Source organism: Impatiens glandulifera, chromosome 1 (assembly GCF_907164915.1).
Source record: "Impatiens glandulifera chromosome 1, dImpGla2.1, whole genome shotgun sequence".
Taxonomy (NCBI): Eukaryota; Viridiplantae; Streptophyta; class Magnoliopsida; order Ericales; family Balsaminaceae; genus Impatiens; species Impatiens glandulifera.
This window is the reverse complement of record NC_061862.1, coordinates 107,142,838-107,214,926: the sequence shown is the minus strand read 5'-3', so window position 1 is coordinate 107,214,926 and position 72,089 is coordinate 107,142,838. Positions and strand designations below refer to the sequence as shown.

Sequence of the window (72,089 nt, the reverse complement as noted above, 5' to 3'; positions counted from 1 at the left end):
AAAATAGATTTTGAAATCTCTTTCGATTTTACTATTGGGCCTTTGGGGTCCAGCCCAATCAGGCATTTAATTAAATGAGAAAAACCTAAGAATGCTGCTCATTCTATCACTTCTAGAGAGAGAAGACTTTCTTCAAAGAAGAGAAGAAACAGAGGAAGAATAAGAGAAGAAGGCAGTAGATCTCTTACTTTTTCACCTTCAGGTTCCAATTTCTTGTTGTCTTATATCTAGACTAGTTTGAGTCTAAATAAAATTGGTTTTCTCTGTTTGTATGCCTCAACTTTGGGTTTAAAGTTGAGAAGAACATTTGTATCCGTTTTCTTGTTTATAGTGAAATTTGTTGGTTGGCCCCGTGGTTTTTTACCCTCCAGGTTGAGAGAGTTTTCCACGTAAATCTGGTGTTGTTTTGTTCTGTTCTTGATCTTCTGTTTTAAACTTGGATAACTTGTGCATTTACCCATCTCACATTACTAGATTACAATATAAAAGTAATCTTCGTTTCAAAATTCCCAACAAGTGGTATCAGAGCTGTTAGGTTTATTTTGAAGAGTGATTTTGTAGGTTGAGATGGAAGGCAATAGCACAATGATCAGGTTGACAAATAATAACTGGCAAATTTGGAAATCCAAGATGGAGGATATCCTTTACTGTAAAGACTTGTATGAGCCGATTGAAGGAGATAGTGCGAAGCCAAAAGATATGTCTGACGGTGATTGGACAAAATTGAACAGGAAAGTAATTGGCACAATCAGACAGTGGCTTGATGATAGCGTGTACCACCATGTAGCAAGTGAGAAGAGTGCACATGAGTTGTGGAAGAATCTGGAGTCATTGTATGAGTAGAAAACAGCAGGTAACAAAGCGTTTCTGATTCGAAAGTTAGTAAATCTGAAATTAAGAGAATGTGCAAGTGTTGTTGAGCATTTAAATGAGTTCCAGAGCTTGATTAATCAATTGTCAGTGATGGAGATGACCTTAGAAGATGAGTTGCAAGCTTTATTGCTCTTAGGATCATTGCCCGACAGTTGGGAGACATTGGTTGTGACAGTCAGTAATGCAGCTCTGAATGGTGTTCTTACTATGAGTATAGTTACTAGCAACTTGTTCAATGAGGAGACAAGAAGGAAGTCAACTAATACAAATAGTGCATAGGCCCTTGTCACAGAGAACAGGGGAAGAGCTTAATACTGACAACAATCAAGAGGCCATAGCAAGTCCAGAGGAAGATCAAAATCTAAGGGAAGACAGTGTTATCACTGTGGTAAAGAATGTCACATTAAGAAAAATTGTAGAGCCTGGAAAAGACTACAGAATGAAGACAAAAATCAGAAGAAAGATGATGAGATCAGAAATACCACAACCACAGTAATTGCAGATGATGTAGTGATTTTTTCTTGTGAAAATGAACAATATCTATGCTTCACATCCCCTCAACAAAAGAGTATGGTCAATCACATGAGTGAGAAAGGGTTACGAATTCTGGTGAGGAAGCTTCACATCCCCTCAACCAAATATGAGGTTTTGGATCTATGCGACTACTGCCCTTTTGGTAAGCAACACAGAATCTCTTTTAGTCAAACATTAGAAAGAAAACAGAATGTGCTGGACTTGGTTTATTTTAATGTGTGTGGTTCTTTTGAGGAGGAGTCATTGGGTGGCAATCAATACTTTCTAACATTTATTGATGATGCATCTAGAAAGGTGTGGGTTTATTTCTTGAGAACGAAAGACCATGTATTTAATTACTTTCAAGAGTTTCATGTTGGTTGAAAGAGAGACAAACAATAAGCTGAAATGTCTTCGCTCTGATAATGAGGGAGAGTATACCTCCAAGGAGTTTAAAGCATATTGTGTAAAATATGGAATTCGACATGAGAAAACAGTGCTTGGAACTCCAAAACACAATGGTGTGGCTGAGAGAATGAATCGCACCATTGTAGAAAAGGTGAGATGCATGCTGAAGATGACAAAGTTGCCAAAACAGTTTTGGGCAGAAGAAGTTCGCACAGCTTGCTATCTCATAAACAGGTCACCCTCTGTTCCTTTCAAGTTTAAAATACCAGAAAGAGTATGGTCAAAGAAGAATATTTCATACTCGCATCTAAGGGTGTTTGGATGCAAATCATATGTGCATATTTCAAAGGAGCAAAGATCCAAGTTGTATGATAAAGCAATTCCATGTATTTTCCTTGGGTATGGAAATGAGATATTTGGGTACAGATTATGGGACCCAGAAAAAAAAAAAAGAATTGTTAGATGCAGAGATATTGTGTCTTCGAGGGTCAGAATGGGATAAATCCAGAAATCATTGAGAAGACAGAAAGAGTTGATGAGTCCATAGAACTCATACCAATTCCTTCACATGTACAGTCAACAGTAACAGATGAAGATGAACATAATGAAGAAGCCACTGAGGAAACCTCTGACATGAATGGTAATAATGATGATGAGACTGTTTATGATGTTCCTGAGCAGGGGGAGCAACATCATCAAGAAGAGCCAGAAGAGCCCCCATTAAGAAGGTCTGAAAGAGAGCACCAACCTTCTAAAAGGTACCTTTCTTCAGAGTATATACTATTGACAGAAGAAGGAGAGCCAAAAAGTTTTCAGGAGGCACAAGTTCATAAAGATAAAGCTAAGTGGTAGAATGCAATGAAAGATGAGATGAAATCATTGCAAGAGATGGGCACATATGAGCTGGTGGAACTTCCTAAGGGCCGAAAGGCATTGAGAAACAAATGGGTGTTCAAGCTAAAGAGAGATGAAAATGGAGAAATTATGAAGTACAAAGCTCGACTTTTTGTAAAGAGTTTTGGACAGAAACAAGGCATCGACTTTGAGGAGATTTTCTCATCAGTGGTAAAGATGACTTCCATTCGTACAGTGTTAGGTCTAGTAGCTAACTTAGACCTTGAGCTTGAGCAAATTGATGTAAAAATTGCATTTCTTCATGGTAACTTGAAAGAAGAGATCTACATGGTACAACCAGAGAGATTTGAAGTGAAAAAAAAGGAGAACATGGTTTGCAAATTGAAGAAGAGTCTATACGGTTTGAAACAAGATTCGAGACAGTGGTACAAGAAATTTGACTCTTTTATGATGAGTCATGAGTACCAGAGAACCAAGGCAGATCCGTGTGTTTACTTCAAAAGATTTTCTAATGGAAAGTTTCTAATCCTTTTACTTTATGTTGATGATATGTTGATTGTAGGACATGATGCTCAAATAATAGCCATGTTGAAGAAGGAGATGTCCAAGACATTTGATATGAAGGACATGGGCCAAGCACGTCAGATATTGGGAATGCAGATTACTTGTGACAGAAAAGCTAAGAAACTTTGGTTGTCACAAAAGAAGTACATTGAAAAGGTGTTTGAAAGATTCAACATGCAAGGAGCAAAGGAAGTAAGTTGTCCACTTCTTAGCCATTTTAAATTGAGCAAGAAGATGTGTCCATCAACAAAGAAAGAAAATGATGAAATGTCAAGTGTTCCATACTCCTCAGCTGTAGGGAGTTTGATGTATGCAATGGTTTTCACTAGGCCAGATATAGCGCATGCAGTCGGTATGGTAAGTAGGTTCCTCTCTAATCCAGGAAAACAACATTGGGAAGCAGTGAAGTGGATTCTTAGATATCTAAGAGGCACTTCCAATTTGTGTTTGAGTTTTGGAAATGGTAAAGTTGTGTTAGAAGGTTACACAGATGCTAATATGGCTGAAGATCTAGATCATAGAAAATATACTTCGGGTTATGTGTTTACTTTTGCAGGGGGAGCCGTGTCATGGCAATCCAAGTTGCAGAAATGTGTGGCTTTATCAACAACATAAGCAGAATACATTGCAGCAACTGAAGCTGTTAAGGAGTTATTGTGGATAATTAGATTTCTCCTAAAGTTTGGTATGCAACAAGAATATGCAATTGTTTTCTGTGATAGCCAGAGTGCCATAGATCAAGCAAGAATGTTACATATCATTCCAGAACTAAGCATATTGATGTGAGGTTTCATTGGTTAAGAGATGTAATAGAAAACCAACAGATGAAGCTGAAGAAAATCTACACGGATAAGAACCCATCAGACATGTTTACGAAGATTGTTCCAAAAGACAAGCTCGAGCTTTGTTGTTGGCTTGTCGGCATGAATACCAAGTGATGAATTGAAGATCGGTGTACCTCTTTTCGTGGGCTGGAGGGGGAGATTGTTGGGCCTTTGGGGTCCAGCCCAATCAGGCATTTAATTAAATGAGAAAAACCTAAGAATGCTGCTCATTCTATCACTTCTAGAGAGAGAATACTTTCTGTAAAGAAGAGAAGAAACAGAGGAGAAGAAATAGAGGAAGAAGAAGAGAAGAAGGCAGTAGATCTCTTACTTTTTCACCTTCAGGTTCCAATTTCTTGTTGTCTTATATCTAGACTCGTTTGAGTCTAAATGAAATTGATTTTCTCTGTCTGTATGCCTCAACTTTGGGTTTAAAGTTGAGAAGAACATTTGTATCCGTTTTCTTGTTTATAGTGAAATTTGTTGGTTGGCCCCGTAGTTTTTTACCCTCCAGGTTGAGAGGGTTTTCCGCGTAAATCTGGTGTTGTTTTGTTCTATGCTTGATCTTCTGTTTTAAACTTGGATAACTTGTGCATTTACCCATCTCACATTGCTAGACTACAGTATAAAAGTAATCTTCGTTTCAAAATTCCCAACATTTACAAAAGTCACTTTTTGCCATGGCTTTGCATTACACAATTGTTTTCAGAAAATGAACAAGTCATTTTTGTGTCTTTTATTAATTTTGCAACCAAGATGATGTTTTATTTAAAATCCGGTGCAAGAACATCCTTTATATTGTTCTTCATTTAATTTTACATTTCTAACTTCACTAATGGGTTTTGAAGATCTATCTGCAAAGTATAAAAACTTATTTTGTCTTAATTTATGTATCTTTATACATAACATTGTATTGTTACATATATGGCTACTAGAACCTAAGTCTATTAGCCAAATATATTTTCCTTCTTCTAGGTGATTTAAACTCATACTTAATTGTGATGATGTAAAAGTATAAAAGTTAGCAAACTTACTTGATTCGAAGTCGATGTTCTTGCCTTTAGAGTTCGCTGCTCCAAATGAGTTTCTTCTTGATGTCCCTACTCCAATTAAATTTCCAGAAGCTTTGTCAGTTTGCTCCTCATGACTTTGAGTAATTTTTGCATCATCTAGTATTTTCCTCGAGTTATTTTTATTAGTGCATCTTCATCTTCCAGGAAAGAAGTACTTGTTGCATAAGTTGATATGTTTCTCTTCTTTGGGTTCTTCCCCATTTTGGGTAGCCCATAATTCTGAAACATTGATCTTTGATTTGCCCTCTCATCCTAAAGTGTCTACATATAATATAATAGATTTGTATTTTTTGTTCTGTCTTCTATCATTTAAATTTCTATACCTTTAGAAATTTGCTCTAGTTGAATTTCTCACAAACATAGTTAAGTGTTGTTCTTGATTTTGAATGTTGATTTGTCTTTTTTTTCAACATTCAAAAGCATTGTGAATACTCTATAAATTGATGGTAATGGATCCATCATTAAGATTGAGTCATTTATATTCTCAAAAGAATCATCGAGCCCTAATAGAAAGAGATACAAATTATTATTCTCATAATTCATCACCACTCCCTTTTTCTAACCTACATCCTGTGCAGTTATTACTTTTATCACAATCACACCTTCTATGTGGTTGCAGATTGAGTAATTCATCCTAGTAAATTCTAGTTCTATAATAGTTCTCTTCTAAATCTAAATTTCCTTATTGTATGGTGTATATGTTCTTTCTTAGTTAATATTGTGTTGGTCTGTTATTCCCTTCATAACGAGCCTTGATTTCATCCCATAATTCTTGTGAAATGACAGTGCTCTGAAAGTGTACCTTATTTTTCTTGTCAATTGTATTCATTATCTAGGTCTCCACCGTGGCATTTACCATTCTCCATAGCTTTGCCTCTTTTGGATCTTCCAACATCTTACAAGAACCGTCAATGAAGCCATTTTTCATCTTAGACAGAACTCTAAGTCGTATGCTCGTGCTCCATTTGAAATAGTTGATTCTTGAAAAGATCGTCGATATGATAATGGTTGATTCTCCTCCATGTAGTTAAAGAGGATCAATGTGATCACGTTTCTTTTCTACCATCTGAAAGTTGATTGCCAAATAGTCGATTGAAAATTTCTCTCAAATTGAATTAAGATTTCGTTCTCGTAAATTTTCTTGTTTGGAGATGATTGATTAATCTTGAACCTAACTGTGTCAAGTGGCTCTGATACTACATAAGACTTTATGTGCGGAAACTTATAGAAAAAAAATCAGATCTGAGATTGATCTATTTGGGCAGAGAAATTGAAGAACAAAAGTAGAGAAGAAAGAGATTACAAAACAAAGGGTTCTCAATCTTATTCATAAGTCAGAGAATTAATGACCCTGACTATGTATATATACATTGTTTACCTAATTAAAATAAAATTATAATGTTATTCTTATACTTTATATGATTGTTTAATTAGGTAATCAAACTTTAACTATCTTTAATAATTAAATTAAACATGTTTTTGACACTGCAAAATAATAGATTGTTAGTATAATAAAAGATTTAATTAGAAATATAAATAATTATCTCAATAAAGTTAGCCTCATCTCCTGTATTTTAAAAAGCAATATGTTGTTGCTCGCTCACAAAGTCTTAAAATTGTGCCCTTACTCATGCTAATGGTGAACTTTGTTGGCTCCAATATCTTCTAGATGAGCTTTATGTCACTCTGAAATATTCCCTTATTTTATTGTTTGACAACATTGGTGTTGTATTTCTCTCGATGAACTATTTTTTCATTCTTGTACAAACTTATTCGGTATCAATAACAAAAATTAACAACACAAGTTAATTTTATCTCAATCAAAATATCAACATGTTTTTACTTTATTTGGGTATATCAAAGGCATAATGATTAACGTAATATCTATTTATTAATCATTCTATTTTCTGCATTTAACTGTATATATTACTCACAATATTTTTTAAGAAAAACAATTAAAATTACTCACGGCTGATATTGTATTCTTGTTGCTTTTATATCCTTTATTTTCTATTAAATTCTCTTACATGTATGACAATTTTCTTTTTCGTTTTTGTTCAAATTACTATTATATCGGTGTAATTGTAACGAAGAGAAGATGTGATAATTTTGAACATATATAACAGCCTAGAACGGTGTCCTCATTTTAACATATAAGTAGATTAGATGCTTAAGCTTTGTTCTCCGATCTTAACACATTGCTTGAAAAAAAATATCATGGTAAATCAAGATAAAATGTAAGGCCTTGTTTGGTTATGGTTTTTAGAAAATCAAGATAGAGAAAAATGAAATGACGGGTGATGATTTTGAAGAGTTAATGATTAATTTTATAAAAAGACTTAAAAGGTATTGATATATATAAATAAAATAAAAAATAATAATTTAAAATAAAATGTATTTTAATATTTTAGTTAATAAAATAAGTAACATGATTATGATTTGTGAGAAGTAATGGATTAAAAAATTAATTTTTATATATGAGTTTTTAAATTATAAAAGGAAATAAGGAGCTGGCATTCTCATGACGTAATGCACTATATCAGCCTCAAGTTGTGCTGCCATATTTTAAGAATTATATATATATATTGAATTATAATTTTATAGATATTTTATCTCTAAACAAAATAAAATATAATTGAAAAATAATTTTATTTTGGTTCATAAATAATATTTTATTTATTTTTTAGTATGATCGTGTTTCGTTTTTTCTTTTCACTTAAAAATAGTTCGTATACGATTTGTTCTGTTTGACATCCGGTTGAATTTTTATCTTAGATTTTTGTAATCAGAATGTTACTCAATTGTCAGTGAGTCATTTTATTGTGCTTAATAATTTTTCTCGAGTTCGTGTATGTTTTTTTTATAAAAAGAGACAAAATGATGAAATCTTGATTTATTTTTCATTTTTTCAATAAAGAGTTAGTGAAACCAATTTTTTATACGTACGACCTTTTACCGCTATCCTCTTATTATTTGTACGAATTTCTTACTATTTCGATTATATATGCAGACGGTTCATTATCATTTCACAAAAAAAAAATCGGCGTTCTTTATCCATCGTTGATTAAAGATAATTTTAACTATCGTTCAGAATATTTGGTAGAAAATTTTTTGACATGTTTGGCTTGTTTTACTTCAACTATCATCGCTTGGTAACTCAATTAAATTCGTTTTTGGAGTAACTATTCAACAAATTACATAATCGTTGAATAATTTTTATTCAGAATTTTATTTTGTCAAATTATTTCATACAATTTAACATTTAGATCATTTATGTTTATTTTCATATTGTATTATTTATTAATTAGTTTTGTTTATATGTAATTGATCTTAATTAAATTTAATGAGAAATAAAAGTAAATTATAAAAAAATAATTATTATTATTTTTTTTTTCAAACCTGTCTAAATTAAAGTTATTGATTTTCCAAATATATAACAAATTCAATAGTATATATTAAATGGTAGGTATAAACATTCACACCTGTCAAAATTATTTAATTGTTATACCGATACAATCACATGTTAATTATAGGGTCGGGTAATACTAAATTAGTTAAGTTCGAAGAATATACAATTACTTTTTTCACCCCATGAAATGTTTTTTCTAATTCTAAAGTATATTAATGGATATTTGAGAGGGCTCTTCTTAGAATAGGGGGCGATTCGTGCTTCTGAATCGCGGAATAGAGAAGAATGTTTTAGTGGGTTTCATCCGCCTAAGAAAAAGATGTACCACTGAGACTGCCTTCACTTAAGAGCTACGAGCTTCTTCACTTTTGCGTTCTATAAATATAGAAGTCTTTAAAACCATAGTAAAATAACCCCATTGTTCGATTAGCTAGAAGAGAGTTTAATGAACTAACGGGAAGTCAAATATGGAAGAGCTCAAGGTTAGACAAGTAAGCCAAGCCTACATTTTATGATTAACAAAGATGAAATTTTATAAATATGGTAACTCCGTTGAATATAGAGAGTCTTAATAGAGTATAATCGATGAAATATGACCAAATTTAAATTTATCTAAAAAATTCCAAACCAAACCTTTCAAAGAAAAATTATAGGTTATATATATATCAAAAAATAATGAGTTTAGTATGAGGATACAAATTAATGAACCTGATTCAAGTTTGACAAGTCTAAGATAGTTCTTCAAAGCTTTCAAGTTTTAAGAAATGAACTTTTGTTTTGTAACATGAAGATCAACTAAACAAAGAAACTAGAAAAACAAATTAAGTTTGTTGTTTTTGGTCAGTTTTTGATGCTTCTTTGCATATATATGTATAGCAAGCTAATCAGATTGCATGATGTGTTTCACATAAAAGGCAATTCATTTTCAATTTTCAATAAAGTTACACGAAATCCCTTTGAAATCGCTTGCTCTAGTGTCATTTCTGGGCTAGATAAAAAATAATTAATTGAGGGTAAACGGAAGAGTGGAATTACAATTCTCGCCCTTTTCGAAACCCTCGACCAATCTCCGATTTGCAGATTTCGTTCTATAACACCAAATCTCGAAAGCCTCACTCAAATCAGGATACCTAACATGTTCTTCTCGCATCCATTCCTCGAGTATATCAGCTTGATCATCCGAAGGCAATGCCAAAATCAACGAAACAATTGCACCTTCAATACCCTGGCAAAGATCCTCATCCATTTTATGATCAAAATTTGAATCCTCGTTACTCTTTAAATCGAGAAGAGGCTTCATCTTCCTAATATAAGGTAGCCAAGTTTTTAACAAATGCACGCGGGTATTTGGTGAGAGTATAACGTTCCCATACCCAACTGCTTCAAGAACCCTAGCCGTCAATTCCATCACTTTCACCTTCAAACCCCACATCGAATCATCGAGTTTCAAATCTTCAACCGTCCTAACTATAAAATCAGAGATTTCAGCCCAATTTGATACAAAATCTTTCATTAGATCTACTTTCGGTAGTAACCCACACAGCCATTCGAGATCGGAGAGACTCTGCATGACGATCGTATTCTGTTCAATGTTCGGTTCCACAAGCAACAAACTCAATTCATTTTCGAAAGTGGAAGAGATTTTCGAAAGTCCTGTTCTTATTTCCGACTTGACTTCATTATCTGCCATGACAATTGGGGTTTCTTCATCTTCGTTGAGCATGTATTCAATCTGTTCTTGAGCAGAAGTTTTAAGCTCACTACCAAATGGAGCGCAAGGCTCGTTTAGAGATGTGGCGAATCGAATTGCAGAGATCAAGACCCCTTTTGTAGCATTTAAATCTACAGGTTGGATTCTTGCTAATATTGGCATTGCAATTGGACCAAGTTTAGAAACTGCTTTTAGAATCTCATCCTCTTCCTTGTCATCCCATGGGACTGCTTCTAAGTAGTGTATGCAACTCGATATGATCTTTTCGCAGCTGTAGGCAGTTGCGACTTGAAGAACACCAATGGCTGATCTAACACATGCCCATGAATCTAACAGTGAGTCATCTGGAAGATATAAACTCTTGAAAAACTCCATATGATGATCGTAATCGACATCCGAGCAATGAATATCGATTTCTAGGCTTTGAGATGAAATCTGTTCTTCGAAAAACTTGCTTACATTCTTCAGGACAATTGAATGAGAGTGAAGAAGCTCGAGTTGGCCTTCTTTGTTTGTTAATCGCAAAGTCATATCACTTGTAGTACTGTCATTAAACTTGTAATGTGTTGCATCAATGGTTTTTTCCATGTTTGGCGAGAATCAAAAGGGTATTTCATTCTTTATGAAGTCGAAATTGTTCTACAATTTGACAAATCACACAAAAAAGGATCATGAACAACCCTGTTCATTTCAATCTATTCAATCAGCTAGATAGACAAATGCAGGAGTAACAAGTTCAATTGAGAAAGATGAAACTAACAAGTTCCCATTTCAAAAAAGAGTAATCATTCACGAATCATTGAAAAGAACAAGTAATAAGTAACAAATGAAGTAAGCATCATCGATTATAGATAGATTATATTGGAGAAATTTAGAGTTCTAATAATGCGAACAAGAAATTAGTCGACTTACCATGAATAATCCTCCTTCTTTCAACCATTGTAGAAGGAGAAATCTGAATTTAGTTCAGGCGAAAATTCAGATTTCAGATGAATGAAACTTAATGATAAAGAAAACGAAAAGAACAATGAGACGATTAGGGTTCAGTTCTCATAGATAATGCCGGTGAGAGAGAGACTAATTTACATAGTTACCCCTCACCATTCACGCATATGTTTCTAATAAAAGAATTGCATATTAAAATAAATTATTATTTAATTTGTATTCATGCATCTTTTATTTTTTTCTAATAAAAGTAATTTTATTAAATCTTTAAAAGGTTAAATTTTTAAATTTAGTTTTAATTGGACCTTCTTTATTCAAATTTTATCATTTTTAAACGTTATTCACTTGTCGTTATTCACTTGTCGTATGCTACGTAGCATTTATAAATAAAAGATAAATGTCACTAATTTAACTATTAAAATTCGGTAATCAAACTTTTATTCTGCAGACATTAATTTTGTTTATTTATTTATATATGACACGTATATAATAAGTTAACGGTGTTTGAAACAATTAAAAATAAAACATCGTTTTTTATAACTTTAACAATAAATAGTCACAATTTATAAGGTTTGAAATAGTGAGATTTAAAATTTCAATTTGTCCTCAATAAGGAGTCTCAATTTGACAATTCGACTATTTTTAAAATAATTTTAAAATATATATAATTTGATATAAGGGTGTAAGTGATTCGGTTTGGTTGGTTTATTGATCGAAATGCACGTCCAAATCGTTGACACCAGTTTACTAATTTTCAAACCGTTAGTTTGTCGGTTTCATTGATTCAATTAGAACAGTTAGAAAATTGGTTTGATCATTTTGATCCATTGATAAATTTGTTAAAATAGATTAAATATATATGAATAACAACCGGTACTTATTTTCATGTATATGAACAAATACAAATATTATGAATAAGATTTGTTAACATAATTCATGAATCACTAGCATAATTTTCAAAACACAAATGCATTATACTAAGATATTTTTTTTACTAAATATCACACTAAAAATAGTAAATAATTATGGAATTTAAATTTTCTACTACTAATAATAATAGTTAATATTTTTTATAGTTATATACTAACAAGTTTTTAAGTACATGATATTTTGTCATTAGTTTAAATGTATGTTATGACATGATAATTATAATACATTACTCATCCTTATCGGTTTAATGTTCGATTTTTGTTCCCGTCTTATTTAAATATTATTTTTTAAGCATTTGGTCGATTTGAGTGATCCAACTGGCGTTGAATCAATAAATTGAACAATTGTGATGATGCAGCGTGCGTGGCTAGGATGAATCTTTATCAAGATTCGTTGATTCTTACGAATACCGAAAGTCGATAGATATTGAGGAAACCTCGTTTTCTGATTAATAATCTTCCCCTAACAAAGTGTTTTAAGATCCTTTAAATACTCAAACCCTAGCTTGCAAAAGAAATAAACAACTTTTAATAAATTGCAAAAAACACCCGAAACTAATAAAAAATGCGATTTTGAGCCCCTAAACGTTTCCGCCCGAAAAACACTAGGCAATCGTCGAAATCTGACACTTGCGAGATATTTTCGGATGCTGCAACTTTCGCATAAACGCCTCTTCGACTCGCACCGCATCATTCCCCCCAGGGTAGAAAAGATTCGTCCTCGAATCTGGAACCGCATCATCCTCATCAGAAGAAGACTCACCCACAAAAGGAACAAGATGCTTCACATTGAACACATCAGAGGTACGCACATGGCTGGGAAGGCGTAAACGATAAGCATTGGGGTTGATCTTCTCCACAATCTCAACAGGACCAATCTTCTTAGCAGCAAGCTTGCTATATTCATGAGCTGGAAAACGATCCTTAGTCAGAATAGCCCACACAAAGTCACCAACTTCAAAATCAACAGCACGCCTTCTCGAATCAGCCTTCTCCTTGTACTTGGCAGTAGCAGCAACCAAGCGGTCATGAGTGGTCTGATGAACCTGAGCCAACTGACCAACAAAATCCGCAGCAGTGGAATGAGGACGCACCTTGCTGGGCAGCGCTAACAAATCAAGAGGAGCACGCGGAGACAGCCCGTAAATCACATGGAAAGGACTGAAACCAGTGGAGCGATTAACAGCATGATTGTGAGCAAACTCGGCCTGAGGCAGCTTCAGATCCCAAGCCTTAGGATGATCCCCAATTAAACTGCGCAGAAGGTTCCCCAAAGACCTATTAACAACTTCAGTTTGGCCATCAGTTTGCGGGTGATAGGCACTGCTAAAATTCAGCTGAGTATTAACCAAACGCCAAAGACTCCTCCAAAAGTGACTCACAAAGCGAGTGTCCCGATCAGAAACTATGGAGGCAGGAAGTCCATGAAGGCGATACACATCCCTGAAATAAAGCTGTGCAACAGCCACAGCATCAGAGGTTTTCTTGCAGGGAATGAAATGAACCATCTTCGAGAATCGGTCAACCACCACAAAAATCGAATCAGAACCACGCTGGGTACGTGGCAGCCCAAGGACAAAATCCATACTGACATCAGACCATGGTTGAGTGGGAATAGGCAGAGGCAAGTATAACCCGGCATTAGTCGAAGCGCCCTTAGCCAACTGACAAACACGACAACGAGCAACAAAACGCCCCACCTCTTTGCGCATCGAAGGCCAGAAATAAGAAGCTGCAAGAAGCTGGAAGGTACGATCACGCCCAACATGGCCTTCTTTATGGAGTTCCTGAATCATCCTCAAACGCAGGCTGCAATCCGGAATGCACAGCTGCACACCGCGGAAAAGGAACCCATCCTCCAAGACAAAGTCCCTCGAATCCCCCTGTTGGATGCGAATGAGGACCTGAGAAAAGAAAGGATCATCACGATAGAGGTCCACAAACGAATCAAAGCCGGGTACATGGACACGCATCTCCGCCAACAGCCCATGACGACGACTCAAAGCATCAGCCACGCGATTAGACACACCAGCCTTGTGTTTAATCACAAAAGTAAACTGCTGTAAATAAGAGACCCACGAAGCATGACGATGAGAAATCTTGTCCTGACCACCAAGACGCTTGAGGGAATCATGATCCGTATATAAGACAAACTCCCGCTGAAATAAATAATGACGCCAGTGTTTGACTGCCTGGACAATAGCATAGAACTCAATATCATAGGTACTGAAACGAAGTTTAGCGCTAGACAGTTTCTCACTAAAATAAGCAACAGGACGCCCAGATTGGCTAAGTACAGCCCCAATACCCAATTTCAAAGCATCATAATGTAGTTCAAATGGCTGGGAAAAATCAGGAAGAACCAAAATAGGGGCTGAAGTGAGTCGGTGCTTGATCTCAACAAAGGCAGCCTCGGCATCATCCGTCCAGAAGAACTTAACCCCCTTCATACAATCAGTGATAGGAGCCGTAACACTACTGAAGTGAGGAATAAAACGCCGATAGAAGGAAGCCAAGCCATGAAAACTGCGAACTTCAGTGATCGAAGAGGGGCGGGGCCACTGATTGACAGCCAGTACCTTACTCGGGTCCACTTTCAGGCCCTCCCGAGACACCACATAACCGAGGAACTGGGTAGAATCAGTAAGAAATGTGCACTTCGAGGAAGCAGCATAGAACTTGTCACGCCGGAGAACAGATAACACCTCACGAAGATGGGAGAGGTGTGCTACCTCGCTGTCACTGTAAATCAAGATGTCGTCGAAGTAAACGACTACAAACTTCCCAATGAAAGGGCGAAGAGCCTGGTTCATCACACGCATAAAAGTGCTAGGAGCATTCGACAGACCAAACGGCATAACCAGCCACTCATATAAGCCCTCACGAGTCTTAAAGGCAGTCTTCCACTCATCACCCATGCGAATACGAATCTGATGGTATCCACTCTTGAGATCCAGTTTGCTAAACACAGAAGCACCACCCAACTGATCCAACAAGTCATCCAACCGGGGAATAGGAAACCGATAACGCACTGTAATCTTGTTGATAGCACGACTATCAATGCACATACGCCAAGACCCATCCTTTTTTGGGGTAAGAAGGGCCGGGACAGCACAGGGACTAAGGCTCTCTCGAATGTGTCCCTTAGCCAGCAAGTCCTCCACCTGTCTACGCAACTCTTCATGTTCTTTGGGACTCATGCGGTAATGAGGACGGTTGGGTAGGGCAGCACCTGGAACCAAGTCAATGTGATGCTGGATATCACGCAAAGGAGGCAAGGCACAAGGCAGATTCTCAGGAAAAACATCTGCAAACTCCTGTAATAGCGGCTGCACTGGAATAGGCACCTCAGAACTAGCACCACAGGTAATCAGCGAACAAAATAGAGCAAACACCATGCCTGATTCGACCATGGCGGTCTGAAAAGGACCCCGAGACAACAAGGTGGCAGGGGGGGACGCATGATGAGTGGGGGTAGCACCCTTCTTGGGCTGATTTGGCATCAACACAATCTTGGTACCATGAAATAAGAACGTGTAGGTATTAGCACGCCCATCATGTATAACAGAATGATCAAACTGCCAAGGGCGACCAAGTAAAAGGTGACAAGCATCCATAGGAACCACATCACAATATACAGCATCACGATAATAGGAACCAATGGAAAAATTAACAAGTACGCGCTTCGAAACTGTAACATCCGTACCTTGACTCAGCCAGGACAAGCGATAAGGCTTGGGATGAGGTTCAGTGGACAGACCCAGCTTCGAAACTGCAACCTCAGAAATCACATTCTCACAACTCCCAGCATCAATGATGAAGGTGCAAACTTTGCCACCGATGGTACAAGTGGAATGGAACAGATTATTGCGTAACCACTCGTTGTCAGGAGCACGAGGGGTTAAACATGATCGACGAATCACCAAAAGGGGGCCAACATCACCAGAAACATACTCCTCCGCTGCCTCATCATCATAAACATCATACACTGGGGCTGAATCTGAAGGAAGAGCAGAGTCAGGATCATCCACCTCAGTAAAAAGACCACGATTGGTGGACTTTGGGTTGCGACACTCTGTTTGGCGATGGCCAACTTCACCACAATTGAAACAACGCAAGCCACCGGGACGTCCCTGCGGGGGGGCTGTAGTGCCGCGAGGGGGGGCTGGGGTGGGATGGGCCGACTGGGAAGAAGAACCAATGCCACTAGTGGGGACAACCTGTTTTCCAAAGCTACCCGAACCGCGCCTGGCTAGCTGTTTCTCAGCCTGTGAAGCACGCTGATGTGCCTCAGAAACAGTCAAGGGATCAAACATATTCAAAATATCCTGCAACTGGAGGCGAAGGCCACCAATATAGCGAGAAACCAACTGGAGAGGGGACTCAGACAGGTCAACACGAGCCACAAAGGTGTAAAACTCAGTGGAATAGTCATCCACGGAACGAGAACCCTGACGAAGATTCTGGAACCGCTGGTACAGGTTACGTTCGTAATTATATGGTAGAAACGCAGCCCTAATATGCTTCCTGAATTTGTCCCAATTCGTGAGCTTTGCCTTACCATGACGAACACGTGTCTGTTTCAACTGCTGCCACCATGCTTGTGCACGACCATGTAAGCGGATCGTAACAAGGGGTACACGACGATCTGCAGGAACTTCCTTGAAATCCAGAATCTCTTCAACCTGAGAAAGCCAATCAATAAACTCTTCCGGTGATAGACTACCATCGAACTTAGGGATGTCCACCCTGAAAGCCTGCTCCCAGCGATGATTGGGGCGTTCAGGGGATCGATTCCGAAGACCACCGAGAGGGTTTTCATCTGTCATCGTAACATCATCTTCAGGGTGGTGCATGTGCATAGATGCATCCATCCGTTGCGTCAACCATTCAACCTGCCGCCTCAAATCGTCGTTATCACGGAGAAACTCAGCGTTTTCACGTCGCAACTCAGCAAGGTCACCATCATCAGCACCAGGGGTAGGGTTGCGCGGCTGTCTTCGGGGCGGCATACCTCAGGGTCGACTGGAAACTGATACCAACTGATGCAGCGTGCGTGGCTAGGATGAATCTTTATCAAGATTCGTTGATTCTTACGAATACCGAAAGTCGATAGATATTGAGGAAACCTCGTTTTCTGATTAATAATCTTCCCCTAACAAAGTGTTTTAAGATCCTTTAAATACTCAAACCCTAGCTTGCAAAAGAAATAAACAACTTTTAATAAATTGCAAAAAACACCCGAAACTAATAAAAAATGCGATTTTGAGCCCCTAAACGTTTCCGCCCGAAAAACACTAGGCAATCGTCGAAATCTGACACTTGCGAGATATTTTCGGATGCTGCAACTTTCGCATAAACGCCTCTTCGACTCGCACTGCATCATGTGATCAATTTGATAAAAAAGAAACTGTAATAAATTCAATTTGGCCGGTTCAGTTTGATATTCGTTTTGGTTCGGTTCGATTTGAACTATTTTATCGGCTTACTTACCCCTTAGTTTTATAAATTTAAGTAAGATAAAAAAATCCGACCAAACCAACAACTATAATTTATTTATTTTCTTTTTAAACATATTTTAATGTTGAATTCCTTCTTCTAGCCTAGTAACAATAAGAGGTGGATATTAACTCTAAGATCCTGAGTTCGAGTCCGTCAGGCGGCAAGTTCTGCGCATGGTTAAGTGTGTTTGTGAGTTACATGTTTAATTCGTTTTTATTATAATGTTGGATTATTCCATTTAATGTGAAAACTACCGTTAAAATTAAATTATTAACACAAAATGACTTAATTTGTCAAATGATTATAATAGATTGCTTAAATGATTTTATATTGAATTTAGTTTAATAAAAATAAATTTTGTTACAACAAATTTTTATTTTGTCAAAAATTGAAATGAACAAGTTAAGTAACTTAAATTAAGAAGTTATCAAAAAAATTTTTATTCATTTTCATTTATTTTTGATCTAATATTTTTTATTTAATTCAATCAATTATTTTGTATATTAAATAAAAATAATGATTAATGTTATTAGATGGTGATGGTAATAAAAATAATGATTAAGGTTAAGTGTGTTTGCGGGTTATAATTGTCTCATTTTTTTATTATAATGTTGGATTATTTCATTTAACGTGAAAACTACAGTTAAAATTAAATTATTAACCCAAAATTTTTAACTTGTTAAATGATTATAATAGATTGCTTAAATGATTTTATATTAAATTTAGTTTAATAAAAATAAATTTTGCTACAACAAATTTTTATTTTGTCAAAAATTGAAATAAACAAGGTTTGTTAAAACAAATTAATACATTTTTTTTTTCAGTAACTTAAATTAAGAAGTTATCAAAAAAATAAAATTTATTCATTTTCATTTATTTTTGACCTAATTTTTTTATTTAGTTCAATCAATTTTTTTTTGTATATTAAATAAAAATAATGATTAAGGTTGTTAGATGGTGATGGTAATAAAATATTAATTTTTAAATAATATTATTTATTGTAATATGATTTAAAATTTAGCTATTAATAGTTTTACAGAATTGTTTTTACCCAATTAAAAGATAAATTATACTTTAGGAAAAAAAAAATAGATAAGGTGTGTCTGTCTGGTATATTTTAATTTTTCATCGATACCTTATATTTTACCGAAAGTTTTGGTATATAAAAATTATACATTTATTTTATTTTAATTTCGGTATTATACATTTGATACTTAAAAATTTATATTAACTTAAAAAAACAATTTAATATAATTACAACATCTATGTTTCATAAAACTAAAAAGTAAAGATATTTCTCATAAAATTAAATACTCTTTTTAGAATTTAATATTCTTAAAAAGTAGCCGATATTAAAAATTAAATTTAGTTAAAAAAATTGAGTTAACAAAAATAAACACAAGTATAATTTTTTTTAGAACGCTGAATTCCGTTTCTCCTATGGAGTGCGACTAATCTCTACAGATTGAGCAGATAGCCCGCAAACACACTTAATCATTTAACTATACGCAGAATTTACCGTCTGACGGGCTTGAACCCAAGACTTCAAAAAGGCTAGAGATATACATATCTGGTTATCGTTAGGATAAAATGAGGATAACGTAAATATAATTTTTAAGTTAGACTAAAATTGAGTCGATATAGTGTTTTTTATTTGAGATTAACTTGGTAACATATTTGACTTTATTATATTTATTTAAAAAAAAATAAAAAACACTTTATAATAAAATAAAATAAATTTTATATTTGATAAAATATAATGTCTAGAGGGTATATATATTGAATAATATTATAGTAAAATTATAATTTAATTTGATTTTTAAAAAATAATATTTTTTTATAATTAAATTAATATCATATTTATTTATTTCCTCATAAGTATTATATATATACCTAAATTTAGAATATTATTTCGATATATTTTAATATACCTAAATTTTAAAAATCTCATACAATTATTTTTTTTTTATAATTTTGATATCGGTATTATAATTTACATTTTGTTTGAGTATACCAAAAAATCGATATTTACGATATATTACGATAAGTATTTTTGATATATCTATAATATCAATAATTTTTCATATCTTAAATATAGATGAAATATATTTAGTAATTTTATTTATTCATTTAATTATACTATTACAGTTTTCAACCTATGTTAAGTAAAATTAATTTTATTTAACTAAATAAAATACACTGAACCTAATTTTTAATTGCTCAAACCAAAATTTGATGATTCTAAATTTATAAAAATGTATAAAACAATTTAGCTGGTAGTACACATTTCCTTAACCAAATAACTTAGACTTTAGAATTTAAAGAAAATATTTATATTATTCAAATAATTTTGTTTGATTTGAGTTTATAAAAAAAAAAAAGGAATTATTAGATAAATAAAAAAGACTTAAATATAATTTAAAAAAAATATTTTTAATTAATTTAAATAAGTAACATGAAAAAAGTATTAAAGGATTATTTAAGAAAATCTTTAACTTATTGATTTGAACTTTTTAATCTAGATTTTGACAATTTTATAGTTTTGAAATATGTTTATTATAAATCCAAAAGAATATGTTTATTATCAGATTTGTTTGATTTTGATAAAGGTGTTATTTTTTTAGTTAAATTATTTAATTTATTTTATAAAAATAAATTTTAAATATAAAAAAATATTATATTAATTCCAAAAAATAAAATCTATAACATATTATTTTATAATAATTATTTAAAAATCTCAAATAAATTAAATAAAATTTAATTGTGTTTGGTGTGATTAACTGAAGTTGAAATCCAAAAAGACCTACGCTAGAGAGAGGAGAGAGAGAGAGAAGGGTCTCATCGTTCTCATCAGTATATACTATTGAAACCCTAACTCCTACATAGACCTAAAGAGAGAAATGGCTGATATGGCTGACAAATTAGCTGATTTTCAAGCAATTACTGGTATCAACGATGTAGAATTGTGTACAGAGATCCTCTCCGCCCATGACTGGAATCTTGAGCAAGCGATCTCCAGTTTCCATACAACCTCTGACGACGTCTTTGACCATCCTTCTTCCTCAACCGCTGCAGCCGGAAGCAGCGGTCGGTTTGATGAAGACACGCGACAACTACAAGGATTGGGATTAGTCGCTCGTGGCCCTGCGCCGCCAGGATTGGCTTGGAAGCTCATTACGCTTCCGATTTCCATCATTTCAGGAAGTCTAGGGTTGATATCCGGCGCAATTGGTCTAGGTATGTGGGTGGCTGGTGGGGTTCTTTCGTATTCCTTGAGCATGGTAGGATTGAATTCTGGACGTGCGGGGGATTCATCGTCTCCTTTGGTTTCTGTGTCGGCTGCTGCATCTGAGGCGATGGATTTTGTAGCGAATTTCGAGAGAGATTATGGTTTAACTCGTCCGAATTTTGTGTCTGAGGGTTTTATGGATGCTTTGCAGAGGTCTCGGCATGCATTTAAGTTGTTGTTTGTGTATTTGCATTCTCCTGATCATCCTGATACACCTTTGTTCTGTGAAAGGACCCTGTGTTCGGACTTATTGTCTGCTTTCATTAATGAGAACTTTGTTTCATGGGGTGGTAACATTCGTGCTAGTGAAGGATTCAAGATGAGTAACAGCTTGAAAGCATCTAGGTACCCGTTCTGTGCTGTGGTTATGGCTGCCACAAATCAGAGGATAGCTCTATTGCAACAGGTACCAGGGTTTTTAACGAATTTTATTTCACTGCTTTTCCTAAATTGGATTTAACTCTTAAATCTTGGATGTGAAAGTTTACATTATTGTCTATTACACTAATTGAATGTCCTTTCTACTGATCTAGTTTGAGGTTTTTTTTAAACAATTTACACTAATTGAATGTTGATGGAATTTGCCCGTGATTCACATGTATGATGATGGATTTGTTTGGTTGATATTGCTATTTTTTCAGACTAACACAAACTATGCATCATTCAAGTTTGGTCCATTTTAGACCATTGGTCGTATATTCATGCAAGGTTTAGTTTATAAATCTTAGCCTTGTTTGATGAAGGGTTATTTGGATTTAACCCAAATAATCCCTTATTCTATCATCCTTCATTGTTCAAATCATCAACTAAAACATCAAATACTCTTAATTTATTTTTTATAATATTAAATACAAAATACGTTATAGTCATTTAATCCAAATAATCCACTTTTTCATCAAACAAGTTATTTGTTTTTATTGAAAAAGTTGGATTATTTAAAAGAGAATCTTACATTGAACAAGCTCTTCTTAGTCATGACAAGCACTGAAATTGACTTATTATCAAGGTCTTGACATTAGACTTCTATGTTGTTTTTGCATGCTGACTGCAACAATAGACTTCTATGTGTTAGATAAAATTTTCAGGTTAATATAAACTTAAGACATTGCCAATTGAATGTTCAGATGATCAATATGACAACCTCATATATGGATTAATAGGACGAGCACAAATACACATGATGAAATCCTTATGTGTTATTCACAATCATGTTCAACCTTATCAAGTAGTTATATAAGAGACTAAATTATTAGATATTTCATAGGTAAGATACATGGGTTATGATTAGCCATATTTCTTTGTATAAATCCATATTTAGCAGAAGCATGAATATACAACTCTACACAAATATTTTCCTCTTATTAATTGGGTTGGCTATTGGTATCCTGGTTCTGATTTAAACCCACCTAAAGTAGCTGGTAAGAGTCTTGAACTATGTCTTAGGTTCAATTTCTGATAGCACCTTGATTGAAGTGTGGGTCATGTCGGTTGGATGTTGTGCTAACCTCAGCGGAAAAAAGCTATGGTAAAAAATATTGGAATCACGGGCTGATTTAATACAGTTTTCTTATGTGGGTACTATATTGCCATATGAAAATAACTGATTGACGGCATCTGACTTTCAAAGTTGCAATATCTATTTGAACAATTCTGGTTCAGTCTCTCTAGACACTGCTAAGTTTTAGCTTTAAACAATTAAGACAAGATTCAAATTAAAATTCACCTTGTCAAACTTTTCTGACACACACAGGTTGAAGGACCCAAGACTCCTGAAGAATTGCTAACAATATTGCAGAAAGTGCTTGAAGAAACATCCCCTGTTCTCGTGTCTGCAAGGGTTGAAGCTGAAGAACGAAGAATCAACACGCGTCTAAGGCAAGAACAAGATGCGGCTTATCAAGCAGCACTTGAAGCAGACCAGGTTATTGCTTAACCTATACTTTGTGCAGAACTGTTTTTATTTTTATTATTGTTATTTTTAGCTGATAAAAGTTTCTTTCTCCTTATTTTAGGCACGTGAACGCGAAAGGAGAGAAGAGCAAGAACGACAGGAAAGAGAAGCTGCTGAAGCTGAGAGGAAGAGGAAGGAGGAGGAAGAAGCCCGTGAACGAGCAGCTCATGAAGCTGCTGAAAAGGAAGCTGCATTAGCTAGGCTGAGACAGGAAAAAGCTCTCTCACTTGGACCCGAGCCTGAAAAAGGACCCGATGTTACTCAAGTAAGACATGCCCAATTATCTTTTTCCACTTAAAATCAATTGTATGCTTATTTCTATGGCTTTGTTAACTCCTTATCTCATCGTCAATCAAATCATCAACTAAAATACTAAAATATTCTTAGGCATGGTTCAATCATCAACTAAAATACTAAAATATTCCTAGGCATCGTTTGATTTGGGTTAATTGAATTTAATCTCAAATAACCCACGATTCGATCATCTTTCAAGTTATCATCTGAAATACAATGTATTTCTTTTAAATATATATAATTTATACCTCTACTGTTTTTTACCCAAATAACTCGATTTTTAATAACCTACTCCGAATAAGGTTATTTTATAACCTACTAGTTATCCAAATAACACATAGTTATCCAAATAATCCATAATACTATAAGATCGAACAATACTTGATTTTTTTTAATATTTTACAATATTGAAAAGAAAGACATTTAGAGTTTGTTTGATCTTGGCTTATTTGGTTATTTACAAATAATCCTTTATTACATCACATGTGTTTTCAACAATCAAATCACATAATTTATCAACCAAAATGCCCCTACTTCACATTTTATAAATTCTAAATACAAAAAGATATTTTAGTATTTAACCCAAATAATTTACTTTTCTATTATTGAACAGGATTTTGAACTCATAATCTAGATTTTTTTCAAATAACCCAAGGTCAAACAAGCTCCGATGTCATTTTACCAAAGAATCAACTTTTTAATCAAAAAGTTTTTTTTCTTTCCAAATTCAAATTATTTCTCCTACATCAATCAAGCTCTTCATGTGGTGACTTTTCCCTAAAACTAGGTTCAGGTGCGGTTTCCAAGTGGAGAACGAAAAGGAAGGAGGTTCGAAAGCACGTTGACTCTCCAAACCCTCTATGACTATGTGGATTCATTGGGATGCTTAGAAATAAACGGGTACAATCTTGTCTCCAACTTCCCCCGTGTAGTGTATGGTCAAGACAAGGTTAAAATGACCCTGAAAGAAGCTGGTCTACATCCTCAAGCCAGCCTTTTTGTGGAACTGATCTCGTGAAAAATGCAAAATAATAATCCCGGACCAAAACAGTGAAAGTTTATGGTAAGTTGTTCCTCAAGTTAAGAATAATTGCTATATGTGTACTACTACTAGTAATCAGGATTATTAAAAGGACAAAGAAAGCTGTTCTTCATTTGGTTGAATTTATTATAGGGAGAACAAGGATTTTTTAACCATTTGTGATTCACTTTTTTTAATTGAATTTATAGCTTGTTTATGTTTATGTTTGTGTAGTGAATGTGGACATGGTTTTAATCTATACCTTTGATAGGTCTTACTCTTGCATAATGTGAAGATCTATAAGTCATTTTTCACATGTATGCCTTCATTTGTTTAGGATTATTTGAATTCAAATATCCTTGTTTAAATAGGCTATTGAAAATTAGCTTATTGGGTAAAAAGACATTATGTGTATGTTATGTTAAAATGTTTGATTTTTATTTGAATGATGAAATTTTTGATTGATAAAAGAAATAAAAGAAGGCTAGTTTAGCTAAGGTTTGAAAGTTTTTATGATATTTAAAAAAAATGTTCTGTTACTTCAAATTAATCTCAAATAACCTGCATCAATCAAACAAAACCCTATTTTTTCAAAGAAACACCATTTGGGTTATTTTCTTACCCTAGATGTGGGAATGTCTGTTTTTATTCTGCCCTAGATCTGGACTACAAATTTTACTGTAGTAAATTCCAGTATCTCAAAAGACTCATATCTGCATGTATCTAGAACTGAACAATAAAATTTTATAATTTTTTATTTATTTAGTATCTCATTTGAAAGAATTTTTGATATTACAAGGTTGTGGGATGTAACAATTAAGGTTCAATTAAAACATGAGAAATAAAAATGTAACTTAGTGAGTAGAACCGTCCAAAAATCGACCAAAATAATTATAAATCGATCAAACTTAGTTTTGATAAGTTTATAATTTCTGTATTAGCTAAAATTGGGTTGTTTAGCGGTTTAGATAATAAAAAAATCGATGAATAAAATAAAGATTTTATTTATTTTGGTTAAGGGTTTGAATCATAGCATGTATTTGATATATTTATTTTAAAACTCATTTTAATTTAATTAATGTTATAATATATTTTCTGAGTTGTTTTGTTGTTAATTTGTTAAAATTTTATTCTAAGTTTTTCATTTTATTCTTTTAGTTTATAATATTATATATTTGTTTTTTTTTTCATTTTTTACTTTATTATATATATATTTGTTTTTTTAATGATTAACTGACCCACCGAATTGATTTTATATCTGATCAAACCGACGTCTAACCATCAACTGACAGAGGAAGATTAAGAAAAATCGACATTATGATGAATTTTTTAGTGAAAAAACCGACCAAACCGCTCTCTCCTAATAACAACCGATATGTTTGTCAAATATAATTTTAAAGATTATATAAACTTTTAAGTTATCAACATAATTGGAGCCAAAAATATCTAAATTCTTTTTAACCTAGTTTTTTTTTTTTATTAAATTGACTGAATTTATAACTGACCAAACCGACATTTAACCGTCAACCGACATATGAAGGTTTAGAAAAATCGACACCAACAGTAAAGGTGAAAAAACCGAACAAACCGTTTTCACCCTAGTATTAACAACCAATATGTTTGTTAAATATAACTTTAGAGATTAGGTAAGCTTTTAGGTCATCTTAACATATTTTGAGCCAAAAATAGCTAATTCTTTTCAAACCAGAGTTTTTTTTTCCAATGTATGTGAGACAAAATCAAACTTTCTTAACCCCAATTCAAGATTAAGAAAATCCTATTTGATTGTTTATATATATATATCATCAATATCTTTGCCTCTTGAAAGGATGAATACATCCATCCTGATGGTTATCTTCATTCGATTCATTTTCATTGTCAACTTTTTCTTCAAGTTTCTCCTTATTCATCTCCACAACTGTCAAATCCTCGACCCGCACCTTAACCACATCCTTCCTAACACCAATATCGGTTGCATACTTACTCATATAATAAAAGCCAGCCGTAGCAGCTACCATACTAACCGGATTAGGCATCAATAACCTAAATGGAGCCGATAAAATAAAGCCCAAAGGACCACTCACAGCACACGCCACTTGACCACTTCCTCCAAAAGCACTATTTCCAACACTCAACAACCCGGTTTTACAATACAGAGCAAAATCCTCGCAATTCTTCTTAAACACGTCGTAGTTTCCAAACCCGTGTCGAAGAAGATGGGTCGCCCGATGGATCACATCATCAGGCGGGTCGGATATAGCGGTCGAGCATGTTCCTCCTCTAAGTTTGGCTATGAATATCGTGTGGGTAACTCCGTATTGGAAACGGTATAGGTTTTGTTTTCCTAGGAAGCAATTTACGCAGGTGATCACGACTCCACTCTCGTTTTTTTGGAATCCGCAGTCGGGGAATGTGGGGCAAGAGGTTTGGTTGCTCGGTGTTGAGGAGGAGGAGAAGAAACCGGAGGTGGAATCAGTTTTGAAATGGGCATTGTTTTTTCTAGTGAAATGGATAACCTTGTTTCCCCCAACATAGATGCCTACAAACAGATGAAAAATTATCAATAAATTTAGTTGAAAAAGCTAGTTCTTTTGGGACTTTCAAATAAATTTAGACCAGATCCAATGTGTGTTTTCAAATAGTCTCTAAGCTAAGAACCCTAAATCATAAGCAAAATAATGGATTCAATAATCCAATAACGAATTTCTCCAATAATCCAAGAGATCAGAAGCAGACGAACAGATGAGAATTCCACAATGGTAAAACGAATTAATCAAAAGAAAGCCCTAAATGTGAAAAAAGTAAATGAATTTCCAGTATGTTGGCCGGCCCCAATCCATTATGAAAACATACATATCATCCAGATTGATCAATTTAATAAGAAATGCATATAATCTATGGTATTGAAGACGAGATTCATTCCGATGAACAAACAATAAATGAATAGAAATGAAAAAGAGAGAAAGTAGAAAACCGTGATGAGAGTATGCAAAAGCCGGCGTCCAGGTGTAGATATGATCGCCGGCGGTAATTTCGTGACTATGAACTCTATGAGACAGCAATCCCATTATTATGGAACTTGGCTAGGGTTTAGAGATGATCATAGAAATGAGAAGAAGAAGATATTACACAAAAGTCATGGACTCCCCTAAATATTACACTAGTCCCTATACTCTATCATAACATTACAGCTGACTAACTGCATATTATTTTTAAAAAAAAATATTATTTTAATAATTAAATTACTTAATTTATTAATAAAATATTAAAATAATTATTTTATTTTTATTATTTTAAATGAATAAAATATTTTAATAATTTATCTTAAATAACATTTAAAAAAAAATCTATTTAATTTGAACTACTCTAGTAATAATAACCGATACACTCCTTGTCGAGTAGTTGTACCTAATTTGTCTTCATGAATCTGTTAAGCTTGAAAATTATAACTTAGCTTTCTGAGTTCTTGATTGTTGGGACCGAATGTGAAATTCTATAATCAAGTGCAACGGAAATAATATGAAAATCTAGGACCGATGCATTAATTTGGAGACCATAACAGAATACCTCATGTTTAACCATTATTCACGATGATAACTAAGGTATCCTATTTCTGATTGGTACTCCAAATATCCAATGTTATGGTATATTTATTGTGCATGTCAACTTGAAATAAGATGAAATGAAAATTAAGGAGAAAATGAATAAATGTTAAATTTATGATTAAATAGATGAGACGGTGATAAGTAAGAAAGTTTTCAATAGTAGATTGGATAATTTTAATTATATATATATATGACCTATTTTATCTATGAATTTGGTATAAATTTTGGGACTAATTATTATTAACTATTCATTTTTGAAGGAATGACTACTTCTCATAATTAGAATACGATTTTAATTACTCATTCGAATTATCTCTTTGTGGGTATTTATGGTCATGCATAAACTATTTTGGTAAATTTATTTTATTTAATAATTTATAATTTTTAAAAATAATTCGGGGTGGAGTTTTTATAATATTTTATCTAACCTATTATAATGTAAATATTTTAAATATATTATAATCCTTAATTAGTAGTGATGGGATTAACATTCTCATTTAGTTTATGTAAATTAAAATAGGTATTAATAACTGGTTCTACATAAATCAATAGGAGAAATAAAATGAAAGACTAGACCATAAAGAGAGTATTTTTTTTTTTCTCAAAAATTAACTATTTCATTAAAATAAATAAAAAAATATATACAATTTGAAATAAAAATAGAAAAATAAAGACTACCAACACAACAATAAATAACTTGAAATAACCCATAAAATCTATCTTCTCAAATGATTAAGCACTTTTCATCATTACTTATGTATACAATTCATCTTCCAAAAGATTAAGCACTTTTCATCTTTACTTTTGTTAACCTTGAACAATGAGCTTTTGGGACAGAATTATCAATAATTATGAAACAATCTATGGTAGTTTCTTGAAAATCAACCATAAAATGACAGAATTATCAATAATTATGAAACAATTTATGGTATTTATTGAAAACCAACCATAAAATTGACAGAATTATCAATAATTATGAAAAAATATATGGTAGTTTCTTGAAAATAAACCATAAAATTGACAGAATTGTCAATAATTATGAACAATCTATGGTAGATTCTTGAAAATCAACAATAAAATTGACAGAATTATCAATAATTATGAAACAATTTATGATAGTTTCTTAAAAATCAACCATAAAATTGACAGAATTATCAACAATTATGAAACATGTCAACATTGAACACGAATTCAATGAAATGATCAATTATGTTAGGTTAGTTTAATATAATAACAGGTCCGTGGAACTCAAATGTTTGAAGATCTAGCAACATGACAGAACTGTTATATTATATATCGATCTTATTGACAAAATGAATAAGCTTGTTAAGATATCCATATGCTACTTCTTCTTCACTCGCAAATGATTTTCCACTTTTCAAGTACAAACTTCCCTTCCTTGTACTTTTGACTCACCTCAAAAGCTCTTACGTATTTCCATCCAACCACTTCCAAACAATCGCAACAGGAAACATCGGCAACAGTGTGAAGACCTGTGATCAGTTGCCTGTTTTCTTTCTCCCCAATTACTAAATTCATAGCATGAGAAAACAGAAATGCTCTCCCATGTTTCCCCTGCATTAAACAAACAAACACTCTTTAATGAAACATCTATAAATATGACAAAAACCCAAATAACACAATCCGCAAATCCATATCAGCATTGTGTCAATCACATAAGCCAAATGGGCAAAAGATAGGAAATCCCATTATGTAAAACAACACATTCAGCAGATACACGTTAGTGCCATGTCAGTCACTTTAGGAAAAAGGGTGTTATCGAAAAAACAGTCAGCAAAGCCATGTTGTGCCATGTCAGATCTGCGTGAAGTGGCGTGTCAGCCACATAAGCAAAATAACACTTTTCAGAAATGCACAGAGGAAATCTCATTCCGGGAATTCTTCTGAAATCCTTTACAAGATTTAGAGCTAATGATGCTTACCAAAATTGTGTAACTCAAGATTCCATACAAACCATTGTAAACAGTAACCGTCCCAACAGTTGGGTAAGATTGTAAATGATCATTCATTCAATATATAAGAAATCTCTAATTAAATTTCTCAGATGTATTCATGTTTGCTCTACAAATCGATAACAATATATATATAGAACTTCTGTAATTTCATTCTTTTGGTCATGAATGACTAATTCCTTCAAAATTAAACTGAATCAAGAATCAAATCTCCTTTCATTCTTCCACCATTGAAAGAAAGACATAACACTTGACTAAAACAACAACAAGAGTATTCATTCTATGTATGATCCTAAACATCAATAATCAAATTATATAAATCTTAACCTGGAATGTTTTGGAAATGACATCATCATGAAGGGCAACATTGTTCCTGCAATTACAACAACTGTAAAACCTTGGACCAACCGACCCAGCCATAGACAGAGAGTTTTCCTCTAAAATTGATGTTCCTTTCCTGCAACAACAACAACAGGGTGAACAATTATCATCAAGCTTCCCTCTGTTTGTGTTGGCAATTTATTTGATCAAAATGTGAATTGGGTTATCAAATTTAATGTAGAAGCGATCGATCAGGAGGATTTGAAAGATGTTTCATATATTGAGCAGGGACAGTAGTTAAGTGAAACCTTAATCAAACCAATAAAATATTGAAACGATCAAAGAACATATCTTTCGAAATTATTGGAATGGCATGAACCGACACAGCTGTGAGAAAGTTGCGAACACAGAGTAAAGAGAGTACATTATTTGAGTAGGGTTTTGTCGGTCCTGTCAACGTTTGAGGAGTGTCGAATTTTTTTGATCTGGATCATTTGAAAATTGAATTGATATAAGATGTTTAACCGGGTTCCGACCGACTGACCCGTTCAAAGGAAAAATAAATAAATAATTACTTGTGAAGTTTATTTAAACTATTCATTATCTTTTCATTAGTTAAATTAATCAATTTATTAACTAGTAAAGAGTAATTATAGATCCTTATGGAATGTTGAATAGATGATTAGAACTACTAATCTACAAATATTTTTTTTCCTTCTAAAAACAGTTAAAATAAAATTTTATCCTATTAGTAAATTTTTTATAAAAAATATAAAAATATTATATTTATTTATCTAAAAAATATAATTATATAAAAAAATTTAAACATTTTTTAATATAAAATTATATACAAAGTAATTTTAATAAAAAGAATTAAAATTAAAATTTAATATGTATAAATTACAAAATAAACAGTAAATATGTAGATAAAATAAAAAAATTTAATTCTTATTACTTGTTTATTTTTTTGTCTTGTTATAAATAAATTATATTATATTATATAATGAAAATAAAAATTATAAATTTATTTTAGATAAGTAATTTATATCTAGTTATAAGTAAATATTTTTACATATTTATATATAAAATAAATAAGTTTATATTTATTTATAGTTTAATTTTTCTATTTATATATTTTACATTTTTTTTCTAACATTTTTTTTTCTTAATTCACTTTAAATTCAAACTTATTTTTAAGTATATAAAAAAATATATTATAATATATATAATTAAAATAAATATATTAACAAAATAATAAACATCTCTAATTTACAAAATAATTATTTTTTAATACTTAATATTATAATATAAGATAAATAAAATATTTTTAATAATACATATCATATATATATATATATATATATATATAAAATATAAAAATAAATAATATATTGTAAGAAAATATATCTCAAATTAAAAAAAAAAAACTAGAAATTAATAATTATAATAATATATTTATTGATATATAATTCATATATAATAAAAAAATATGATATCTCTTACCATAATTATAATTATAAGAAAAATAAAAAATATTCATTTTCTCATTTATTTCTCAATATATCATTTTATATAATATAAATATAAATATATAAACACTTTCGTCAAGATCCGAGGATGCACCACTACAAAAGAGGTGTGGAAGACAGTCATCCAACTCCACGAAGGGAACAAAAGAATTAGAGAAAATAAGATAATGGTGGCCACTCAAAAGTTTGAGAACATCGTCCCGGAGAAATGATAAGGAATTTGGTGACCGCTTCACAAGTGTGGTGAATGAACTTTCACTCATTAGAAAGAAATATGACAATAAAAAACCATTATCAAGGCTCTAAGATCACTCCCCAACTCTTGGGACATTAAGACCATGGTGATGAGAGAATCAAACAGCCTTCATAAGATGAGCACGACGTCTTTAAAGATCTAAGAGCATACGAGTTCGAAATGAGATCCATAAATTAAGATGAGATTTCAACCTCAACCGCTACCAGAGCTTTAGTGACCTCTATGGAACCGACAGCTCTTGTACCGGTCAAATCGACCGAACAGTTCAACGATGATGCGATGGCCATGCTAGCTAGGAAGTTCAGAAAGTTCATGAAGAAGAACCAAACAACCAATTCCTACAACTACAACTACTCTAACAGTAAAAAAGCTAACGTTCGTTATTTTAACTGTGATGCTTTAGGTCACTACAGGTCGGAGTGCCGAAAGCCACGAAGGGATGACCGAAAGCCAACTGAACAGAACTAAAGGTAAGGACACCAGTCAAACAATCAAGGCAAGGAGATCCAAAAGGCCTTAATAGCCGATGATGGTGGAAGCTAGTGGGCACATAGTGACTCAGATAGTAACGATGAAGGAATCAGTTGTCTTATGGCAAATGAAAAAGAGGTATTTGACTTTGCCTCTAACGAGTTCACCCGAGAGGATCTAATTATTAATAAAATATTTTTAATAATACATATCATATATATATATATATATAAAAAATATAAAAATAAATAATATATTGTAAGAAAATATATCTCAAATTAAAAAAAAAAACTAGAAATTAATAATTATAATAATATATTTATTGATATATAATTCATATATAATAAAAAAAATATGATATCTCTTACCATAATTATAATTATAAGAAAAATAAAAAATATTCATTTTCTCATTTATTTCTCAATATATCATTTTATATAATATAAATATAAATATATAAACACTTTCGTCAAGATCCGAGGATGCACCACTACAAAAGAGGTGTGGAAGACAGTCATCCAACTCCACGAAGGGAACAAGAGAATTAGAGAAAATAAGATAATGGTGGCCACTCAAAAGTTTGAGAACATCGTCCCGGAGAAATGATAAGGAATTTGGTGACCGCTTCACAAGTGTGGTGAATGAACTTTCACTCATTAGAAAGAAATATGACAATAAAAAACCATTATCAAGGCTCTAAGATCACTCCCCAACTCTTGGGACATTAAGACCATGGTGATGAGAGAATCAAACAGCCTTCATAAGATGAGCACGACGTCTTTAAAGATCTAAGAGCATACGAGTTCGAAATGAGATCCATAAATTAAGATGAGATTTCAACCTCAACCGCTACCAGAGCTTTAGTGACCTCTATGGAACCGACAGCTCTTGTACCGGTCAAATCGACCGAACAGTTCAGCGATGATGCGATGGCCATGCTAGCTAGGAAGTTCAGAAAGTTCATGAAGAAGAACCAAACAACCAATTCCTACAACTACAAATACTCTAACAGTAAAAAAGCTAACGTTTGTTATTTTAACTGTGATGCTTTAGGTCACTACAGGTCGGAGTGCCGAAAGCCACGAAGGGATGACCGAAAGCCAACTGAACAGAACTAAAGGTAAGGACACCAGTCAAACAATCAAGGCAAGGAGATCCAAAAGGCCTTAATAGTCGATGATGGTGGAAGCTAGTGGGCACATAGTGACTCAGATAGTAACGATGAATGAATCAGTTGTCTTATGGCAAATGAAGAAGAGGTATTTGACTTTGCCTCTAACGAGTTCACCCGAGAGGATCTAATTATTAATAAAATATTTTTAATAATACATATCATATATATATATATATATAAAATATAAAAATAAATAATATATTGTAAGAAAATATATCTCAAATTAAAAAAAAAAACTAGAAATTAATAATTATAATAATATATTTATTGATATATAATTCATATATAATAAAAAAATATGATATCTCTTACCATAATTATAATTATAAGAAAAATAAAAAATATTCATTTTCTCATTTATTTCTCAATATATCATTTTATATAATATAAATATAAATATATAAACACTTTCGTCAAGATCCGAGGATGCACCACTACAAAAGAGGTGTGAAAGACAGTCATCCAACTCCACGAAGGGAACAAGAGAATTAGAGAAAATAAGATAATGGTGGCCACTCAAAAGTTTGAGAACATCGTCCCGGAGAAATGATAAGGAATTTGGTGACCGCTTCACAAGTGTGGTGAATGAACTTTCACTCATTAGAAAGAAATATGACAATAAAAAACCATTATCAAGGCTCTAAGATCACTCCCCAACTCTTGGGACATTAAGACCATGGTGATGAGAGAATCAAACAGCCTTCATAAGATGAGCACGACGTCTTTAAAGATCTAAGAGCATACGAGTTCGAAATGAGATCCATAAATTAAGATGAGATTTCAACCTCAACCGCTACCAGAGCTTTAGTGACCTCTATGGAACCGACAGCTCTTGTACCGGTCAAATCGACCGAACAGTTCAGCGATGATGCGATGGCCATGCTAGCTAGGAAGTTCAGAAAGTTCATGAAGAAGAACCAAACAACCAATTCCTACAACTACAAATACTCTAACAGTAAAAAAGCTAACGTTTGTTATTTTAACTGTGATGCTTTAGGTCACTACAGGTCGGAGTGCCGAAAGCCACGAAGGGATGACCGAAAGCCAACTGAACAGAACTAAAGGTAAGGACACCAGTCAAACAATCAAGGCAAGGAGATCCAAAAGGCCTTAATAGCCGATGATGGTGGAAGCTAGTGGGCACATAGTGACTCAGATAGTAACGATGAAGGAATCAATTGTCTTATGGCAAATGAAGAAGAGGTATTTGACTTTGCCTCTAACGAGTTCACCCGAGAGGATCTAATTACTGCACTCAATGACATGGTCATTGAGTACAAGAACCTATCCAACCTTGTACCAACCTGGTTAAATTTTCAGACCGGTGGACCGATTGAACTATCCTCTGAGAATGAGAAGCTCAAGGAGACAGTCCAATTGTTGATAGAAGAAAATGAACGAACTAAATACGTGATTGTTGCATGGAAGAAATCTGGAGATGTTGTAAGCCAAATGACGAGTCATCAAAGACCCTATAACTGCAAATTCGGCCTAGGCTACGACAACAACAATCCAGATAAGTCTAAATCTTCTAACTGCAGAGAGTTGAAACTCAGTAAAGACAAGTTGCAATTTATAAACTTTGTCAAGAGTACATCAACCAACAGTGAATCAAGTCACGATTCAAAATTGGCAAAGAAAATGACATATGTAGGACCAACCGACACATCAAGATGGCTTAATCCTGAGAGAAGGAAAGCCAACCGGCCAGTTAGACAAGAACATGATGGGAGGTCAAATCGGTTTCATCTAAGATCACCACCACGACAGAATGAGATACTCAAAGGAAGACAATGAGATGTCAAGCCTAGTACAAGTAGAACTATTAAGACTATCACATGAAGATTCATCCGATTAATTCGAGTATGGTTCCCCAAAGGACTAATTAACCGTGGACCCAACTAAATATGGGTACCAAAAGGTGTAAATATATATATACTTTGCAGGGAAAACAGAGCAAGCGATTGGAGGACTCAGAGTGGTACTTGGACAGCGAATGCTCTAGGCACATGATAGGAAACGACAAACTGCTAACCGATATTGTGAAAGAATCCGGTTCAAAGATCATTTTTGGTGACAACTTCAAAGGTAAAGCTGTGGGCAATGGTAAGAATGTCCATGGCAACCTAACCATAAACAACGTCTTACTTGTTGAAAATCTATATTTTAATCTGCTTAACATCAGTCAGATGTGTGATATAGGATTGTTAGGATCTAGGTAGCCGCTGGAGGACCGGGGGTTGAACCGGTTAGCGGTTCTCACTCGAAGGGTGGTGGTTAATCCGGTTAGAGATTAACACCGGGGTTTCAATACTACACAACCTGTCACAAACCCTTGAACTAGGTTCAAGTGCGGAAGGGGTTTGCTTTCAGGTTGAAGCAGCACACTTATATGATAGGGAGAATCGGTTTTGGATGATGAAGGTTTGAGATTTGGTGGGTCGGTTTCGGTAATCTGGATATTCGGCTTAGATGGAATTAGGTAGGTTAGAGCGGTACAGATCTGTTAGATAATGGGATCGGCAGACAGTAAATAACAAGACAGATTTTATGGATGTTCGGAGATAAAACTCCTACGTCACCCCTTCCTCTCGAAACCGCGAGAAGGATATTCACTAAGGAATACAAATACAATCCGATCGAGACTTATTTCCTGCTCGATAACACTCTTACAATTTGTACCGGAATTGTAAGTTAAACACTTCGACTTTTAACACTAGGCTTTCTATAGAGAGCACACTGTTTTCACTTGTAAATTAAATGCTCGTTATGTGTCATACATTTACTTTTCTTCAACTGCCCCTTTTATAGGTGAAATATGCCAACGGTCATATTTCACTGCCTTGAATCTGATTGGTTGAGCAGGGGTGCAGATGTTCAGTGATTCAGAGATTCAGATCTGCGGTCGTTTCCTCAGACCTGATGGTCAACCTCAGACTTGGCAGTCTGTTCTTCCGGTATGTAAGACAAACCTGCTAGGTTTGTCTTTTACTCAATGTAGGCACTGTCTGTTGGACAGTTGTCTGTACTTGGAAGATCTTCTTTCTGACTTATCCCGAAGTGGAAAGATCCGGTAGGACTGTCTTCTACAGCCTGCAGACTTTCCTCAGACTTGTATGGATATGGAAGTGTTCAGTCTGTTCCTTTGGTATTCTCAATAGATACCCGAATTGTCTTCTTGTACTGGTCAGCCATTTGACTTAACCGAATCGCTTCTGGTATGGGTGGTATAACCGGACTTCTTCTGGTTATTCCTCTGCCTTGTGGCTGATCGGCTGTTTGATGATTCCGGTTTTAAGCTTTGGCCGATCCTTTCTTTGTGCGGTCACGTTCCAAGTATTCTTGGTCGGTTTACTAACTTGACCGGTTAGTTTTCTTTAACCGGTTCTTTTGTTTGTCCGGTCCGGTTCCTTGTTCCTGTATGGAAAGTTTATTTAAGTTAGGTTTATTTGAACCGGTCTGATTTTATCTAACAAGGATACACAGTTGAACTTCAAAAACAAGCATGTCTAGTTAGGAACCACCAAGGAAATATTTTACTAACCGGAAATAGGATATGAAACATATATAAGGTAGACTGAAAAACTAAATGTGATAACACTGTATGCATGATAACTAAAAATGATCAAAACTGGCTTTGGCATAAAAGATTAAATCATTTGAACTTTAAGACAATTAATTATATTTGTACTACTAGTTCAAGGTATACCTAACATGAAGTTTTCAAAAGATAAAGTATGTTTTGCATGTCAAATGAGAAAACAAATTAAACCTACCTTTAAAAGTAAAGAGAATACTCAATCTAACCGATGCTTAGAACTACTTCACATGGATCTCTTCGGACCAGTTAGGGTAACCAATCTAGGAGGAATGCATTATAATATGGTAATTATTGATGACTATTCTAGATATATCGGGGTTATTTTCTTAGTTTCTAAAAATTAAGCTACTCCAAATCTGATCAAGATGCTTAGACGAGTACAAAATGAGAAATTTGTACGTGTTAATAAAATTAGAAGTGATAGAGGCACTGAATTCACCAATAGTACTCTAACTGCATTTCTTGAGGAATCCGGTATTAGACATGAGTTGTCTAGTGCTAGAACTCCTCAACAAAACGGACTGACCAAGAGGAAAAACCAAACTCTCAAGGAAGCTGCAAGATCCATGATAGCCGATTCGGGTGTCGCTCAAAAGTTTTGGACAAAAACTATCAATACTACATCTTATACTCAAAACCGATCCATGATAAATAAGCGTCTAAACAAAACGCCTTATGAAGTATACCATGACAAAGTTCTTAAAATCCGGTATTTTAGGATCTTTGGCGGTAAGTGTTACATCCATAATAATGACAAAAATTATTTAAATGTTTTCGATGCTAAATCAGATGTTGGTATCATGTTAGGTTATTCTGAAGTTAGTAAGGCATATAGAGTATACAACAATATGACTCTTACTATTGAAGAATCATCTCTTGTCGTATTTAACGAATCTGTTGAAAATAATACTTCTTCATCCATTGATCTACACAACAGATTGAAAAACTTAAATATTCAATCTGATAGTGAAGATGAGGTTCCGGTCTATAAAAGATTTGTTTATGACCAGACGGTTAATGATGCTGAGATTTAGTAGGATCAAGCTGCCTCACAACAGGAAGTTGACACCTCAGAAACTGTTGAGAAAACCGGCCGGCCTGACACTGTTCAACCTACCGGTCTGTCTAACCTTGATCAAATAACCGGTCAGTTAGAAGACATCTTTAGACCGAATCTTAAATGGAACAAAGATCATCCTCGTGAGCTTATTATAGGTAATCCCTTCATACCCATCCGAACTAGGCATCAACTGTTAGAAGAATATAAAAATTCAGCATTTATCTCACAGATTGAACCGAAAAAGGTTGATGAAGCATTGCTGGATCCCGATTGGATCTTAGCAAAGCAAGAGGAACTAAACCAGTTTGATAGAAACAAAGTCTGACATCTAGTTCCAAGACTAGCTAATCAATCTGTCATTAGAACTAGATGGGTCTTTCGAAACAAACTCAATGAGAACGGTTTGGTTACGAGGAACAAGGCTAGACTAGTGGCCCAAGGATACAACTAGGAAGAAGACTTTGATTTTGAAGAATCATTTGCTCCTGTTGCCATACTAGAGGCCATTAAAATCTTTCTTGCATTTGCTGCATTCAAAAATTTCAAAGTATTTCAAATGGATGTCAAGAGTGCTTTCCTCAATGGTGAACTAAGTGAAGAAGTATACGTTGAGCAGTCTCCTGGTTTCAAAAACCCTAATTTAATTAGTCATGTATACAGGTTAGACAAAACTCTTTACGGTTTAAAACAAGCTCCTAGAGTATTGTATGATACTCTAACAAAGTTTCTGTTCAATCATGATTTTACCGTAGATTCAAATTTGAGAAAAATGAACACATTCTACTTGTTCAAATCTATGTAGATGATATTATTTTCGGTTCAACAAATCTAAATTTATGTGATAAATTTTCTAAAATAATGACTGACAAGTTCGAAATGAGTTTCTTCTTAGGTCTTCAGGTCCGACAGATTGAAGGAGGAACGTTCATAAATCAATTTAAGTATACAAAAGAGCTATTAAAGAAATTCAGGATGGAAAGTTGTTCTGCTGCCTCTACCTGAATGAGCTCCTCAATCAAATTAGACAAGGACGAAGATGGTCAGAGTGTTGATATCACATTCTATCGTGGAATATAATAAATGTAATTAAAAATAAGTTGAATAAGTTTGGAGGAATAAAATGAATAAACTATACCTAATAACCTAAATAAAAAATATCCCTTATTTTTTCTTTTTTTACTAATAAGTCGAATCAAATTAATATTGTTTGACTTGTCTCATTCAAGGCATGCAATTTGTAGCAATCATTGAATAACTTTGGATTTTATTCTTTGAGTATTTTATTTGAAAAGTAATTACTTCACAATTATAAATATTTTAAAATTTAATAAAATAAAATTGATTATTTTTATTTGATACAAAAGATGTCAGTGAATTAGATAAAATAATTTTAGGAGAAAATTGATTTTTTTGATAAAATTTAAAATCAAATTATAAACTATGGAATGAATCAAATTTTTAAAGAAAGTTAAAAATAAAAAAATTTAGAATTCCTAAACTATGAAATGAATAAAATATAAAAAAATTTGAGATTTCATATAATTATAATTTTAGTTAAATATCTTAGTTCTTAAATATTTTTTTAACAAATTACATATTCAACCTTCTTTTTCTTATTTAATATTAGAGGGAAAAAAAGAGAAATAAAGATGAAGACTAAAAGGTCTGAATATGACTAGGGTGAGTAACTGTTCGGTCGATTTATATGTAGGTAAGACAAATTTAGAATTGCTTTCGACTATATATTCCAATCAATTTGGCTCGAATTGAGATAATTTTGATAGAGTAAGAAAATAAATAATTAATTATGAGAAAGTAAAAATATTTGTTTTAAATGACTTAAAGATATTAATATATAATAAAAAATAAAAAATGATAATTTAAAATATAAAATATTTTAAATAATAAATTAAATAATGTGATTGATGAGAGAAAAATAAAATAATTTTTAGTTAAATTTTTAACCGAAATATTTTTTACTTGATTTGATAAAATAGTGTTAGGATCGGGATCGACGATGGAGATCGGGGTCTCACAAAATTGAACGTTTACACACACTTCGTTTGATAATAACCATGTTAGAGGTTAATATCGGTTTCTACTCTACGCAAACTATCACAAACTCTTGAACGGAGTTCAAGTGCGGAAATGTTTGTTTCGACTTGAAACAACACAATAAGATTAGAGTAATTCAATAGGAAAGAAGACACAACACAAATGATGTTTATGGATGTTCGAAGATAAAACTCCTACGTCACCCCTTCTTCTCAATCTTGAGAAAGATATCCATTAGAAGATTTGATTGAATACAACACTTGTACACAACCCAGTCGAACAACCATGACTTGGTTACTGTCTATTTTTGAACTCTTAGCAAACACACTATGTTGAACAAAAACAAATTATGTCAACTTACAATGCTACAGATTTAGAACTCTAACACACTTAAAAGCTTATGACACTTTTAGAGCTTGATAGAGTTGATGGATTAAGGTTCGTGAAAAGATTGTTTAGAAAACCCGGTGTGAAGCAAGTTGTCCCATGTCTTAAGTAGGCAAATGTCAACGGACATATTTTTGCTTCTCAACGGACATATTTTGCTTGATAAGATATCTGTCTTGATCTTGATTAGTTGAGCTCCAGTATAGTACATTAGATGAGATATTCTTTGATCTTGTCTGTACTTGGATGATAATAAGCCAAGATATTTATTAATGTGATTTCAATTTTCAAGGAGTATGTATCTCATAATGTTTGACATGTCTTTGATTCTTTTATCATAGCTCTGCTACTACAGAGAGATCTTCACTAGTCTTTGCACCAAAAAGGAAACAATTATATGGGAAGAATAAAACTGACGCCTACAAAAGCCAGAAGTGTCTTCATATATTACCGAGGTTGGTAAATTGTAGGAAGTATGACAAACTGGAAGCACTTCAACAAAAAGTTGGACGCGTGCTTTTGCAAAATGCCGATTTGCCAAAAAGTCAAACGCATGCTTTTGCAAAATGCCGATTTTCCAAAAGGTCGGATGTACTTTTGCAAAATGCCGATTTGCCAAAAAGTCGGACGCGTGCTTTTGCAAAATGCGATTTGCCAAAAAGTCGGACGCATGCTTTTGCAAAATGCCGATTTGCCAAAAAGTCGGATGTGTGCTTTTGCCAAAATTCTGATTTGCCAAACTACCGACTTCATAAAATGCCGAGATGCTAAATAACCGGCTACGTCTTCAAAAAGCCAATCTTATAAAATGTCGACTTCAGATAATTTCGAATAGTGCCGAACTTTGATCAAAGATTATCTTTAACTGTCGAGCATCTTTTTCTTTAATTAGCACAGGATTAAGTTAACTCGGTTAATTTTTTTTTATTTAATAGTTAATTATTTCTTATACTTAATTAACTATTTTTATTTAACAAATAGTTAGTGTCATATTTTCTATTTATTTTTATTTTAATTGAGAGTGATCCATGGATATTTAATGTAAAAGTTTTGTACAATATATAATGATGATTTTTTAGACTATTTATAAATATTCATATTTAGTGGAGGTTATTTAAATAATTAAAAAAAATTATGATATGGGATGATTTTGAGTATAATTTTATTAAAAAAAAAAAAAAACATAAATGATATTAATATATATAAATAAAATAAAAAATATTTTAATATTTTAGTTACTGCATTAATTGATTTAATGAATAAGAAGGAAGAGTAAAGTGTATTTGATTTTTTTTTTTTTTTATTATTTGAATAATCTAAAATAGAACAAAGGCCATAATCTTATAAATATATAATATTTTTTTATACCAAAATAATTTACTTTAACATTAAATAAGATTTATTTTTCACAAAATAAGACAAGACAAAAGAAGGCCTAAATATTCCACATATCAATAACTTATTTGTTAATTAGATTATTTAAAGAATAATCATTAATTAAAAAAAAATATATATCATATTTTTAATTATTCTTTTATATGTTTATACTCATATTCTTAATACCTTTTATTCAAATAAACTAATTTTCTTAATAACTTCAAATAAAATAACATAATTTTTATTAACCTACATCAAAGAAGTTATTTAAAAACAACCATTATAAATAACCCGATATCAAAATGGTCAAAGGATTTTTTTTTTAAAAGTTTTGCTAAAAATGTTACAATTTTACTGAAGAAGATATATTTTGTTGTTTTATATGAATATATCAAATCAATATTGTAATTTAACATGGTTAAATGGTTTGTATTTGTAATTAATATTAAACAATTTAAATATACCACAACACATGAAAAAGGAGAGGAAAAGAAGCGGGCATGAAGAATGGTTGGTAGAGCTATGTTACACCACCTTACAAGTTTGTTCATCAACAAACAAAGCTTAAAGATTACATGTTATGTTTTTTATTTGTAAAAAAAAAATCATTTTTTATTGTTAGTGGAGCTCTTGTTCATATATTATTATTTTTTTAAATAAAATTTTAATTATATAAAAAATATTAATGTAGGTTAATTTTAAGTATGTGTATTTTTTTTGTTGGTAATTTTTTTTTTTAAAATATAAGATGGTTGTGTGCAAATTTTTTAAGTGAGATCCCGAGGGACATGTGAGAGTAAGATTTCGATAATGATGATGACAAGATGAGATGGTTAGTTGATTAAAATAAGAAGAGACCAATAATAATAATATGAGAGGGTTGATGCAAAATGTTTACAGTAATCTCACAAGGGTATTGAAAAGATATTTGTTATTTATTTTGAAGGAAGGAGAGGTGATAATGAGAAGGAGTGAGTCCTAAACAAAATTATTATTTTAATATGAGTTGAGTAATTTATTTTTAATTGTAGTTATGTCAATTATATATTTATACAAAAAATTATAAAAACAAATCAATAATTTAAGCGGTGTAATGGTTAATTGTTCATAATGTATAACAAAAAAAAATATAGTTCAAATCTCGTTAGGTCTAAATTTAAAATAATTATAAAAAAATTATATGAAAGAATAATGATGGATAAATATATGAATGAAGATTGTTGGTGGGCAAAAATTTGGTAAAATGTCTATAATGATTGAGATAGTTTGATAAAAAAAAATACTCAAAATAATAGTTTAATTTGAAATGTATTTAATAATATTTGATTGGGTGATTAGGTGATTATGATAGTTAAATATATGAATGAGATTGTTGATTAATCGAAATAAATAAATATATAATTAGTAAAAAAATAGATTAAAAATAAAAAATAATAATTAAATATGTAAATGAGATAGTTAAATTAATAATATGAATATTCATGAGATATCTACTTAGTAACTAAAAATAAGTATAAGTATCATAGAGAGATTGTATAAGATAATTATAATATTTTATTATCTTTTTATTATGTAACACATGAAAACCTGTAATAGAAATAAGCTTAATCAAATTAATATTGTTTGACTTTTTGTTCATTCAAGATAATTTGTAACAAACTATTGAATAATTTTGAATTGAGGAGGATAGCTAGAGGTATATGAGAGTGAAATTGGGAGAGAAAATAGAGAAGTAAGACTTGTCATATAAAAAATGAGAGCAGCGCAGAGAAATTTTATTATAGTACGTTATTCTTTCACTTATTCTCCCCCTTTAAATTCTCTTCTCAACATTACTCTTTTAAATTTGATTAATATTTTTATTTGGTACTGATTAAATTATATGAAAATTTTTAAACAAAATATAATTATTTGATAAACTTTTAAATCAAATTATAAAATACAGGTATTATAAATTTTTCTAATACAATTGGTTTTGATTTTTAATAAAATATTTTTTAGAAAATAATTGTTAGAATTTTTGTTTTACGAATGACTATTTATATATGTAATAGTCATTCTAGCTAATCATTAAATTATCAATTAATAATTAAAATATTAAAAATTTTAATTTTTATAATATTTTAAAATATTAAATATTTTTTATAATTTCAATTTATTTAAAATATCTCTAGTGTAGTTTTACCACTCTTAAGGCTTGTTAGGATTCAGATATTTTAAATAATAATGATTGATAATGATTTTAAGTAAAAAAAATTTGGTAAAAATATATAAAGGGTATTAATATATAATAATAAAATAATAAATTATAATTTTAAATTAAAAAAATATTTTAATATTTTGGTTAATAAATTTAGTGATGTAAAGGGTATAATTGAGTTATAACCCTAATTGAACCAAAATTAATATGATTTGAATAATTTTTTTTTAAATTAATTTTTTTTAAATAAATTACTTGTCATTTAAATTAATTATTTTTAAATAAATTACTTGTTAAAATATTTGAGATATTTTAAAATATTATAAAACTATAGAAATTATGTTTCCATGCATTGATAAATTGATTGAAAAATGTTATTGATGATGATAATATAATTGATTGGTATTTAATGTATGATTTTGTTTGATGTATACATGACTTGGACTATTTTCAAATACTTTTATAATCCAAGCATTCTTCAGTATGATTTTTTTTAAAAATTCATATAAAATTAAACATTATTTCATTCTCTTTTTGTTCATCACATCACTCAAATTATTAATAAAAATAATAGAATATTCTTTATTTTAAATTATTAATTTTTATTTTATTTATATATATCACTACCCTTTAAATCTTTTTACCTAAATTAATCATCACTTCCTCAAAATCATCGTCAATTATTATTTTTTTCTCCATCTACATTTTTATAAAATCCCAATCCGAATAACTTCTTATAGTAAATTTTATGATTTAAATATTAATTTATAGATTAATTTTATAATATTCTAAAATATAATTATTAAAAATATTATGATTTTTTTTAATTAAAAACTTTAAAATTAAACAAGATTGTTTTTTTAAAATAAGACGAGTCAAATGAAGACCTAAATATTCCATATATCAATAATTGATTTGTTAATTGGATTATTTAAATCATTAATTAAAATAAAATATTTATCATATTTTTAATAAAAATATTCATTATATATTTATACTCATATTCTTCTTAATAACATTTTAATTAAATTAATTAATTTTCTTAATATCTTTTCATCCTAATAACTTGAAATGACATCATATTTACTACCATACATGAAAGGGGTTATTTAAAAACAACCATTTCAAATAGCCCTATATCAAAATGGTCATAGGTTTAGATTTTTATTTTCATTTGCTAAAGTTGTGACAATTTTAATGAAGGATATATATTTTTGTTGTTTCATATATTCAATCAGTATAAAATTTAAACTAGTTAAATGGTGTGTTTTTTAATAAATTAAATTAAACAAATTAAATATACCAGAACACATGAAAATTACAAAAGAAAAAAAAAAACAGACTCGAAGAATGGTTGTTAGAGCTTTGCTACACCATCTTACAAGTTTGCTAATCAACAAACAAAGCTTTAAATAGGAAAAGAAATTGTCACTGAACACTGATATTTATAGGTTAAATATTATTTTTATTTTTTTTAAATATCATTTTTTTTTTATTGTAGTGGAGCTCTTTTTCTATATTATTTTAATCATTAAATTACTTAAATTATTAATAAATATAATAAAATATGTTTACTTTACTTTTATTGAATTTAAATTTGAAATAAAAAATATTTTAATAATTTATTTAAATAACTTATTTTTTAATAATTCTTTTTTTTTTATAATCAAAAAATCATAAAACAAAAATAATAAGATTAACAAGATGGAGATTTATTTTTTTATTAAAATTTTTAAATTTAGATCTTAGAAGTCTTCTTAAGAATTGTAGAAAATATCATTTTAATTATTAATTATATAATTTATCAATTAAAAAATTAAATATTTTAACTTTGTTTATATTTTTATTAAATTTTAATTTTAAATAAAATTTTAATAATTTATTCTAAAAATTCACAAATAACAAACTTAGTATGAAATTTGTTTAAACAAATAGAAATATGCTTAATTTTTAAAGTGTCCGGATTATCGGGTCGAGATTGTGGTTAATTTGAATATATATGTGAGTAGTAATTGGATACTTATGTCGGATTGGGGTTGATCTACGTATTAATTTAAAACGGTTAAAAATAATATTAAAAATATTATATGTATGTGTGGTTCATTTGGATATATATGTGAGAGTAAATAGATATTTGAGTCGGATTGTGGGTTAACCCGCCCATAAACTTAAAATGGTTAAAAATAAAATTAAAAATATTATAGGTATGTTTCGAACTTACAATTTAACAAAACAGATACAACCATTTAACCAACTACGCTAATAACACTTTATATTTTAAATTCAACACCAAATTTAATAAACGTAGACATTTTTAACTAATATATATATATATATATATGGGTTTTGATATTTTGTTTTATGGTTTGATGCTTAGTTAAACATGAAAAATGATATTAGCGTTATGTCTCACATGCCTACTAAATATTTAGTCAATTATGAAATATCTACCCAAAAGGTGGTATCTACCCTAAAGTCCATTGACGTCTGCATGAGCCTACAACCGATCTGTGCACGAACCACGATTGATTTCTCCTAAAGCCTGGTGCAACCACGAGTCTCGATTCAGACCAAAGTTCTTTCCAGTTAGTTCTTCAATGTCCAAATTCTTGTTTTTTCATGCTTAACTTATATGATTCATTTTAATTTTTAGATTATTCAAATATTTTATAAAAAATCAAAATAATTAAAAACCACTCATAACTATGTTCTTAACAAAACTAAACAGAAACATTTTAACTTGGAGTTGTTAATTAGTTTAATTTCATCCTACTTAGGTTGCTTATAATTATAACATAAGATCTACAACTCCAAATATTACAAGAAAAATATGTACATGATCCATGATTAAATCTAACGAGTTTGTGTATTAACTTGACATATTTAGAGTTATTTCAATTTTTTCCTATTTTTTTTTTCTTTGTGATAAATGTACCTGACTCTCTATATGTATATTTTCTTTCCTTACAACATACCTAGAAGCAGAGACGAATCTATGTAGGGGCTCGGGTGGATTGAAGCCCACCCAGAAAAAAAAAATAAAAAAAATATATTTTTTTTACGGTAGAAATATGACATTACCCTTAATTTCTTACAAAAATTTAATATAATTCATTGTTTTTTATTTAATTATTAAAAAAATGATAAAACTTTACTTTTATATACTTTTTTTTTTTCAAAATTTTCTATTTATTATTTTAAGTCCACTATAATTTTTTTTCAAGCCCACCCTAGTTCGATGGGTCCGTCCCTGCCTAGAAGCATACGTTAGGAACAAATGAGAGATACTATTGAGCTATGTTAGGGCATATATAGAGATAATAAACACATGTGATATGATAGAAGTTTTCTTTTGTTTAAACGTGTAAATTTTGTATATTTCATAATTGACTAAATATTTATATAGATACTACCTTTTGGGTAGGCATAGGCATGTGAAACATAACGCTAATATCATTTTTCACGTTTAACTAAGCATCAAACCATAAAATAAAATATCAAAAACCGTATATATAATATATATAATATATATATAATATATATATATATATATATATCACACATCTTTGAAATTAGGTGTCAACTCATATATTAGTCGAAGCTAGTCAAGGTCAATGATCTTTGATATGAGCTTGATTTGAGCTGTTTATATTTCGGTTCTTCAATCTTCTGTCATTCTTGAAAATAAACATGAATCTAACCTATCATTTTAGTTCCTCGTTCTTTTAGAATTCGAGAACAATGTATAGTATGTGGTTAATTACAATTCAAGTAGATTTCTCGACATTGCAATCATTAGACGTTACTAATATTATTTTAAAAAGGGTAACAAAATAGAATATATAAATTTTCTATTTGTCTTGTATTCAAATTCTTACGAAAGTTATTTGAAAATATTAAGAGAAATTAATAATTGATAAATAAATAGTCGAATAACTTAATAATACAAAATTATAAGAAATAATCGATTGTAAGAACTTTCTATAATCTATTGAAGATAGTGTAAAAATGGAAACATGTACCCTACCTGACGGGTAATGATGTATTTTTATCCCCGAACTCGATTTTTATTTTACTACCCGACTCCGAACTCGACGGGTATCTCTATTTGTGTCTACATCCCTGATTCATCGGATACTCGATTCTCAACAGGTACTCAATTACCCGATTAAATATTTATAAGATTTTAGATGTTGACAAATAAGAACTCTAACTTTAATACTAATGATATAAAAAATAGAAATGTTACTAACCATACTTATACTTATGTTGTAATGGTCGAAAACAATATTAGTGTTATTATAATTGAATAAGAAAAAAATAATATTGAAGATAAAGAATGAGAAGAGAGAAATAACATTTTATTATTATTTTTAATTTTAAGAGAACTATCATGAAACCCCACCGTCATGACCCTTGCTTCAACTTAAAGCGCTTTCAAATAGAATTGAACTCGTGGTTTCTTAAGCCGACTCATATGAATCATCTACTAGAAATAACATTTTTTTATTAAAACATATAAAGATGAATAGTAATGAGTAATAAATATTTTTATGGACGTGAAGTATACGTCAGTATAATAAATGGTATATATTTATTGTAATAAATAAAATAATTATGAATTTGAAACATTACCTTTTAAAAAAAAATTAATATATATATTTTCTAATATTATATAGTTGGGTATCGTGTTTGAATTGACACACTTTTCATCTTTGGTCTCAAACTCGATCGGATAACCATCTACCCTTTTCATTTCCGACCCCGATTTAAAATATTCGACCTCACCATCAGGATATCTACGAATATCGGGTATACAGGTACTCGTTACATCCCTGGATACATTTATAAAGAAATGTTAAAATATTATAATTTATTATTATTCATAACATTCCAAATATAGTTTAAATTCTGAATTTCTAAGTATATATCAAATTCGATCATTTAGATAAACACAAATATATTATTATTTGTTTGGTGTTAGATTATTTATGAACTTTAATTTATTTGATGTATGAAAAAAAATTGAATTTTTAAATATGCAATGTATTTTTAATTTATATATTTTAATTTTATAAAATTTATATCAACAGTAAATTTTAATTTTATAAAATTTATATCAACTTAGGACTAGTTTGATTCAGGTTATTATCAGCTCATTGACGTAAGTTTCGCACATACATATTGATACGTATGTTTGATATGATCTATTTTATTTAATGTTAAACTTGAGTATGTTTAATTCAGTTTATAAGTCCGTTTATTTATTTATAATATTATTTAATAATTAATATTATATATTTATTAATTTAATTTCAAATATTAATAAATAAATTAATAAATGATTTAAATTAATAATATTGTATTTAAAAATAAATTATATTAATATATTAATTTTAATAAAATTTTGTTAATATATAATTTTAAATATTAATAAATAACTTAAATTAAAAAATAATATATTTTAAAATAAATTAGATGAATATATTAATTTTATAAATATATAATATTAAATATATTTAATATAAATATAATAAAAATATATATAAATATTTAATAATATTTTAAAATTCTCTATCTCTATCTCTTATTTGAAAATCCCTTTTAGTAATCATTTTCATTTTTATTTCTATATTTTTTAAAAATATTTAGATAATTCATTCATATAAGTTGATTATACTAAATAAAGAAAACTAATTTATTATTATTATATATCTTTTCACTTTTTCACCCTCACTCTAATCAAAATATTGAATTGTAAATTTATTTTTAAACTTTTTCACCATCTTTCCATCCTCATTTATTTTTTATTCATCTCCATTGTAATAATTACTTTTAAATATTTAATTAAAACAGGTTTAATTTTCAAAACTATAATTATAAATTAAAAAAAATGTATTTATATTTTATATATTAAGATACATATATTATAAATAATAAATAAAAATATATTTAAATATATATTTTATTATTATTATAATTTTATAAAAATATTAGAAATAGATGGAATAGATAAAAGAGAATGAGGGCAGTTTGATTGCGTAAGTAGTAAGTCGAGAGTTTATAAGCAGCATAATTTGCGTAATAAACTCAGTCAAAAAATTATAATCAAACACATTTTGTGTTTAAACTCAATTTTCTCTCTAACTCGTTTCTCAACGTTTAACTTTATAATCTCAACATTTTTTTCCCTCATCACTTTTAAATATGTTTTATTCCTTCTCTTTTATCTATTTCATTCGTTTCTAATCATTTTATTCATTCTCTCTTAACTATTTAATTTGTTTTTAATTATTTTATTTCTTCTCTTTCAACTATTCTAATTATTTCTAATATTATATATATATATATATATATATTAAAATACATATATAATAAATAAAAATATATTTAAATATATTTTTATTTATTATATATGTATTTTAATATATAAAATAATTAAGTAAAATATAAAATATAAAAATATTTCGTATAATAATTGAGTGATTTGAGTCATAGGTAAGTTGAAAGATGAGAAGATATATAATAATAAATTATTATTTTTTATTGAATGAATCATCTCAATGTTTAAAAAAAATTAAAAATAAAAATGGAGACAAGGGATGTTTTCAAATAAGTAAAAAAAGAAAAAAAAATGTTAAAATATTATTAAATATATTTCTATTAAATATATTTATAAAAATTAATATATTCATATCATTTATTTTAAAATATATTATTTTTTAATTTAAGTCATTTATTAATATTTAAAATTATATATTAATAAAATATTATAAAAATTAATATATTAATATAATTTATTTTCAAATCTACTATTTTTTAATTTAAATTATTTATTAATATTTAAAATTAAATTAATAAATATATATATAACATTATATATATAATATTAATTATTAAATAACATTATAAATATAAAAAATAAAAATAAATAAGTTGGATATATATACCTAATTAAATATACTTAACTTAAAAGATTAAATAAATTGAGATCATATCAAGAATACAATTGAATAAGATGAGAATAAACAGAATCAAACTAGCTCGGAATAAAATGATTAGAAGAAAATTAAATAGATTAGAGAAAAGGAATAAAATAATTAGAAATGAATGAAATATATGAGATAGAATGAAAAAAAAAATTAAAAAATTAATTATAAACTTAAACACTGAAGAGCAAGTTAAGGAGAAAATTAAGTTTAAATGCAAAATGTGTTTAATTATAATTTTTTACTTGAACTTATTACACAAATAGCTATAATAACTTATTTTGCTGTATATAACGTTCAAACGCTAAATCAGACGAGGACTTAAATTTTAATGCCCATTTCTGGACAATTCTGGTACACCTACCATTCAAAAGAAGGCCAATAATAGCATGAATTTCAGCTTCCCTATAAAATGTCAGAGAACAGCTCACCTCCACAATAGTACAATTTATCTTACAAGTTTTAAATATATTCAACGTTAAAATTGATAAAAATGGTAATATATAATATTATATAAAAATAACAAAATATTAAGAAAGTTTAAGACTATTTCATATTAAAATTATTTAAATAATTTAAAAAGAAAGAAAAATAATTATTAATGAGGATTATAAGGAAATAATATTTTATTTTAAATACAAATACATAAATGATATTGATATCAATATAAATAAAATATAAAATATTCAAGACTAGATTTATTTAAGGACTAGGGTGGGTTGAATCTTAACCCAAAAAAATATTTTTTTACTATTAAAATGTGACATTAATACATAATTTCATAAAAAAATTTAATTTAATTTACTATTTATTTATTTAATTATTAAAAAAATGACATTAAATTAATTTAATAGTAAAAAAATTAATAAATTTTATAAATAATAATTATTTATTGAATATATATATATAAATTTTTCCATTCCTCTACCCTCTAAATATATTTTGTTATTAAAAAATTTAATTAATTCATAAAAAAAAAAGTGAACTTTTTTTATATTAATATAACATATTTTTTAAAAAAAAAATCATCTTTGGTCTGCATCAATAAGGTATTAAGGTTGACGTATATATTTTTTTTATTTATCCAGTGAATCTTATTATAGAAATTTCGATCAGCATATAGGATTTTTTTGTTTCTAATTAACTGATGAAATCTATCCTTGTTCGTTTTGGTCTAATTAGAACAACAACAAACATCACCTATTCATGATTCTTAAATTTGTATAATTGATGTAGAGAACACTTTGATACCATTAGTTAGAATCATTAATATAAATATTTATTTTATTAAATTAAATAAAATAAACTTTAGTTGCGAAAATATATCTGAATATTTAGTAAAGAACAGTTTAGAAAAGACCTAATTTGAATCTTTGTTTGATTTTGAATTTCTCACTTCTGGATACGGATCTTTGATGAAGATACTACTGAAATGTCTAATGGGGAATTTAAATATTTTAATCCTTTATTGATAGTCTTTTAAGTGATATGGTTAATGAGCACTCATTATATCCTTAATATCCTTATGTCTAATGAGATTAAGATAATAAGTAGTTATGGTTGTAAACCTAGCCTAATATATATTCATTGAATGTTCGACTTCAATATTAAATTTTATTTGTTTTTTATAGATATATTTTATATTTATTATATATATCTAAATTTATTGATAATTTTTATATTTTAATAAATGACTTTAATTTGACTTAATCTTTATTATAATCCCTATTATACTATTATTAAACAATAAATGTACCCAAATATTAAAATTAATTCTAACATATCCGACATAAAAGGCCTCCAAATTCTTCTAACACAAAGAATCATGAGACGAAAGATTAACCCATTACTTTATTTATTTTTAATTAAAGATAATTAGAATGACCTCCCATAACCACAATTAACACTTTACTTCTAATCCAAATTAGTGTTTATGGGTCTTTATTTGGAAAACCTTGATCTCCATGTGAATGTTGATCTCAATGACTCTAGTGCACTTATCCTTTGATATATCCTTCCTAATATTCTTTTAATTTAACTTGTACTAGTAAAAATTGAAAAAGTCGTTCATGATGAATTTCAGTAATGACTTATTGGACTGTTATCATTCGTTATCAAAATTGTGGTTACTGATATAAAAAAAATATCAGTAACGACATTAGAGAGCCGTTACTGATATTAGTAACAGTAACGACTCTCCAAAAACATAGGCTCATTAGGATTCTTATTAACTGGAACTTCCAGTTATCTTGGTAGAAATTTGATATCTTTTTTTCCGTCTCAACAAATCATTTTTTTTCCACAAGGACTCATAATGTCTTTCTATGGGATCGCGGGTCTTTTTATTAGTTCCTATTTGTGGTGCACAATTTCCTGGAATGTAGGTAGTGGTTATGATCGATTCGATCGAAAAGAAGGAATAGTGTCATTACTGATATATTCAAATCAGTAACGGCTTTCCAAAGGCAATGTCGTTACTAGTATTCATATCAGTAACGACTCTTCTAAGATAATGTCGTTACTGATATAAATATCAATAACGACTCTCCAAAGGCATTGTCGTTACTGATATATGTATCAGTAATGAACGACTCTCTTATTATAAAGTCGTTACTGAAAACAAATATTATTAACGACTCTCTTATTGTAATGTTGTTACTTATCATTTTTCATTTTTTTTCGTATTATTAATATTTATCCATGTAAACAATATTAAATAGTTGTTTTATCAAAAAAAAATTATACAAATAAAAACACTAATCCAAACAATATTCATAAATAATATAGGTGTCTTATATCAAGCATTTCAATACACCAATCGGAGGGGGAGGATGGGGTAACATGATAATATCATGGTCATCTGCTCCCTCATCTCAATTATCTCAGTCCACATTTGTTCACGCTCTTCTTGTGACTATTGTCTCTTAGCCTCATGCTCATCCAGTGCCTAATGTCTCTCCGCATCACGCTTCTCTCGCATCCTCTATATCTCCTCCTATAGAGTCCGATTCTCATCACGTAACTGATGCGTGGCAGTGCATTGGCTGCTCGAAGAACTCCCCTGAACATCTGCTCTAAAAAATGTAGGTCGTGTGCCTGATCCCATACCCATGACTCTCCATATTTTATAATTTGGCCTAGACTTAATAATTTTTCATGGACACACATAAAATGTACAAAACTCCTAGACATTTTTAATATTTTTTATATTTGTTATAATATATAATAATACCACAATATTATAAATTATAATAATATTATTATTATTATAATAATTGATTTATTTTATAATTATAATATAATGTCTATATAAAAATATATAAATAATAAACTTAACGAAAAAATCAGAGAAAACAAATCCACAAATCAACGTAGTATGTCATGTGGATATGAGAGATAAATTTTTAAAAATGTTCTGAAACGCTCATTTCGGGTCTCGAAACGCACGTGGGTAGGAGGGAGAAAATTTAAAATGTCCCGAAACGGTCATTTTGGGTTTTGAAACGGGCATTTTCGAAACAAAAAAATAAATTTTTTTCTCGAAATGAGCGTTTTGGGACCCGAAATGAGCGTTTTCAGAACATGAGGACAACCTCGCAGACCACGTCGGATTCGTGGATTTGTTTTCGCTGATTTTTTCGTTGAGTTTATCCTTAATTATAGAAATATAACCTTAAATACAATTCATCTATTTATATATTCTAACCATATCAATTTTAGAAAGTGTTAAAAATTAGCAATATTATTCATTACTGAAAGGGTAATGAGTCCAAAATATTCCAATCGTACCCTGTACACCAATTATGAATCTTTCTCTTTTCCTCTTTATCTTTTATCTCTTCTTTTATTTACAACCCCATTTCCAATGTCCCCCATAAACTTTTCTTCAACTAAATGTCCAATTCATAATTGCTTACCGGTAGTTCATCCAAATTAACTATTTATACCCTAGTGAACTAAGCTAGTTTAGAGAAAAACCATGGAACCACAATCCGGAGATAACAACCTTGGACTTACACTCCCCCTAAGTAAGCTCATACTATTTTCCAATTTTATTTTCTTTCATAGAAACAAAATTATTTGTTAATTTGTTTACATATTTACAGTCAACTCAAGACAAGATAGAATACTAGAGGATGAGTTATCACCACCTGAAAACTCACCAGTCGAGCAAGTAGCCTTAACCGTTCCCATCTCCGACAACCCTTCACTTCCGGTTCTCACTTTTCGAATGTGGGTCCTCGGTCTCATCTCATGCATTTTTCTCGCTTTCATCAACCAATTCTTTTGGTATCGAACCGAACCATTGATGGTCAGCGCTATCTCCGCTCAAATTGCGGTTGTGCCATTGGGCAAGCTAATGGCTGCGAAAATAACCAATAGGGTATTCTTCAAGGGGAGTAAATGCGAGTTTACATTGAATCCGGGTCCATTTAATGTGAAGGAACACGTTTTGATTACCATTTTCGCGAATTCAGGTGCGGGCACGGTTTATGCCATTCATGTGGTGACGGTTGTGAAGGTTTATTATCGGCATGAAATATCGTTCTTTGTTTCTTTCATCGTTGTTGTCACAACCCAAGTAAGATTATTTACTTTCAATTATTGCATAATTTATAAAAAAAAATTAAAAAATGAATGTACGGGCCATGCAAAATTGATGTAGGCTAAAAATAATTGAACTGTGGGGGCAGAGTCGCAGACCTTTAATAATAATTAAAAAAAATGATTTTTTTACTAGTCCTAATAAGGATATAAAACATATTTGTAAAGTGCTTTATGTCTAGTCAATTTGAAATCGATCAGATATTTTGTTTTTATTTAAAATAATTTAAAATTTTAACTTATTAAAGTAGTTTAATTAGTACCAAAAATTTTTACATGTTTTATTTAAAATTGTGTTAGTAATCACTTTTTAAATGTAAAAACTAATTAGTGAGTGACTTAGTTCAATTTAAATTTTGAAATATAATATAAAATCAAATTTATGAACTATACTTATTTTATATTAAACAAAAATTTATGTGTTTCTAAAAAATTGGAATAATGATTGAAGTGATTGCATTATTGAAATCTAACTACCACATTTTTTACTTAAAAAAATCAATAGAGCTACGAATTTAAAGATTTTTTAAATTTGAATCGATATATATATATATATATATATATATATATATATATATATATATATATATATATATATATTTCTTAACAAGCTTAATATAGTATCACGTAAAATATTATGAATAATTGATTTTTTTTTCTTTTATTAGAATTTAAATATTGTTCATTAAGCATCCAAAATAAAATTAGTGATTATGAGCTTATTCAAAAATTGATATTTTTTTGTCATAATCTTTACTACTCACAATTTCATTAATTTTTTTTAGAAGATAATTTCATTTAAAATTTTCAATTTCTTAAAAGCTATTTTCTATTTAAGAATATACTGTCATTTTTTATTATATAGTATATAATTATTTATAGATAATAATTAATCTTATAATACGAAAATTAACACTTTCTCGCATTCAAATTTTAATTATATCATACATATTTCAACTTTTAATTCCAACTTAAAGTATTTTGTTTTTTTGTGAAAATCGAATTCATAACTTTTAATATTTAGGCGTAAATCTTATCACTATATACAGTGGTTATTTGATACATTTTTTTAAAGTTTTTCTATTCAATCTTGATTTTGTAAAACAAAAAAAATCATATAATGGTCCAGATTTATAAAATAGCTTTTGGTGTCAAGTATAAAAAAACGTAAAAATACTTTATTCTTTTTTTAACTAATAAATTATTTTTGGAATAACTAACATATCCTCACCCATCTCCCAATAAAAAACCACTCATTAAAACATACATAAATAGATATTAACATCTTATGAAATATTTACTGATGAGTGTGTTAAACTGAACATCTATTTTTTTATTTACCAATCAAAAATAATAAACTAAATCAAATAGTTATATGAGTAAAAAGTTAATTATGTTCTTTTATCTTTATAAATCAATGTATATTCACTATTCAAATATGAAACATTTATTTTAAATGCTTTCCATTTGATTGATGTACTTTTAAAAACTCAATATTTATTTATTAAAATACTAAAATATTTTTTATTTAATATATTCTCTTTCATATTTCCCTCATTATTATTTAGAGGATAGAATGCCCAGTAGTTTAAATCAAACAACTTTTGTACCCAAAACCCAACAAAAACTCAAGATCAAACAAGCTCTTATATGACTAAATTAATACTAATTATAATCACCTCCAAAATACAAATCTAAGTTCTTTACTAAATAAATGGCATGCAGGTACTAGGGTTTGGTTGGGCCGGTATTTACAGAAGGTACTTGGTGGAGCCAGCCGCTATGTGGTGGCCGTCAAATCTCATCCAAGTGTCCATATTTAGGTATATTTGAGAACTTATATTTTTCTTTTATTGAAATATTCCATAAAATTAAATTGAACTTTTTTTTAATGTTATAAATGATTGGATATATGAGTTTTATATGATTTATTAAATCATTATAACTTTAGAGTTATAATATATATAATGATAAATAGGATAATAACTCTAAAGTTATAATATATGTTTATGGGTTTTAAAGTTGTATTATATATTTTAAAATAATTTACTGAGTAATTTAAGTTTCTTAAGAGTCTTAATTAGTTAAGTGATCAAATATCACTAACAAAATTTCTTTAAATAAAAGTAGAAGGTTGTACTAATTTTTTAAAATTAAAAATAACATATATACATATTTGTTATTTTTTTTAGAAAGTATAGAACGAGAATTATGACAAGAAAATTGACAGATATGACATTTTTTTATTAGATTAAAAATTTTAATTTTTCAAATCACTATAAGAAAGACACTTTTTTGTCATTTTTTTTTTCTTCCTATCATTTTTATTTTATTTTAATATAATTGTATTTCTTTTTTATTTTTTTGGCTTAGAGCCTCTTTCTCCACTTAACTTTATGGGCATTTTGATTTTTTAATGTATAAAAAATCAAAAGTGAACAAAAAAAAAGCTTATTTTGTAGCTAAAAAATGCAATCAAATAAATTTTAGTAGCATAATAAGAAAATTAACTCTTCAATCAGATTCAAACAAAATATAAATAAAATTACTATCATTTTTTACTTTAATCAATATTTGTAAAAAAAAATGTTTTTTTTTTATCATAATATTTGATGTATGATGATGAGACATTAAAAACAGGGCATTGCATGAGGAAGAAGTAAGACAAAGAGGACGATTGTCACGTATCGAGTTCTTCATAATTGCTCTTACTTGTAGTTTTACATACTACATTTTTCCTGGCTATCTCTTTAAAATGCTAACATCCCTCTCTTGGGTATGTTGGATATTTCCTAAATCCGTATTAGCCCAACAACTCGGTTCTGGCCTATATGGACTCGGTCTTGGAACTTTGGGATTTGATTGGTCAAGTGTATCGTCCTACCTCGGAAGTCCATTAGCTAGCCCATGGTTTGCCACCGCAAATGTGGCGGTTGGTTTCTTCTTGGTGATGTATGTACTAACTCCTATAACTTATTGGTCGAATGTTTACAATTCCAAAACTTTTCCATTGTTCTCCGATGATCTTTTCAAGGCAAATGGATCGGAATACAATATTTCGAGCATTGTTGACTCTGATTTTCATCTCAACATCACATCATACGACGAAGAAGGTCCTATTTATCTTAGCACATTCTTCGCCATGTCGTATGGAGTAGGATTTGCTGCCGTTGCTGCCACGGTTATGCATGTGTGGTTGTTTCATGGAAGGTAATATTAGTAACACATATTTATCTTCTTTTTCAAAAATTATTCTTTTGACTACTAATATTTATATATGTAAAAAAGGGAAATATGGGAGCAAACGAGGGCGAGTGGTAAGGAAGGGAGATGGGACATACATACAAAGCTAATGAGCGGTTACAAACAAGTACCCGGGTGGTGGTTTTGGGTTATTCTTGTGGTGAATGTCGCGATAGTAATATTTACGTGTGAATACTACAATGAGCAACTTCAATTACCGTGGTGGGGAGTAATTCTTGCGTGTGTTATTGCATTTGTCTTCACTCTACCTATAGGAGTTATTGCTGCCGTCACAAATCAGGTTAACATTATTATTTTATATTTTCAAATCTAAAAGAATATAAAATAGAATGAATTAAAGATTCGATAAAAGAAGTGATATTTTTTTTAAGTAGTGCCCATCCCTCGATATCTTGACGGAATACATAATTGGATACTTGTACCCGGGATATCCTGTCGCCAATATGTGCTTCAAAGTGTATGGATACATAAGCATGTGTCAAGCTATAAGATTCATTCAAGACTTAAAGCTTGGTCATTATATGAAAGTCCCACCTAGAAATATGTTCATGGCACAGGTCACATTTATTCAAATTATCAAATCTCATTTCTTATTCTAATATTATTCATGAACTGAAATCATCAAGAAACATGTAGATTGTAGGAACCCTAATAGCTGCAATAATCTATTTGTGCACGGCGTGGTGGTTAATGGAAACAATCCCCGATATATGTCAATCAACCACCTCGGGTTGGACTTGTCCAACCGACACAGTCTTTTATGACTCTACCGTCGTATGGGGATTGATTGGGCCTCGCCGTATCTTCGGAAGTGAAGGCTTTTATAGTGCTATCAATTGGTTCTTTCTTGGTGGAGCGGTTGGTCCTATTATTGTCTGGTTGGCACACAAGGTAAACTTATAGTGAATGGATCCACTTTTTTACGATTTAGTTTAATTATGGTTAAGTAAAATCATAATTTTTGGTTTTGAATAAGGCTTATCCGGAGAAGAAATGGATTAGGCTAATCAACATGCCAATATTGATTGGTGCAACCGGAAGGATGCCACCGGCCACAGCTGTCAATTACACGACATGGATCCTTGTAGGATTCTTGTCGGGATTCGTGGTTTATCGGTATCGACCAGAGCTATGGAAAAGGTATAATTATGTGTTATCGGGCGCACTCGATGTTGGTTTGGCATTGATGGCGGTATTGATGTACTTTTGCATGGGCATGGAAGGTATAAGCCTTGATTGGTGGGGGAATGATCTTGATGGTTGTCCTTATGCCACGTGTCCCACTGCCAAAGGTGTCGAGGTTGATGGATGCCCTGTTGTTTACTAGTAATCCATCTAGAATTGAAATTGGAAATTAAATTAGTGATCTAATTTCAATTTTAGTGTTTATTTGAGGACTTGAAATAAATATTTGGATGTAGAATTATAATTTATTTAATTAAAATACATGTCTATTTCTTTGCTTTCAATTAAATTCATTCCCTAAAAAGAAGGAATTTCAATTTCAAAGCTACTCAAGTCTCATTTGATCCATAACAATCCCTTTATTATTAAAATAGCCCCTTTATTATTAAAATAGTTGATTTGAATAGATAGATTTAAAATGAGTTAGTTTCTATCCATGTTAGAGATATGAGGTTATTATTGAGCATATAATAAAATACTTTTTATTTATAATATATCAATGATTTCCAACCAAAATATATAAATAATAATTTTTTTTTGTCAATGTAATGTATATATTAACTTAAGCCTTTTTCGGTTTTGGGTTAGTCAAATAACTCAAAAAAATTAAACATCACTTTACTTTACTATTCTTTTATTCATCAAATTAATTAATTTATTAATTAAAATAATAAAATATTCTTTATTTTAAATTATTATTTTTTTATTTTATTTATATATCAATATATTTTAAGTCTTTTTACAAACAAAAAAAAACATCATTATCTCCTCAAAATCATCACCGATCATCTTTTTTTTTATTTATAATTTATTTCAATAACCCCAATCGAACAAGACCTTATATTGATTTGATTCCAGAGTTTAAATTTGAAAATAAATTTTTAGAGTTGGTTTGGGTTATATAGATTTAATTCAAATTAGAGGGGTAAATAAGAAACCAACGACATTGAACCGAAACACAAATGCAACTAAGGTCCAATTTTACATTTGTTGAACCAAAATTTACAATTTGGTTGTATGATTTATTCGAACTAAATCAATGATTTAACTGATGATGTAACATCAATAGTTTTAAGAATTTCACAAAATAAAAATAACATATGATTAATGTTTTATTGTTGAATTTTATGTTTAGATAATATTACGAGTGACTTCAATTGTCGATATTTATTTTTTAAACAAGTATTATGTATTTAAATATTTTATTATTGTTACTATTGTATATCAAGATATTAAATTATAAATTATTTCAAAATTTATTATTGTTACTGATTAAATTGAACTGATCAATAAAATTTAAATAAAAGTTTTAAAATTTTAAAAACTTAATTAGTTTGATTGTGCATTTAGGTAGAAAAAATAATTTTTAACCCCTTAAATCAAATAATATAAATTTTATTATTAATTAAATATTGTATACACCCAATCTGCCCCTAACCTTTATAATTTTAAATATATATAAATAATTTAAATCATAAAAATATATATTTATTAAAATATTTGTATTTGTTTGTTTGTAAATTGAAAGAAAAGAAAAAATATTACGTCTAAACAGAGTCAATGACGCAAGCACACGAGTAAGACTGCTTTCCTCTTCCCCATATTATTTCTCCATCTTTCAAACTCAAAATTAGTAAATATCTAATAAAATAAACAATTCTATCTCTAATTCAAAATTTTATTCACAAATTAAAAAAATATTTTTAAAATATTTTTTTTACAATAATTATTTTTAAAACTTTTTCAATACTATATTTATATTTATCTAATTTTACAAATTAAACCTCATAACTTTAGAACAACTTATTAACTTTTAAATTCTTATAATAAAATAAATTAATAATTTAAATATCATTTTTTAATTTCGTAGTTTGTAACGAATTTTTTCCCTACCTTTGCATTTTAATTTAATAAATTTATTTTTATTATTTTTAATTTTTTTTATCAATGTTATCATTATTATAAAATTTTCTTTGTATGATATGTAAAATGTATTTATAAAAATATATAGGATAATAACAAAAAAATAAACATAGAAAAATAATATAAAATAGTTATATAAAAAAGTTAAATATATAAAATTAACAAAGTCTATAGTTAGAGGACTAATTTAAAATAAATAAGAAATGAGTTTTTAAATATTGTAAACGCATATTATCATTTTATTTTGTAGAGAAAAATTGGTTGAAAACCTATTTTTGGTATACATTTGAGTTTAAGTGTTAGATGGAGTGAAAATCTCATTTGAGTATTATATAGGTAAGAGTTGGAGAAGGTCTAACGTGGCATTCTTCTATTCCTTGTTGAATTTTTTTATTAGTGTTTTGTTTTTGTTTATAGTTGCGTTGTTCTGTAGAATATATATATATATAATGATACTTAATTTTTAAAGTGTTTGGATTGCCGGGTCGAGAACTGTGGTTAATTTAGATATATGTGAGAGTAAATGGATACTTGGGTCGGATTGTGGGTTGACCCGCCCATAAACTTAAAACGGTTAAAAATAAAATTAAAAATGTTATAGGTATTGTTCGAACTTGCAACCTAACAAAACAAGTACAACCTTTTAACCAACTAGACTAATAACACTTTATATTTTAAATTCAACCCAAAATTTGATAATCGCGTGACATTTTAACAATATAAATTCAACTTTTTAACTAACTAATCTATATATATATATATATATATAATGATGCTTAATTTTTAAAGTGTTCGGATTGCCGGGTCAAGAGCTGTGGTTAATTTGGATATATGTGAGAGTATATGGATACTTGAGTCGGATTATGGGTTGACCCGCCCATAAAAATTTTATTGTAATGTTTTTTCACGGTTTTTTATATTATTACTCGTGCAAATGCACTGGATATATGCTAGTTTGTATAATTATTGTTTGTCGTAATAAAAAATAAATAAAAAGGAAAGATTAGGTGTACCATCAATTAAAGCGGACTATGAGTGACCAACAAATAAACTAGTCAAAAGTAGGGGCAGTTGATTCTTTATGTAATAATTAACTATAATATTTTTTTTATAATAAGTTAACACAAAAGTTTATAACATATTTTGAATTTAAACATAACTTTCTCTATCATCCTATTTTGACAAATAAGCAAAACAAATAAGTTGAATATAAAGCTTACGAATAAATTGAATATAAGATAATCAATCTTATTCTATAACTATCTAATAATAAAAACAATTAATTATTATGCTATTACGAGTTGAGTAAGAGACTAAGAGTTGAGGCTTTGGATATTGTGTTTTGAATAGTATCGTGATGAGATTTGGGTTTATTTTATTGGTGTGAGTTTTAAGATATCATTGATAATTTATATATAATATAAGAATATATAACTTCATGAGAAAACTTGTAAATTAGGTAATATATTATAATAATATAAAAAAAATTTATTATGAAGTTACAAATTTTAATATAAATATTTAGAATTGCAGATTTTTTTTTTTTTTTTCTATTCACGTGTATATTTAAATTAATTCTAATTTTTTTTCAATATTGCACACCAAACTAGACACGTGCTTTAAGAATATGATTGTCGAGTCCAAACATATTCATAAGTTTAGATAAAATTTTAGGTGAATGCATTAAAATTTGATAAATAAATAAATACGATGTAAAATAATATTATTTTAAATGACCCAAAAAATTATAGTAAATATCGTCATTCGACGGACACATGTGATATAACGCCAATACTGTTTCTCATGTGTAAACTACACACCGAACCAAAAATAAAATCTCTAAAACGCGTTTGAACATGCAGAATATTTTTCTTTCATAATTTCTCGAGACCTAAATTATAAATTATGAGATGACTATACAAAAGTTAAAATTAATCAAAATTAATGATTTTAAATACACACTAGTCAACCTCTAATTTTGATTACTCTCTCACTCGAGACTCGAAAGGAAAGTGAGTTATGATATTGAGTTCAAAAATCCATTTCGAGAATGGTCGCTTTTTGGCATTATAAATATTAAATTATCTCTCCTTTAAACTAATTATTAAATATAAAAAATATTTTTTTAATTAAACAAAAATTACAAACTATAACCAAATTTTCAAATAATCCCATATCAAACAAGCTGTGTTCCACTTCCACACATTAGAGCATAGAAAGGATAAGAATTCTGCTATTGTGGCAGCATTCTAATACAGTGTCCCCCGTTTTCGGCAACGTTACTGAATTCACTTTTACTCTCCTTCTGCTTATCCATGGAAAACAACATTAATAATCGCCAGAAATTGATGAAAGAGAAACTGGAAGCTTGATAGGTATGGCTCCATCTTCACTCACCTTCGTTAATGGCGTTCTGTGCTTTGTTCTCGGCACTGTTTTGTCATGAATCTCTTACCATATTACTGTTTTTTTCTGAAAATTGTTATAATAGTCTAAGGCATAGCTGAATTTCTGATTTTATCATCAAATTCTTCAAGTAGAGATGATGATAATTGATGCACTAAACTAAAGAAGGTTTCTTGTTCGATACCTTAGAAGTTAGATCCTCCTACATTAGTAGAATTTTAACTCGAAAGGAGAAATTCCCTAATTTTAGCATGCATTTCGATTGTTTTTGTACAGATAATAACTGAATCTGGATGGCAACCGCATACTGTAGCCCAGTTCTTGGGCCTGTTCTTAAGAAAGTTAGTAGTTCCATCTGGAGGCATCAAAATAAAATAAGGTGAGTTCTTGTAGATTTATGTTTCTCTTAGTTCTTTCTGGACTGATTTTGCAATTGACTCAGATTTCTTGTTGAATTATCTCTAAATCATGGCTTAGATTGTTCAATTAGATAAACATTATCTCTAAATCTGTTTGTTTCTTTCTTTCCTCAGATGTAATCCATTGGTGGTGGTTTCATCATCAGATAGATTTTCTAAAACTGCACTATATTTCGGTAGGGCTTGCACAGAGAAGGTAAATGTCAAGCGAATGCACAAATGTAGTTTGTCGGCTTCCTACGAAACTTTAGATGAACAGCCTGATTCTGTACATGAAGAAGATGAAGACTATATATCAAGATATACTTTAATATGGAGGGCAGTCAAGTTACCAATATACTCTGTGGCCTTGATTCCTCTCAGTGTGAGCGAAAAACTCTGCTTTTTATAATTGGTTATTTCATTTTCACCTTCTTTCGTTTTGATATATATGTTATATTATAGGTTGGAAGTGCAGTTGCTTATTTCCAAACTGGTGTGTTTGCTGCTAGACGTTATTTCCTTCTCTTAGCTGGTTCAATTCTTATTATCACTTGGCTCAATCTAAGGTGAGATGCTCTTTAATAACACTTATGCCTTCATCGATAAGATGTTTTGATACAATATCCTTTTGTGAGCTTTGTCTTCATATTTGTGTAGGACAGCAACGACGTTTATGATTTTGATACAGGAGCAGACAAGAACAAGAAAGAGTCAGTTGTAAACATAATTGGCAGGTTAGAACTAGTTCTCTATAGTGTGTTCTTGTAAGAAATTTGTCATTTTTCTTTCTTTTAAGTATTGATGGTATGCAAAAAATTGCTTGCTTTAGTGGAAGCCGAACAGGAACATTAATTGCTGCCTTCATGTTGCTTGCTCTTGGCTTTGGAGGACTTGTTTGGGCTTCCATTGATGCTTCAAACATTCGTGCATTACTTTTACTTGCTTCAGCTGTTATCTGCGGTTGTATCTATCAGGTGTATATTTTCTCCTTGAATTTAAAAGAAAAATTCACTAAAACCATAGGTTATGATAGAAGAAATGGAAAGTGAATGAATATGAGAATAACACATTATAAGAAACTACATTGTTCTAACTTATTAAGTTAACATTTGATCTTGCAGTGCCCTCCATTTCGCTTAAACTACAGAGCACTTGGAGAGCCCCTATGTTTTGCAGCATTTGGTCCATTTGCTACAACTGCTTTTTATTTGATGCAGAGCCACACCAGGTTTTCATATCCATCATCATTATCAGTCATAAGAATCTCCAATTTTCATTATTTTTTCTGATATATATTTTATGGTGACAGAATGGAACTTCCCATAACTGGTACAATTCTTGCTGCATCAATCCTTGTTGGATTCACCACAACATTAATTTTATTCTGCAGTCATTTTCATCAGGTAAAAGGCTTAGTTTTTTCCCCTCTTTTTCTCCTCCTTGTTCTTCACATCTACTAAAAGGACTGACAAAATAATCACAATTAAATATCTAGGTAGAAGGAGATAGAGCGGTTGGGAAAATGTCTCCATTGGTTAGTAAACAGTCTTGTTGAAAACTAACCTTCTTTATTTTTCTTTCTTCGGGTCATTTTCTAATTTTCTTATGTGCAGGTTATTATTGGCAGAAGAAGAGGTTCGGTTGTAGTCAAAGTGGCTATTATAACTCTTTACACGCTATTGTTTGTTCTTGGCCTAAGCAGAGCTCTTCCTTTCACATGCACGGTATGGCTTCTTTCTTTCTTTTTTTCCGAGAAAAACCCTTTATAGCAATTTTATTTGTAATTGAGAATATAAATTGACCTTAACAGATAAAAAAAACTTCCATACTACCTAAAAAGATCTGAGTCTACAATAGTATTTAATGAAGAAGAGAGTAAAAAGAAAGATAAAGACATTCTCAATGTTTATAAAATAGTCATCACTTATGTAACAGAGTAACAAGATAATGATATTATCATAATATCTGATGTTCCTAATAATATTGTGATAATACTCTTAACATATATAATAAATATGATAACAACTAATATATATTACTCTATATGTTAACAATAGGAACAATGTTATTTTGGTCCAAGTTCCTCTAAAAAAAATGGACTATATATCCCATGCAGATGAGCATTTCTAGTGTTGAAATTGACTTTTCTTATTGTCCAGTTACTTTGTGGATTGACGATGCCAATTGGGAATCTAGTTGTGAATTATGTCGGAAAGTACCATGAAGTAAGTAGTAGCGAAAATGCCTATAGTTTTAGCTAATCAAGAAATGCAATCTTTAGATTATCGTGTTGATTTTGTAGGACAAAGCAAAGATTTTTATGGCGAAGTATTACTGCGTGAGATTGCATTCAGCATTTGGTGTTGCTTTGGTTGTTGGATTATTAGTGTCTAGGATGATGATCAACAAGCCGATAATCTTTTGATTGGAGAATAATGCTTAAATATGAAATTTAGAAGAATGATGATTATTATCATATCAAGTAAATGTATCTTTAATTAGTTGGAAATTTTGAAATGAAGTCATCAATGGTTAGTGTGATTCAGGAAAACAAATTTGTAGGGAGTATTTATTTTTCATAAGATGGTGAACTCTTGTTTTAGATTCTTGTTATATTGTAATAATTATTTTTTAATGGTGAGAAAAGAGGCCAAGAAGAATTTTTTTTTTTTTATATTGAAAGTCCGAATGTGAAGACTCTAATCTTGATACTATTTCTATCTTTGGCCTCCTTTATTAAGAAACATGTATTCAGGACGGATCGGATCCAGATATTCGAGGTAAAGGGAAGTTTTTTTTTATTATTTATTTTAAATTAAATTAAAAAATTATGTATTAAATTAAAAATTTAAGAAATTAAATTTGATCACATTTGTATAGTAAATTTTTTTTTTTTACTTTTTCAACCAAAGCCCATAACTTAGATCCGTCTGGCATATTATACCCACAACTAGCTACTCAAATACATAACAAATATATAATTTCAATAAATTTGCAACAAAACTTTAACATTATTCACTGCAATGTATTAGGAAGATTTGTAATTATTAGATTACATTAATATTAATTTGGTGTGTGAATTTATGAATTGACATGACCATAAATTACTCATATATTGATTAGGTTACTATATATTTTTGTATTTAATTTTCAAGACCAATAAATATATATAGATAACATTAATAATTTTCTAACACCAATAAATATAATATAATACATTAACATTTATAAATATTATAAATAACTGAAACTTACTTATAATAATAATTTTTTTATAATATGTATTCAATAGTTTAATTTAATGAATTGGTTTTATAATAACAATTAATATAATATTTTGCAATTATTATTTTATTTTATTTTTCTTAATAAGATTGATTCTTTTAATTTTTATATATAATCTATTTATAATATTAAAATCAATAATAATTTGGAATAAATATTAATGATTTTATTTTAAATGTTTTAATAAGATTGAAAATTTAATATATATATATATATATATATATTTTGAATAATTATTCAAATATTTATTAATTATATATATATATAATTTATTTATAATGTTAAAATAATAATAATTTTGAATAAATATTTTAAAAATATGATTTTATTTTAAATTTTTTTTATAAAATTAAAATTTCAATATTGTTAGATTAAATTAAAGAAAGAAAAAGGGGGAAAATTATTAAATTAAGATTAAAAGGGAAATCATTAATTAAGTTGAATTAAGAAAAACAATTTAATTGATTAAAATGAATTTAGGATAATTAAAATAAATACAACATAATTTTGATGATGTGTTGATAAATGAATAAAATTAAGTTCATCAAATGTTTTAATGCGCATATAAAGCTGAAGAAACGCGGGCAGTAGAGCTGAAGAGGCGCTGACAACAGTCTTGTCAACAACAAAGTTGAAGAGGCGCTAGCAACAACCTTGTCGTTAGTAGAACTGAAGAGGCGCTAGCAGCAACCTTGTCAAAAGAAGAGCTGAAGAAGATATGACAACAGACTAATTCAATCAGCATAGTTGAAGAGGCGCTGACAGCAGACTTATTCAAATAGTAGAGTTGAAGAAGCGTTGACAACATGTTTGTGCTATCATCAGGGTAGGCAACATTAGGGTTACACCAACAGTTGTGTTGCACTAATAACCGAGTAGCGAACAACAGTGTTACGCTAACAACCGAGTAGCGAACATCAGGGTTGTGCTAATAGCTGTGTTGCGCTAATAACCGAGTAGCGAACAACAGTGTTGCGCCAACAATTGTGTTACGCTAACAACCGAATAACGAACATCATTGTTGCGCCAATAGCTATGTTGCGCCAATAACTGACTCCTCAGTAGAGCTTTCTATCAACAGACTTCTACGTTAGCTTAATACACCAAAATGTACAACTGCCACGTACACGATTATTCCACTAGCCCGCACAATAATATCCAGTACACCACGTTCTACCGAATATTCCATCAGTACGTGTACTACAATTTTGTACGCCACGATCCAACGAATATTATTCTTAGGCGCACTATCCCGTACACCTGGCGTACAACAAACAAAAAACTGAAACGTATTTACGAATTAGATTCGACCGTTGTTATGCTTCAAATATAAAAGGCATCAAAGTACAAAGGCGAATCTCTCCCTTTTGCTCTTCATTCTTTGGCTTTTCTCTGGTTCTCTCTAATTCATTGTTCAAGCCATTCTGAAAAGCATTACGTTAATCTGATCGATAATTTCTTATATTACTTGATAGTAATTTAAGTTCTGTAAGTTGAACAGAACGTTCAACATAGTGTGATAGCTAGGAGTTCAGAACAAGAAGCTGTTAAGACTTATAATCTGAATGGGTTTGTGTAGAGACTATACAAATCAAAGTCTTCGAGTAGAATCTTTCTGGAAACAGAAGAAGATATGACGTAGGAGTTTTATCTCCGAACATCCATAAAATCTTGTATTTTTTCTTTACCGCTTCATTCTCTACAGCATCTGTCGCTTCAAATCCAACAATCATTTTCTGCACTTGAATCCGTTCAAGAGCTTGCTACAATTTGTTAAAGAATAGAAATAGATTTTTAATCTCTAACATGATTAAAATCATATTGAAAGTGAAATTAGCACAACAATATTCAACCCCCCTTCTATTGTTGTCATCGATCTTAACAAGTGGTATTAGAGCGAGGTTTTCTATTCTCAAGCGTCTGCAGATATCTGAATCATGTCTCTCCTAAACAAAATCCCAATGTTCTCAAAGGAAGATTATGATGAGTGAAAGATCATAATGCAAGCTCACTTGGTCGCTCAAGATGATGATATGTGGTATGTCATGAAGATTCTGAAGGTCAGCACAACCACAACTACAACTGATGGTGCTCTTGAGATGAAGGAGAAGCCCAAATATGTGTGGATTGCTGAAGACAAAAGGAAGGTCAACCTCAACATATGGCCAAACATATTCTCTATAATACGCTGGAAAAAACATGTTTAACAAGATCAAGTCATGTTCTACTGCCAAATAGATTTGGGAGAAGCTGACTCAACTCTGTGAAAGCAACGACCAAACCAAAGAAAATAAGCTGATGGTTTCCACACAAAAGTTTGACAGTATCAAGATGCGTCCTAGAGAGACAATGACTAAATTCGATGAAATATTCAGCAGCATAGTCATTGAGCTCTCAACTCTAGGAAAGACATATAGCAACCGAGATGTTGTTATCAAAGTTATGAGAGCTTTGACCAGAGAATGAGACATCAAGACGATGACAATGAGGGAATCTAAAGACCTCAACAAGATGGAGCTATATGATCTATTCGCTAATATGAAAGCCTATGAGTTTGAAATAAATACAAGGAATAAAGAGGATCCATCCAAGTCCGTCATAACAAAAGCACTGGTGACTGCTTAAGAGCCACCTGCTGCGACAGCTGCGAAGTCTGCTGAACAGATTAGCGACGACGCCATGTCTCTATTTGTCAAGAATTTTGGCAAATTCAGGAGGAAGAATAACTCTAACTCTAATTCAAATAGAAACAACTATAAGAATGATTCCAACGTTAACTTAAAATGCTTTAACTGTGAAAAACTAGGTCACTTCAAGGCTGATTGCAGAAAGCTCAAAAGGGATGACAAGAAGTCATTTGATAGGAGGAACAAGAAGGAACAGAAGACTCTGTTGGCTGAAAAAAACAAGAGCAAACGAGCTGATAGTGATTCAGATGAGAGCTCCTCAAGTGAAAGTGAGGATGAAACCGTCAAATGTTTCATGGAAGACGACAATGAGGTATTTGACTTTACCTCTGACGAATTCACAAGAGATGATCTAACTACTTCACTCAATGATATGGTCATTGAGTACAAGAAAATTTCAGATTCCTTTAATAAAATAAATTTGAAAAACAAATATGACAATACAAGTTCTTCATCTCAAAACACTGAATAAGAAGTTTTGAAAAATAAAATAAATGAGCTCTCAACTGAGAATGAGAAGCTCAAAGAAACAATTCAAACTTTTTCTGCTGAAAATCAAAGATTAAACTATGTGGTTAGTTCTTGGACGAAATCTGAGAATGTTGTCAAATAGCTGATTATGCAGCAAAGGCCTTCCGGATACAAATCCGGTCTAGGATATGTTAAGGATAACCCAGCTGAGTCCAGTAAAAAGTTGAACCCAGTAAAATGCGAGCTTAATCCCATAACCTTTTTCAAGGGAAATTTAACTGATATTGGAACTAACCAAGGCGGTGATGACTTAACTTTAAAAGATGAAATTAAATATGTTAAGCCAATTGACCAAAAGTCAAGCTGGTTTAAGCCCAAGAAGCGGGCAGCCAATTGGTCTGGTAAGCAAAAACTTGACAGAAAGTCAAGAAGTTTTTATCAAAAATCATCTTCTAAAGTCAAGGGATCATCAACAGACAAAAATACGTCTGCCGAGTCTAAATCATATGCACTATTAACAACACAAAATGGGAGATCCATAGAGATAACTCAAATATAGATCCCCAAGGGACTGATTAACCGTGGACCTAAATGAATATGGGTACCAAAGATGTAAATGTATATATGTGTAGGTAAATCAGGACAACTATCTGGAAGAATCTGTTTGGTATCTGGACAGCGGCTGCTCAAGGCACATGACATG

The 72,089-nt window shown here is 30.3% G+C and overlaps 6 protein-coding genes across 8 annotated transcripts; 3 read left to right on the top strand and 3 right to left on the bottom strand.

Moving 5' to 3' along the window:
• Positions 1 to 9,298: 9,298 nt before the first annotated feature.
• LOC124922763 (BTB/POZ domain-containing protein At3g05675-like) lies at positions 9,299 to 11,301 on the bottom strand. The gene is made up of 2 exons (XM_047463472.1): positions 11,143 to 11,301; positions 9,299 to 10,869 (listed from the first exon to the last, which is right to left on the bottom strand). The coding sequence occupies exon 2, from the start codon at positions 10,816 to 10,818 to the stop codon at positions 9,523 to 9,525; it is 1,296 nt and encodes a 431-aa protein (XP_047319428.1). The 5' UTR covers positions 10,819 to 10,869; positions 11,143 to 11,301; the 3' UTR covers positions 9,299 to 9,522.
• A 9,098-nt stretch (positions 11,302 to 20,399) lies between these two features.
• Positions 20,400 to 24,439, top strand: LOC124919515 (plant UBX domain-containing protein 10). Its single transcript, XM_047459766.1, has 4 exons — positions 20,400 to 21,301; positions 22,646 to 22,816; positions 22,908 to 23,111; positions 23,928 to 24,439. The coding sequence occupies exons 1-4, from the start codon at positions 20,507 to 20,509 to the stop codon at positions 24,156 to 24,158; spliced, it is 1,401 nt and encodes a 466-aa protein (XP_047315722.1). The 5' UTR covers positions 20,400 to 20,506; the 3' UTR covers positions 24,159 to 24,439.
• Positions 24,440 to 25,908: 1,469 nt separating this feature from the next.
• LOC124922762 (protein LEAD-SENSITIVE 1-like) lies at positions 25,909 to 27,292 on the bottom strand. The gene is made up of 2 exons (XM_047463471.1): positions 27,136 to 27,292; positions 25,909 to 26,700 (listed from the first exon to the last, which is right to left on the bottom strand). Exons 1-2 carry the CDS (start codon positions 27,227 to 27,229, stop codon positions 25,967 to 25,969), a joined length of 828 nt encoding a protein of 275 aa, XP_047319427.1. The 5' UTR covers positions 27,230 to 27,292; the 3' UTR covers positions 25,909 to 25,966.
• A 1,600-nt stretch (positions 27,293 to 28,892) lies between these two features.
• On the bottom strand, positions 28,893 to 30,576 carry LOC124922761 (protein yippee-like At4g27745). 3 transcript variants are annotated; one of them, XM_047463468.1, is made up of 3 exons: positions 30,485 to 30,576; positions 30,067 to 30,196; positions 28,893 to 29,341 (listed from the first exon to the last, which is right to left on the bottom strand). In XM_047463468.1, coding segments are annotated over exons 1-3 (354 nt in total). In that variant the 5' UTR covers positions 30,487 to 30,576; the 3' UTR covers positions 28,893 to 29,119. The 3 variants fall into 3 exon arrangements, with proteins under 3 accessions (XP_047319424.1, XP_047319426.1, XP_047319425.1); XM_047463470.1 differs by having other exon boundaries at positions 30,369 to 30,499; XM_047463469.1 differs by lacking the exon at positions 30,485 to 30,576 and having other exon boundaries at positions 30,067 to 30,473.
• Positions 30,577 to 55,074: 24,498 nt separating this feature from the next.
• Positions 55,075 to 60,366, top strand: LOC124922760 (oligopeptide transporter 7-like). Its single transcript, XM_047463467.1, has 8 exons — positions 55,075 to 55,187; positions 55,266 to 55,741; positions 57,490 to 57,587; positions 58,405 to 58,974; positions 59,053 to 59,308; positions 59,403 to 59,585; positions 59,665 to 59,919; positions 60,005 to 60,366. Exons 1-8 carry the CDS (start codon positions 55,139 to 55,141, stop codon positions 60,353 to 60,355), a joined length of 2,238 nt encoding a protein of 745 aa, XP_047319423.1. The 5' UTR covers positions 55,075 to 55,138; the 3' UTR covers positions 60,356 to 60,366.
• Positions 60,367 to 64,356: 3,990 nt separating this feature from the next.
• On the top strand, positions 64,357 to 67,582 carry LOC124922758 (2-carboxy-1,4-naphthoquinone phytyltransferase, chloroplastic). Its single transcript, XM_047463466.1, has 12 exons — positions 64,357 to 64,511; positions 64,819 to 64,921; positions 65,076 to 65,325; positions 65,406 to 65,509; positions 65,606 to 65,677; positions 65,773 to 65,917; positions 66,065 to 66,171; positions 66,253 to 66,346; positions 66,439 to 66,477; positions 66,557 to 66,667; positions 67,103 to 67,168; positions 67,246 to 67,582. Exons 2-12 carry the CDS (start codon positions 64,836 to 64,838, stop codon positions 67,366 to 67,368), a joined length of 1,197 nt encoding a protein of 398 aa, XP_047319422.1. The 5' UTR covers positions 64,357 to 64,511; positions 64,819 to 64,835; the 3' UTR covers positions 67,369 to 67,582.
• The last annotated feature ends 4,507 nt before the right edge of the window (positions 67,583 to 72,089 follow it).

What these genes read in the sequence shown, in the direction of transcription:
- LOC124922761 (XM_047463468.1), bottom strand. An exon ending in TCATTTCCAAAACATTCCAG is followed by an intron (nt 29,342 to 30,066) that starts GTTAAGATTTAT and finishes TGTTTAATGCAG; the next exon opens with GGGAAACATGGGAGAGCATT.
- LOC124922763 (XM_047463472.1), bottom strand. Translation starts at nt 10,818, where the DNA reads ATGGAAAAAACCATTGATGCAACACATTACAAGTTTAATGACAGTACT.
- LOC124922760 (XM_047463467.1), top strand. Translation starts at nt 55,139, where the DNA reads ATGGAACCACAATCCGGAGATAACAACCTTGGACTTACACTCCCCCTA. An exon ending in GAAATATGTTCATGGCACAG is followed by an intron (nt 59,586 to 59,664) that starts GTCACATTTATT and finishes AGAAACATGTAG; the next exon opens with ATTGTAGGAACCCTAATAGC. An exon ending in TTGTCTGGTTGGCACACAAG is followed by an intron (nt 59,920 to 60,004) that starts GTAAACTTATAG and finishes GTTTTGAATAAG; the next exon opens with GCTTATCCGGAGAAGAAATG.
- LOC124919515 (XM_047459766.1), top strand. Translation starts at nt 20,507, where the DNA reads ATGGCTGATATGGCTGACAAATTAGCTGATTTTCAAGCAATTACTGGT. An exon ending in GGATAGCTCTATTGCAACAG is followed by an intron (nt 21,302 to 22,645) that starts GTACCAGGGTTT and finishes TGACACACACAG; the next exon opens with GTTGAAGGACCCAAGACTCC. An exon ending in CAGCACTTGAAGCAGACCAG is followed by an intron (nt 22,817 to 22,907) that starts GTTATTGCTTAA and finishes TCCTTATTTTAG; the next exon opens with GCACGTGAACGCGAAAGGAG.
- LOC124922758 (XM_047463466.1), top strand. Translation starts at nt 64,836, where the DNA reads ATGGCAACCGCATACTGTAGCCCAGTTCTTGGGCCTGTTCTTAAGAAA. An exon ending in CTCTTCCTTTCACATGCACG is followed by an intron (nt 66,668 to 67,102) that starts GTATGGCTTCTT and finishes CTTATTGTCCAG; the next exon opens with TTACTTTGTGGATTGACGAT. An exon ending in ATGTCGGAAAGTACCATGAA is followed by an intron (nt 67,169 to 67,245) that starts GTAAGTAGTAGC and finishes TTGATTTTGTAG; the next exon opens with GACAAAGCAAAGATTTTTAT.
- LOC124922762 (XM_047463471.1), bottom strand. Translation starts at nt 27,229, where the DNA reads ATGGGATTGCTGTCTCATAGAGTTCATAGTCACGAAATTACCGCCGGC. An exon ending in TTTTGCATACTCTCATCACG is followed by an intron (nt 26,701 to 27,135) that starts GTTTTCTACTTT and finishes ATCTGTTTGTAG; the next exon opens with GCATCTATGTTGGGGGAAAC.